At 36.0% G+C, this 72089-nt stretch overlaps 1 protein-coding gene across 1 annotated transcript; it reads left to right on the top strand.

The window, feature by feature from the left end:
* Positions 1 to 20745: 20745 nt before the first annotated feature.
* Positions 20746 to 57565, top strand: ZNF782 (zinc finger protein 782). Its single transcript, XM_047699216.1, has 5 exons — positions 20746 to 20826; positions 22148 to 22203; positions 26901 to 27027; positions 47938 to 48033; positions 53804 to 57565. Exons 1-5 carry the CDS (start codon positions 20814 to 20816, stop codon positions 55651 to 55653), a joined length of 2142 nt encoding a protein of 713 aa, XP_047555172.1. The 5' UTR covers positions 20746 to 20813; the 3' UTR covers positions 55654 to 57565.
* The last annotated feature ends 14524 nt before the right edge of the window (positions 57566 to 72089 follow it).

Genomic DNA, 72089 nt, shown 5'->3' with positions numbered 1-72089 from the left:
TCTTTGAGGTTTATGGTATTGCACTAAACATAAAAATACACAAGAACTTGAAAATATCCATTTTTACTGAGATACACAATCTACTGGAGATGAACTGCTCAGGCAGAGATAATTATGAGAGTCACAAGGCATTTTAAGCAGATACTTGCAACACTTTAGCTTTTTGCAATAGCAAAAGAGGGTGGTTACAAAATTATTACTGTTGTACAGTATGTACTACAGTTAATTTTATGTGGCTATGATTTAATACTGCGTCTTTATATTTGTTTACATTTCTCTCAGCTGCAAATAGTATCATCTATGGTCTAAGTGAATGAGCAAGTTTTGGTATTTTAAGCTTTATAACAGATTTTTCTGGTAGTAAAAGATAAAATAGATTATATCTACATATATTTCATGCATTTCTGACATACCTTTTTCTTATTTTTTCAATATTACTAGTCTACATGTTTCATCTCTCTTTTCAAATGATCACAAATCTCAAAAAAATTTGCAATATATTTATTGAAAAAATACATGTACAAGTTAACCTATGCAGTTCAAACATGTGTTGTTAAATGGCCAACTGCAGTGTAATTATTAACAGGGTTCAGTTTAAATCTATCATTTTGCTACCTGTTTTCTCGTCTTCCTATCTAATCATGTCCCATGAGGTCATGTCAGCTGAATTCTTTTGCTTTTTTCTGTAACATTTTGCTCTCAATTTTAAAAGTTTACAAAATATGGGATCTCAACCAATTATTTACATGTTACCAATATTATTGAAATTCCTCATGCATTTTGACAGTACTTGCACTGAAGCGGTCAAGAGCAAAACAGCACCACCTAGTGGAGATTAGAGCAGCATACACCAAGCGCCACCCTCCTGCAGTAGAAATGCGTTTCCTCTCATACAAGTTGGCTTCAGGATCAGCAGAGGAGGCCCCTTCCCCAGAAGACCAACACAAACAACTATCTGGTACCAGGTTTATTGATCATAGAGTCCTGCAGAGCTTCAGCTCTAGGGAAATAGGATCTAGCTTCCTTTTTACTTTTCTTCTTTATCTTTTACAGATATTATTATATTTCATTTATTTTCTTATATTTTCCAATTCCTTTTTAAATTTTTTATTAATTTTTTAAATTTTTATTTATACATACTTTAGACATATTTTTAACCTTTTTGTTTAATTTCATTTTGCTTTATTTATTTTTATTTTTTTATTTTGGGATCTAGATTGTTTTAACAAGCAGACCAAAACACACACAGCGGGGCGCCTGGGTGGCTCAGTGGGCTAAGCTGCTGCTTTCGGTTCTGGTCATGATCTCAGGGTCCAGGGATTGAGCCCTGCATCAGGCTCTTTGCTTAGCGGGGAGCCTGCTTCCTCCTCTCTCTCTGCCTCCCTCTCTGCCTACTTGTGATCTGTCAAATAAATAAATAAAATCTTAAAACACACACACACACACACACACACAGAGGATATAGTTGTTGTTTTAGTCTTAGTTTTGTTTTGTTTTGTTTTTTCTTGGTTTTGCTTTCCTTTTTTTTTTTTTTTAAGATTATTTTTTTGACAGACAGAGATCACAAGTAGGCAGAGAGGCAGGCAGAGAGAGAGGAGGAAGCAGGCTCCCTGCCACGCAGAGAGCCTGATGCGGGGCTCAATCCCAGGAGCCTGGGATCATGACCTGAGCCAAAGGCAGAGGCTTTAACCCACTGAGCTACCCAGGTGCCCCTTTGTTTTCCTTTTTTTCTTTTTCTTTGTTTTTTTCTTTGGTTTGTTTGTTTTGTTTTTTTCTCTCTTCTTTTCTTTTCTGGACAAAATGAGGAGATAGAGGAATTCACCCTAAAAGAAAGAACATGAGGTAGAACTCATAGCCAGGGATTTAGTTGATACAGATATAAGTAAGATGTCTGAACTAGAATTTAAACAACTATTGTAAGGGTACTAGCTGGGCTTGGAAGAAGCATAGAAGACAGTAGAGAACCCCTTACTGCAGAGATAAAAGAACTAAAATCTAGTCAGGTCAAAAATAAAAAATGCTATAACTGAGATGCAGGCCCAAGTGAAGGCCATAAAAAAATGAGTATAAATGAAGCAGAAGAGTGAATAAATGATATAGAAGATAAAATTATGGAATGTAGTGAAGCTGAAAAGAAGAAGGACAGAAAGGTAATGGACCATGAAGGTAGAATAAGGAACTCAGTGACTTATTAAATGTAATAACATTCATATCATAGCAGTCCCTGCAGATGAAGAGAGAAAGGGACAGAAGGTTTATTCAAACAAATTATAACTGAAAGCTTCTCTAACCTGAAGAAAGACATAAACATCAAAACCCAAAAAAGCAAAGAGACCTCCCATTAAATTCAACAAAAGCCAACTATCACCATGATATATGATAGTCAAATTCACAAAATACACAGACAAGGAAGAATCTTGAGAGCAGAAAGGCAAAAAAAGGTCTTTAACCTACAAGGGAAGACAGATCAGGCTCACAGTGGATCTGTCTACAGAGACTTGGCAAGCCAGAAGAGAGTGGAAGAAAATGTTCAACATGCTGAATTGGAAAAATATGTGACCAAGAATTCTTTATCCTGCATGGCTATCATTCAGAATAGAAAGAGATAAAGAGTTTCCCAGACTAACAAAAACTAAAGGAGTTCATGACCACTCAACCAGCCCTGCAAGAAATTTTAAGGGGTACTCCTTCAATGGAGAAAAAAAGACCAAAAGCAATAAAGACTGGAAAGGAACAGAGAACATCACAGAAACACCAACTCTGCAGGTAACACAATGGCACTAAATTCACATCCTTCAATAATCATTCTGAATGTAAATGGACTAAATGTTGCATAAAAAGACATAGGGTATCAAAATGGATAAAAAACGAAAAATCAAGATCCATCTATATGCTTCCTATAAGAGACCCACAGATTGAAAGTGAGGGAATGGAGAGCCATCTATCATGCTAATGGACATCCAGAGAAAGCCACAGTAACCATACTTACATCAGACAAACTAGATTTTAAACCAAAGACAATTCTATCATAATGAAGGGATCTCTCATCAAGAAGGCCTAACAAATACTATAAATCTTGTACATCTTGTATCTTACCTAAATATTGTAAATCCAACTTGGGAGTACCCAAATATATCAATCAAATTACAACAAACATAAAGAATCTTATTGATAATAACACAATAATCATAGGGGATTTAACACCTCACTTACAGCAATGGATAATCTAAGCAGAAAATCAACAAGGAAACAATGGCTTTGAATGACATACTGGGCCAGATGGACTCAACAGATATATTCAGAACATTTCATCTTTAGACAAGAGAATACACATTTTTCTCGAGTGTGCATGGAACGTTCTCCAAAATAGATCACACACTAGGTCACAAATCAGCTCTCAACAAGTACAAAAAGATTGAGATCATACCATGCATATGATCAGACCACAAAGCTATGAAACATGAAGTGAACTATAAGAAAAAAAATTGGAAAGACCACAAATACATGGAGGTTAAAGAACATCTGAATGGGGAGTCCTGCATGACTCAGTTGGTTAAGCATCTACCTTCAGCTCCAGCCAATGATCCGGAGTCCTGGGATAGAGCCTTACATTGGGCTCCCTGCTCAGTGGGGAGTCTGCTTTTCCCTCTCCATCTTTTCCTACCCCCCTGCTCTTTTGCTCTCTTACTCTCTCAAATAAAATAAAATCACACACACACACACACACACACACACACGAAAGGGTTAAACAGAAAATTAAAGAAGAATGTAAAAAATACATGAAAGCAAGTGAAAATGAAACCTAAACAGCCCAAAACCTTTGGGATGCAGCAAAGGCAGTCCTAAGAGGGAAGTATACTGCAATACGGGCCTACCTCAAGACCCAAGAAAAGTCTCAAATACACAATCTAACCTTACAGCTAAAGGAGCTAGAAAAGATATGGCAATATACACAAACAAACAAACAACAAACAAACAACCAGAGTAGAACAATCAACAAAACTAAGGACTGGTACTTGGAAAGAATGAATAAAATTAATAACCCCCTAGACAGACTTATGAAAAAGAAAAGAGAAGGGACCTGGTAGATAAAATCACAAATGAAAGAGGAGAAATCACAGCCAACACTACAGAAATATAAACAATTATAAGAGAATACTATGAAAAATTAATGCCAACATACTGGGCAACCTGGAAGAAATGGACAAATTCCCAGAAACGTACAAGCCACCAAAACTGAAACAGGAAGAAATAGAAAATTTGAACAGGCACATAACCACCAACGAAATTGGATCAGTAGTCAAAATCTCCCAACAACAAAAGTCCAGAGCCACATGGGTTTCACAGGGGAATTTTCCCAGACATGTAAAGAAGAGTTAATACCTATTCTTCTGAAACTGTTCCAAAAAGTAGAAATGGAAGGAAAACTTCCAAACTCATTCTATGAAGCCAGCATTACCTTGACTCCAAAACCAAAAACCCACTAAGAAGGAGAATTACAGGCCAATATCCCTGACGAACATGGATGCAAAAAATTCTCAATAAAATACTACCAAACCAAATCCAACAGTACTTTAAAAGAATTGCTCCCCTTGATCAGAGGGATTATTCCTGGGCTGCAGGACTGGTTCAGTATTCACAAATAAGTCAAAGTGATACAGCACATCAATAAAAGAAAGGATAAGAACCGTATGATCCTCTCCCTAGATGCATATAATGCACTTGACAAAATACAGCACCCTTTCCTGATAAAAACCCCTCAACAAGTAGGGATAGATGGAACATAACTCAACATCATAAAGGCCATATATGAAAGACCCACAGCTAATATCATCCTCATGGGGAAGTCCTGAGAGCTTTTCCTCGAAGGTCAGCAACAAGGCAGGGATGTCCATTCAACCATTGTTAGTAAACATAATACTGGAAGTCTTTGCCTCTACAATCAGAAAACAAAAAGAATAACAGCATCCAAATTGGCAAGGAAGAAGTCAAACTTTCACTATTTGCAGATGACATAATACTCTATGTAGAAAACCTGAAAGACTACACCTAAAAATTTGCTAGAACTTCGAACAGGAATTCGGCAAAGTTGCAGGATATAAAATCAATGGGCACAAACGGTTGCATTTCTATACGCCAGTAATGAAACAGCAGAAAAGGAAATCAAGGAATTGAGCCCTTTTACAAATCCACCAAAAAAATAAGATACCCAGGAATTTAAAAAAAAACAAAAAAAAAAGCTACCTAGGAATAAATCTAACTGAAAGAACTAAAAGATCTGTACTCTGAAAAGTATGGAATACTTATGAAAGATATTGAGGAGAACAGAAAGAAATAGAAAAGCATTCCATGCTCATGGATTGGAAGAATGAATATTGTTAAAATGTCTATACCACACAAAGCAATGTAACACATTTAATGCAATCCCTACCAAAATACCACCAGCATTTTTTCACACAACTGGAGCAAGCAGTCCTAAATTTTGTATGTAACTGCAAAAGACTCCAAATAGCCAAAGCAATCCTGAAAAAGAAAAGAAAAGCTTGAGGCGTCATGATTCCAAACTTCAAACTGTATTATAAAGCTGTAGTCATCAAGAGAGTGTGCTACTGACACGACTCATAGAACAATGGAACAGATTAGAGAACCCAGAATTGAAACCACAACTACATGGTCAATTAATCTTTGAGAAAGCAGGAAAGAATATCCAATGAAGAAAAAAAAAGCAATCTCTTCAACAACTAGGGTTGGGAAAACTGGACAACCACATGCAGAAGAATGAAACTGGACCACTTCCTTACACCATACACAAAAAGAAATTCAAAACCAGGACACCTGAGTGGCTCAGTGGGTTAATTAATTGTCTTCAGCTCAGGTCATGACCTCAGGGTCCTGGGATTGAGCCCATGTCAGGCTCCCTGCTCAGTGCGGAGTCTACTTCTCCCTCTCCTTCTGCCCCTCCTTCTGCCCTCTCTATCTCTCTCTCTCAAATAAATAAATAAAATCTAAATAAGATAATAAAATAAAATACAAATGGATGAAAGACCTAAATGTGAGACAGGAAATCATCAAACTCCTAGAGGAGAACACAAGCAGCAATTTCTCTGACCTCCACCACCCAAACTTATTACTAGGCACATCACCAGAGGCAATGGAAACAAAAGAAAAATGAACTATTGGGACTTCATCAAGATAAAAATCTTCTGCACAGTGAAGGAAACAACCAACAAAACTAAAAGACAGCCTATTGAATGGAAGAAGATATTTGCAAATGACATACCTGACAAAGGATCAGTATCCAAATCTATAAAGAACTTACGACCAATCTCAACTCAAACTCAACATCCAAAAAACAAATTTTCCAGTTAAGAAATGGGCAGAAGCCATGAATAGACAGTTTTCCAAAGAGGACATGAGATGGCTAACAAACACCGAAAGATGCTCAACATCCCTCAGGATCAGAACAATACAAATCAAAGCATAATGAGATACACCTCACTCCTGTCAGAATGGCTAAATTAACCACACAAGAAATAATAGGTGTTGGTGAAATTGCAGAAAAAGGAGAACACTCTTAAACTATCGGTGGAAATGCAAACTAGTGCAGCTACTCTGGAAAACTGTATGAAGTTCCTGTACAAAGTTAAAAATAGAACTAATCTATGACCCAGCAATTGTATTACTAGGTATTTGCCCAAACAATACAAAAATATGGATTCAAGGGGAAGCATGTACCCTGATGTTTATAGCAGCATTATCAACTATAGCCAATGTATGGAAAGAACCCAGATGTCCATCAATAGATGATCGGGTAAAGAAGTTGTGGTATATTATACAGTGGAAAATTACTTAGCATTAAAAAGAACAGAAATCTTGTTCTTTTCAACAACATGGATTGAAGTAGAGTGTATTATGCTAAGGAAAGTAAGTCAGTCAGAGAAAGACAACTACCATATGATTTCACTCATATGTGGAGTTAATGAAACAAAACAGATGAACATATGAGAAGGGGAAAGAGAGAGAGAGAGAAACCATAAGAGACTCTGAATGATAGAGAACAAATTGAGGAGTAATGAGGGAGGTGGGCTGGGGGATGGCCTAAATGGGTGATGGGTATTAAAGAGGGCACTTTTTATGATAAGCACTGGGTTTTACATGTAAGTGATATCACACTATATGTTAACTAACTAGAATTCAAATAAAAATTTGAAAAAAAATAAATAAATATTAAAATATAAATAAATAAAATAAAAACCTGCACAGAAAAGAAAACAATCAATAAAACTAAAAGGCAACCTATGGAATGGGAGAAGATATTTGCAAATAACATATCCAAAAAATGTCAGTATTTAAACTGTTTAAAGAATGTACATGGTTGAGAGACTATGGACTCTGAAAAACGATCTGAGAATTTTGAAGGGGTGGGGGGTGGGAGGTTGGGGGCACCAGGTGGTGGGTATTGTAGAGGGCACGGATTGCATGGAACACTGGGTGTGGTGCAAAAATAATGAATACTGTTATGCTGAAAAAATAAAAAATTAATAAAAAAAAAAGAATGTACATGGTTTACACCCCCCCAAAAAATAATTTAATTAAAAAATGGGCAGAAGATATGAACAGACATTTCTCTGAAGAAGATGTACAGATGGCCAACAGACATGAAAAGATGCTCAACATCACTTATCATCAGAGAAATACAAATCAAAGCTACAATGACATATCACCTCACATCTGTCAGAATGGCTAAAATCAAAACCACAAGAAACAACAAGTGTTGGCTAGGATGTGGAGAAAAAAGAACCCTCCTGCATTGTTGGTGGGAATGCAAATTAGTGCAGCCACTCTGGAAAACAGTATGGAGATTCCTCAAAAAGTTGAATATAGAACTACCTTCATGATCCAGCAATTGCATTACAAGGTATTTACCCAAAGATTTACAAAAATACTAATTGACAGAGATACATGCACCCCTATGTTTATAGCAGCATTATCTATAATAGCCAAGCTATGGAGACCGCCCAAATGTCCATCAACTAATTAATGGATAAAGAGGCTGTAGTATATATATATAATGGAATATTTCTCAGCCATAAAAAGAATGAATTCTTCCCATTTGCAGTGACATGGATGTAGCTTGAGAGCATTTTGCTAAGTGAAATAAGTCAATCAGAGAAAGACAAATACCATATGATTTCACTCATAGGAATTTAAGGAACAAAACAAATGAGCAAAGGAGTGGGAGGGAAAAGAAGAGAGAGGGAGAGGCAAACCAAGAAGCTGACTATTTAAGTATAGAGAATAAACTAATCTTTACCAGAGGGTAGGTTGGTGGGAGGAAGGGTTAAATAAGTGATGTGGATTAAGGAGTGCACTTATCATGATTGTAACTGTCCCTCAGAACAATGTACTGACCAGACATGCTGAACATGTACCAGCAACAGGCATCTGGGGAGAGGATTGAAGCCTAGCAGCTGGGAACACCAGCCCACTCAGGATGAACTCTGCCTGCTTCTTTTTTCTGTTATCTCCCCTTCTCAAGAGACACCTGTAGTTAATTAGATGATTCCTCTAAATCTGTTTACTCAACCACAAATCCTATACTGCTTGATCAGGCATATCTTGCTTATCTATAACCTCCTCAACTTCTTTGTTGATTGTTATCTTGTATCTATAAATACAGGACAGAGGAGTTGTTCTGGGCTGGAGTCTTCTCCCCTGCTCCCATTCTCTTGAGACTGACTTGTTTGTGCCTCGTTCTTCTCCCATGTGCCATTGGGAAAGTGGAAAGTGGCTGTTGGAAAGCAGCAATGATGAGCATTGAGAGTTATATTGAAGTGTCAAATTACTATATTGCACACTGGAAACAAATATTACACTGTATGTTAACAATTTGGAATTTAAATAAAAGCTTTTTTATTTTTTATTTATTTATTTTTAAAGATTTTATTTATTTATTTGTCAGAAAGAGAGAGAGAGAGTGAGCACAGGCAGACATAGTGGCAGGCAGAGGCATAGGGAGAAGCAGGCTCCCCACAGAACAAGGAGCCCGATGTGGGACTCGATCCCAGGACGCTGGGATCATGACCTGAGCCGAAGGCAGCTGCTCAACCAACTGAGCCACCCAGGCATCCCTAAATAAAAACTTTTTAAAAAAGAACCTATATCCTCCAGTATTAATACAATCCCTCCATCAGTCTTTTGTTTATTATTTGCATGATGTATCTTTTGCATTCTTTTTTTATTTAAATTCAATTAGCCAACATATGTTATATCATTGGTTTCAGATGTAGAGTTTAATAATTCATCAGTTGCGTATAAGACCCTGTGCTCATCACATCACGTGCCTTCCTTAATGTCCATCACCCAGTTACCCATTCCCCTCACCCACCTCCCCTCCAGTGATGCTTAGTTTGTTTCCTATACTTAATAGTCTCCCATGGTTTTTCTCCCTCTCTGATTACTTCCCATTCAGTTTTCCCTCCCTTCCTCTATAATCCTATGCACTGTTTCTTATTTTCCACATATGAATGAAACTATATGCTAATTGTCTTTATCTGATTCACTTATTTCATTCAGCATAATACCCTCCAGTTCCATCCACATTGATGTAAATTGTAAGTACTTATCCTTTCTGATGACCTAGTAATATTACATTGTATATATGCAGCACATCTTCTTTATCCATTCATCTGTTGATGGACATTTGGGCTCTTTCCATAGTTTAGCTATTGTGGACATTGCTGCTATAAATATTGTGGTGCATGTACCACAAATGATTATATTTGTATTTCTGGGGTAAATACCTAGTAGTGCAATTGCTGGGTCTTAGGGTAGCTCTATCTCTATTTTTAACTTCTTGAGGAACTTCCATACTGTTTTCCAGAATGGCTGTAACAGCTTACATTCCCACCAACAGTGGAAGAGCAATCCCCTTTCTCCACACTTTGCCAACATTTGTTTTTTTTTTTCCTGTCTTGTTAATTTTAGCCATCTGACTAGCATGAGGTGGTATCTCACTGTGGTTTCTATTTGTATTTCCCTGATGCCAAGTGATGTAGAGCATTTTTGTATGTGTCTGTTGGCCATTTGCCTGTCTTCTTTGGAGAAATTTCTGTTCATGTCTTCTGCCCATTTCTTGAGTGGTCTATTTATTTTTTGGGTGTAGAGTCTGTCATTATAGTTCTTGGATACTAGCCATTTGTCTGGTAAGACATTTGAAAATATCTTCTCCAATTCCATAGGCTGACTTTTAGTTTTATTGATGGCTTCCTTTGTTCTACAGTTTTTACCTTGTTTTTGTTTTAGAAGGTTTTTTTACATTTTATTTTATTTTATTTCAGTATTCCAAAATTCATTGTTTATGCATGACATCCAGTTCTTTTTTTTTAAATTTTTAAATTTATTTTCAGCATAACAGTATTCATTGTTTTTGCACCACACCCAGTGCTCCATGTTTAGAAGTTTTATCTGATAAAGTCCCAATAGTTCATTTTTCCTTTTTTTCCCCATGCATTAGAGATGTATAATGCAAGAAGTTGTTGTGGCCAAGGTCAAAGAAGTTACTGCCTATGTTCTCCTCTAGGATTTTGATGGATTCCTGTCTCATGTTGTGGTCCTTCAATCATTTTGAGTTTATCTTTGTGTATGGTGTAAGAGAATGTCCAGTTTCATTCTTCTGCATGTGGGTATCCAATTTTCTCAGCACTACTTATTGAAGAGACGGTCTTTCTTGTTTTGTCAAAGATTAATTGATCTATTTCTGGGGTCTCTATTCCACTAACCTATGTGTCTGTTTATGTGTCAATACCATGCGGCCTTGATGTGATCACAGCTTTGTCATATAGCTTGAAGTCAGGTATTGTGATGCCCCCAGCTTTAGTTTTCCTTTTTCAATAATGCCCTGGCAATTTGAGGTCTTTTCTGTTTCCATACAAATTTTAGGACTGTTTGTTCTAGCTCTGTGATAAATGTCAATCATATTTTAATAGGGATTACACTGAAAGTATAGATTGCTCTGGGCAGCATAGACATTTTCACAATGTTTATTCTCCTAATCCGTGAGCATGGAATGTTTTTCCATCTCTTTGTGTCTTTCTCAATTTCTTTCGTAAGTGTTCTGTAGTTTCTAGAGTATAGATCCTTTAGCTCTTTGGTTAGGTTTATTCCTAGATATCTTAGGGGTTTTGGTGCAATTGTAAATGGGATCAATTCCCTAATTTCTCTTTCTTCAGTCATGTTCTTAGTGTATAGAAATGTAATTGATTTCTGTTCCTTCATTTTGTATCCTCTCACATTGCTCAATTGTTGGATGAGTTCTAGTAATTTTGGGGTGGAGTCTTTTGGGTTTTCCACATAAAGTATAATGTCATCTGCAAAGAGAGGGAGTTTGACTTCTTCTTTGTCAATTTGAATGCCTTTATTTCTTTTTGTTGTCTGATTGCTGAGGCTAGTGTTTCTAGTACTATGTTGAACAACAGTGGTGAGAGTGGACATCCCTGTCATGTTCTTGACCTTAAGGGAAAAGCTCTCAGTTTTTCTCCATTGAGAATGATATTTTCTGTGGGCTTTTCATAGATGGCTTTTATGATATTGAGGTATGTTCCCTCTATTCCTATACTTTGAAGATTTTTAATCAAGAAAGGATGCTATATTTTGTTAAATGCTTTTTCTGCATCAATTGAGAGGATCACATGGTTCTTGTCTCTTTTTTTATTAATGTGCTCTATCACATTGATTGATTTGCAAATATTGAACCACACATGCATCCCAGAAATAAATCTCCCCTGGTCATGGCGAATAATCCTTTTAATGCACTCTTGGATCCTATTGGCTAGGATTTGGTGAGTATTTTGGCACCCATGTTCATTAGGGAAATTGGTGTGTAATTCTCCTTTTTGATGGGGTCTTTGGTTTTGGGATCAAAGTAACGCTGGCCTCATAGAACGAGTTTGGAAGTATTCCTTTCATTTTTATTTTTCAAAACTGCTGCAGTAGAATATGTATGATTTCTTCTTTAAATGTTTGGAAGAATTTCCCTGGGAAGCCCTCAGGCCCTGGATTCTTGTTTTTTGGGATGTTTGTGATTACCGCTTCAATTTCCCTGCTGCTTATTGTCAGATTGTCTGTTTCTTCATGTTTCAGTCTTGGTAGTTTATAAGTTTCCAGGAATGCATCCATTTCTTCCAGATTGTCTAATTTGTTGGCATATAGTTGCTGATTATAATTTCTAACAATTATTTCTATTTCCTTGGTATTAGTCATGATCTCTTCCCTTTCATTCATGACTTTATTAATTTGGGTCCTTTCTCTTCTTTTGCATAAGTCTGGCCAGAGGTTTATTGATCTTATTAATTCTTTCAAAGAGCCAGCTTCTAGTTTCGTTGATCTGTTCTACTGTTTTTCTGGTTTCTGTTTCATTGATTTCTGCTCTAATATTTATTATTCCTTTTCTCCTGCTTGGTTTAGGCTGTATTTGCAATCCTTTCTCCAAGTCTTTTAGGTGTAGGGTTTGCTTGTGCATTTGGGATTTTCTATTTTTTTTTTTCAGAGAGGCTTGGATGGCTATGTACTTCACTCGCAGTATCCCATATGTTTTGAACCGATTTGTTTTCATTTTCATTTGTTTGCATGAATGAAGTTATTTTTTTAATTTCCTGGTTGACCCATTCATTCTTCAGCAGCATGCTCTTTAACCATCCAAGTGTTTGATTTCCTTCCAAATTTCTTCTTGTTATTGAGTTCCAGTTTCCAAACATTGTGGTATGGAAATATGCAGGGAATAATCTCAATATTTGTATCAATTGAGACCTGATTTATGATCCAGTATATGATCTATTCTGGAGAAAGTTCATGTGCATTTGAGAAGAATGAGTATTTTGTTGTTTTAGGATGGAATGCTCTGTATATATCTACGAAGTCCATCTGGTCCAATGTGTCATTCAAAGCTCTTGTTTCTTTGTTGATCTTCTGCTTAGATGATCTGTCCAATGCTGTGAGTGGAGTGTTGAAGTCTCCTACTATTAATGTGTTGTTATCAATATTTTTCTTTAGTTTGGTTAACTGGTTTATATAATTGACTGCTCCCATGTTGGGAGCATAGATATTTATAGTGTTAGAGCTTCTTGTTGGAAAGATCCTTTAAGTATGATATAGTGTTCCTCTACATCTCTTACTACAGTCTTTGGTTTAAAATCTAATTTGTCTGATATGAGAATTGTTACCCCAGCTTTCTTTTGAGGTCCATTAGTATGGTAAATTGTTCTCTATCACCTCACTTTCATTCTGGAGGTGTCTTTAAGTTCAAAATGAGTCTCTTGTACACTGCATATGAATGGGTATTGCTTTATTATCCAGTCTGATACCCTGTGTCTTTTGACTGGAGCATTTAAACTATTTTCATTCAGAGTAACTATTGAAAGATATTAATTTAGTGCCATTGTATTGCCTGTACATCCCTGTTTCTGTATATTGTCTCTGTGTTTTTCTGGTCTGTTACTCTTAGAGTCTCTCTTCACTTACAATTTTCCCCTTAATATTTCTTGCAAGGCTGGTTTTGTGATCACAAATTCTTTTAGCCTATCACTGTCTTGGAAGCTCTCTATCTCTCCTTCTATTCTGAATGACAGCCCTGCTGGATAAAGTATTCTTGGCTGCATGTTTTTCTCACTTAGTACCCTGAATATATTATGCCAGCCCTTCTGGCCTGCCAGGTCTCTGTGGATAGGTCTGCTGCCACCCTAATGTTCCTACTCTTGTAGGTTAAGGGCCTCTTTCAGGATTTTTTTCTCTTTATCTTTGAAATTTGCAAGTTTCACAATTATATCAGATGTTGATCTATTTTTATTGATTTCTGAAGGGAGTTCTCTAGGCCTCCTGGGCTTAAATGCCATGTCCTTCCCCAGATTAGAGAAGTTCTCAGCTATGATTTGCTCAGTTATACTTCTGTCCCTCTCTCTTATTTCTCCCTCTGGGCCCCAATTATTCTAATATTGTTTCACTTTATGATATTGCTGATTTCTTGAATCCTCCCTTCATGGTACATTAGTTGTTTTTCTCTCCTTTCCTCAGCTTCCTTCCTTTCTATCAACTTGTCTTCTGTGTCATTTACTCTTTTCTTCCTCATTTACCCTACCTGTTAAAGCATCCAATTTAGACTGTATCTCAGAGCATTTTTTATTTTGGCCTGATTAGATTTCATCCCTGCACTAAGGCATTCTCTAGTGTCTTTTATGCTTTTTTCAAGCCCAGCTAGTAACTTTATAGTCATCATTCTGAATTCTAGGTCTGACATTTTACTTACATGCATATTGTTTAAATCTATGGCAGAAAGTATTACCTATGGTTCTTTCTTTTGTTGTGAATTTTTCCTTCTAGTAATTTTGTCCAGAGAAGAATAAATGAATGAAAGAACAAAATCAAAAATATCAACCATGACTGGGCCCCTGGGTGGCTCAGTTGGTTAAGCAACTGCATTCAGCTCAGGTCATGATCTGAGAGTCCTGAGATCAAGTCCTACATTGGGCTCCCAACTCCATGGGAGTCTTCTTCTCCCTCTGACCTTCTCTGCTCTTTTGCTCTCTCTCATTGTCTCTCTCTCAAATTAATAAATAAAAATCTTTTTAAAAAATCAACCATGACCCCAATGAAACACACACTAGAATAATCTGAAGAAATCAGAAACCAAAAAAGAAAAGGGGGAAAAAAAGGGGGGGGAGAGAGAATTTAATCTCCTGTGTGGACAAAACAGGGTGATTGACTTGGTTTTGGTATATTTTGGTCTGTTTGTTAGAGGACAATAAATCCCAAAATTGTAAGAATGAAAAACTTATAGATTTCCAAAATAAACTTGAATACAGTGAAAGGAAGCTAAAAATGAAGAATATATCTACAAAATATAAATGTAAAAATGAAAATTTAAAAAAGACTTTAAAGGGAGTTGATAAAATAAGGAACTAGTTGAAAAGGAAAAAAAAAAATTTTAACCTGAAAGACTAAAGAATCATGAGAAAAATATTGACCAAATTCCATATACTATTTTCCCCTTGGTGTAGGAGTTTTTCAGTTCTGTGTGATCCATAAATTTGGTATTAGACTGATATTCCTGCCCTTCTTCTGGGGGAAGGGCCTGTTGCACTGATTCTCAGTTGTCTGGCTAGGTGGAGATGCACCACCCCTTGCCAAGGGGCTGGGCTCAGTGTAAGACACTTTGGATTGTTCCATGTGGCTCTTGTTCCCTGAAGGCTTTCCATGCCACTGGCAGAAAGTGGTTGCTTTGCAATTTGTAGAATTGCAGCAATTCTTTTTTAGATCTAAGGTTGAATTCGCAGGTGTTCAGGATGATTTGGTAGATATCTTGCTGAATTCAAGAGACCAGGTGAAATGAGGTTCTCATACTCTTCTGTCATCCTCCCTCCTCTCCTTTTTTGCATTCTTGTGATTTCAACCTATTTGTCTTTGAATCTAAGGTGTGCCATGAGTAGAGTGTTATATTTGGATCTTGCTTTATTAAATATTTTTTCATTCTCTGCTTTCTAATTGGGTTTTTTTGACCATACATATTTAGTGCAGTTATTAACAGGTTAAAAGTTACAGTTGCCATTTGCTATTTGTTTTCTGTCTTTAGCCTTGTTTGTTCCTCTGTTCCTCTTTTATTAACTTTTTTGTGTTAAACAAATCTTTTAATATGTCATTTTAATTCCTCTTCTGATTACTTTTTACTATATGTATAAACTATTTTCCTGGTGTCTGCTCTAGAAAGTCCAATATGCATCTTAACTCATCACAATTTATTTCAAATTAATATTAACTTGATTGCCATGAACTATAAAATGTTTAACATAACTCTATTATTTCCCCCTCTTGTGCTATTATTTTCATATATATTACATCTATATCTTACAAAACCAATGTTACAGTGTTATAATTATCTATTTACACAGAGTTATATTTTTAAAAATAATTTAACAGAAGAAACATGAAAATATATCTAGATTCTTTTATTTTTAACATGGGCATTTATTACATCTACACTCTGTATTTCTTCCAGTTAATTTGGGCTACTATCTCGTGCCATTCCCTCCCAGAATCCAAAGAATTTTCTTTAATATTTGTGATAAATCAGTTCTGATATCAAGGAGTCCTCTCAATCTTTTTAAATTTTGGAATGTCCTTATTTTACCTTTATAACTGGTAGATGGTTTCACCAGATAAAAAATTCTTCATTAGCAGTTTTTTCTTTCAGTATTTTGAATATATTATTTCACTGCCTTCTAGAGTCCATTCTTTCTGATGGGAAGTTAGATATTATTTATAATTATGCTCTCTTTAACATATTAAATTGTTTTTTCTCAGTGCCTGATTTGCTCAGTCAGTTAAGCATCTGCTTTGGCTCAGGTCATGATTTCAGGCTCCTGGGATTGAGCCCCATATCTGGCTCCCCACTCAGTGAGGAGCATGTTTCTCTCTCTCCCTCTGCCCCTTGCCCTGCTCATGCTCTCTCTCTTTCTTTCAAATAAATAAATAAAATCTTTTAAAAACTGTTTTTCTTTTGTTTTTTTCTCTTTGTGTGGGGCTTTTAATACTTTGACTATGACATGTCTAAGTATAAATCTCTCAATTTTTCCTATTTGTGGTTCATTAAGCTTCTTAGATGTGTAAATTAATATTTTTTTAACTTGGGGCCATGATTTCTTCAAAAAATTATAATAACTATTGGACCCACAATTTGAGGAAGTATATACAGATGAAATGTGAGACATTTATTGGGAAAGTCTAGGAACCAGAAAATTGGAATGAGTGTATGTCCTTGAATTCAGATATAGCCTGAAACTTTGGGCACCTTGGGTACCCCTTGATCTGATTATCAGTTGTTTCTCCCTGTGTGTCTCTCTTTCTGCATTGCTAGAATTCAACTGGAAGATGAATTTCTAAATTATTAGCCTGAATTTTTAAAAAGCCACCACAGAAGAGTATCACTATGTGATTCCTTTTGCATGAAACTCTAGAGAAGACCAAACAAATCTATGGTTATGAAATCAAGAGAGAGAGTTCCCAGACAGAGGTTTCTGAACAGTTTAAAAAATGATCTACTATACTTGTGCACTCAGTAGATGGAATCTATGTCAAATACTCATTCAGATAAGGTCTGAATACAAGTATACCTTCATGAGAGACAGTACAGTCCAAAATCTTTTTAAAATGATCACTACCCATATGAGGATGGATGCGAAGTAAGTACACCTTCTCCCCCAGTTCCTGCTATAATGGACTTTGAGTGAGGTCAAGATCAAGATGAGGAAATTATATTCCTTCACTTAGGTGGATTTACCAAGCATCCAAGAAGCCCAAAATTATTATCAAAGAAAAAAGATATGGTCAAACATCTACTAGCAATTAGTCAAAATAGCTATTCTCTCTTCTGTGCACTTTGCATTTGGTGTACAACTAGGCATTAAAGGTATATTAGGTCTTTGAGGCTTACAAAGCACTTCAGGTTTCATTGCACTTGGCACACTCTGCAACTGTAAGACTTTTTTGTTTTTTTTTTTTAAGATTTTATTTATTTATTTAACAGAGAGAAATCACAAGCAGGCAGAGAGGCAGGCAGAGAGAAAGAGGAGGAAGCAGGCTCCCTGCCAAGCAAAGAGCCCAATGCAGGACTCGATCCCAGGACCCTGAGATCATGACCTGAGCCGAAGGCAGAGGCTTAACCCACTGAGCCACCCAGGTGCCCCAAGACTTAAAACCACCATTTGTGAGAAGCTGAGAAAAAGAAGTGATGCTTAACTTATTTCTGACAGTTGCTATCCTCTATTTCTCTCTAAATCCTAAGGGATGATCCTAATACAACTTATCCCACAAAAAGAATGCACACTATCCTTGGGTTTTCCCTGAGCCTGAGTCAGCTTCTGTTGCTGACTTGAGGCCCATAATGAGAATAAAGAACCAGCTATGCTCAGAAGGGAAATTGCAAGGGCTAATCCAGAAATTAAACACACACACACACACACACACACACACACACACATACACGAACTCAAGATCTTGCTCAATAGTACAAGCAGAAACTAGATAGCATATATGTAGGTGGAGCTTTAGAATATTAGGCCAAGAAGGATGAATTCTATTTGGACAGGGCCAAATTTACCAATACAAGTATACTCACTGTGGAATCAGGAGCAGCCCATGGTGCATTTCACACCAATGAAATATATAGAGACAACTCATTGTATTGTAATTTCACTTTATTTTGCTTTGCAGATATTGTGGTGGCTTTTTCTTTTTTACAAATTGAAAGTTTTAATTTGTCATAAATCAGTTTACAAGTTGAAGGTTTCAAATTGTAAAAAGTGCAATAGCTGCAAAGCACAGTCAAGCAAGTCTATTAACACAATTTTTCCAACATCACCTGCTCCCTTCATGATTCTGGGTCACATTTTCGTAGTTCTCACAATATTTCAAACTTTATTATTGTATTTGTTATAGTGATCTGTGATCAGTGATTATGAGTTGCTGAAAGCTCAGAGGACAAATCTTTTATCAATAAAATATTTTAAATTAACATATGTACACTGTTTTTAAGACATGATGCTATTGTATACTCAGTAAACAACGGTATAGTATAGGCATAACTTAACTATTACATACCTTGGGAAACCAAAAAATTTCATTTGGTTCACTTTACTGTAATATTCATTTTATTGTGGTAACCTGAAACCCAACCCACTATATATTCAAGATATGCCTGTGTTTCTCTAATGGGATCCTGACAAATATTTTTTTAAAACTCTTCTGAGTCATTCTCATATGCAGTTATCTTTTTTAGTGACCTGAAGGGATCTGCACTGGTAGCTCTTTGATAGTGAAGTCCATCGAAATGAAGTAGATGGACACCCACTTAAAATACTTCTTAAGATACATATCTATATATGAAATTTTGGGTCTCATGGGCAGAAAATTAACACAAACCATTATATCAGGGCTTCAGATCCTCTTTCCAGTCCTTGATATATCCTACTTTAAAGATAGAAGGCTTTGACTGAAGGGCAGACTGGGTCCCTTTGACAAAATTCCTCACAACTTAGTTATATAATTAATCATTCCCCAAAAGTCCCCAAGGGGGCCAGTCAAATCTCCTTCAACTCAAATCTACAGTGCATAGTGTCATCATAGGAAGTTATTGACTGCTGCAGTTGCAGTCTCACTTAGGGGTGGTTCTGAAATGTGTGGAAAAGAAATCTTCCCAGTAGACAAAGGTTTGAGGAGTTTTATTTACTTGTTCACTTTGTGAAGAAGAGACATGTCTTGAGTTTTATATTGATTGATGTCCAGTAGCTCAATGAGTTGTTGAGTAGTAGGGGGCTAGACAAGAATAAGACTGGAAATTTGATGACAAAAAAGTCTAGAGGAGATACATGTGGAAGGAATTCCAAGAATAGGTATTGAATTATAAATGCTTAACTGAAAACAGGCCATGAGCAGAAAGAGTACAAGTGATGTTTGGGTATTTATTCCTTTGGTTCTTCATGCTGAGCCATTTAATCAATGGCCATAATGATGCTTTCCTAAAGCCACTGCTCTCATAAGGGTAGCCTTTCTCCTTCCAGGCACTGTGAGCCCTGTGGCCATAATGCCTCCTTATCATCACTAGTTACAGGATGATTTACCAACCCTACCCATGTTTTTAGAGCCCTGTTTATTAGACTGTCCTCAAGATCCTACTGTTTCTCGACAACAGACATCTGTTTCTTGAGGGTACCCTGACTATTAGGTCCCCAAAACAACTTAGATCATAAAGTCCATGGGGATAGGGAATTTAATCTTTCATCTGATGTTGCTATCCCAGCATCTAGAATGTCTCTTGCACCACAGGTTTTCAATAAATGTTTCTTAAATGAACATATGTAGTGACTACTTTCCCTCCATTACTGATCTTTATGTTAAAGTCAATTATTAATGATTTAATATAGTTTGAACAACATTTTTGTGCTTTTATTTGTAATTCCTTAAGGAATGACAAAGAATTATGTCAGCAGAAAAACAGCAAACTTGTTATGCACATGGAAGTCCGAGATAACTAAGAAAAAATTTGTTGAAAGAATTCATCATACATCCTACATACATCTACAACTGCAGCATCTGTCTTGACCCCCAGTAGAAGCTCCACACTGGGCTCCAAGGGCACCAGGTCATAGCTCACAGGTCCGGTGGCTCTAAAGGGACAAGGTAGAAGTCCCAGGTTGAAAAACTGTAAAGATTATAATTTTACAGCTTTATCATTTCAATACTAAACACCTCGTCGTCATGCCTTTTTTTTTCTTTTTTACAAAATCATTTTTCCTACATAACTTCGAGGTTTTTTTTTCCACACTTCACCTAAGTAACCATAATTTTAATATTTTCAATATACGAACCATATTCAAGTTTTTTCATTGCCTCCAAATAACCTGAGGGGGAAAATGTTATTTCAATAGGGATTCAGTAGAGGAGCACCCTTTACATTTGGTAGAAGAATTCACATTTCACCCTTAATCTCTCGGGGCTCTGACAGAACCTGAGAGAGGAACTTTTAAGAACAGCAGTCTCTAACTTTCTAAAAAGTGGAAATGCCAAAAAAGAGTGACTTTAACAGTGGCCGCGGAGGTCTATGGGAAATGTAGTCCTGACTTCTTGGCTTCCCCGCATGGCACTCTGGGAAGGGAATTCGGGGCTCCTTCTGCGCAAGGGCAGCCGTAGCTCCGCCTCCTCATTCGTCTAATCTTGGACTTCAGGAAAGCGCTTTGAGAGAGCCCTCGGGTCTACTCGAAAAGTAAAGGATGCGAGCATGCGGTGAGGTTGCAGGGGAGCTCTCTATGGGAGGGGCGCCCTTGTGTCTAGGGATGGGAGCAAGAAGTCTTTGGGATACCCCTGGTAGACGCCTCGACCAGCCCTCTATCGACATTAGGCCGGTGGGAGTGTGGGGGGAGGTAGGGGGAGATCCCCGGCCCTCCGGCTGCGGTAGCGCAAGTGGGTCTGAGCCCAGTCTTGAGTAGGGGCTCCGTACGGTCCTGGGTGTGTAGGTTGGGCACGCCTGCAGCCCGACTTAGTGTCGGTGGGAGGCAAAGTGCGTCTATAACGCTGATGGTGACCCTGAGTGCGGTGAGAGCCGGAGCACGGGAGCCAAAAAAGGCCCGGGTAAGTTTCCAGCAGAGGCGATAGAAGGAATCTGGGTAAGATTCGGGTTTCTCATCTCAAAATTGTATTATACGACTGTTCTAGGGGGTTGTTTTGAAACTTGGATCTAAGTCATCACTTTTAAAGTATTTAGACAAGTACCGGGCACTATGCACTGCGTAAATGACAACTGCTTTCATAGTTAGAAGACACTGTTGTTCTCATTGGACGGTTTATCATAACCTCACAACTACTTAGAATAAACAAACGGACAAAAATTAGAAAACAACCCAGGCTCAGTTTGGTGAAACGATGTGCTCAGGTCACAAGCTAGCAGTGAGGGAGTTTGGATTCAAGGGCAGGTGTACTTTACTTCCAATCTTAGGCATTGTCTAAATATCACACCTGCCTGAAACCAGCATCGCAGCGTTCACAGCACTAAGCAAAGTGGCCTGTCCCCAAATCCCCAAGGATATAAGGGAAGGTGAATGTAGATGAACTCTGATCATATGTCAGATATATTCTGGTATTTTTAGTGTCTCTTCAGGTCCCTTGGGTCAGAAAGAGGTTCCTAGCCTGTTCAGTATTCTCAGGCTGTCCTTTAAGTCTGATATTATAATGAATTCCAGGACTCTTGGTTTTGCCCCTAAAATGAGTTCTTAGGTCCCAATTATGTTGTCTCATTCTTTGGCGTACGCTGATTCAACTAATCTGTTACTTTGTGTTAGTCACGAGGAATCATGCATTATGGTTAAATCAATCAAGCAAATTTTATGTTCACTCAGTAAAAAATTGCAGAATTAAACCCACAGTAATTTCAGAGTCACACAAAGACAAGTGGCACATGATCTTTCTCATTCCTTTTCAAGGTTCAGAGGGTCCCAGGCCTATGGGGAGGATGATCCTCCAACTGGGTTGCTGAGATGTGGGGAGGTGAGTGTAGGAGCTGTAAGACAGGCTAGATCTGGTGAATTCTATCTTCTTTCTGTCCCCTCAGCTGAACCACAGTTCTGTACACTCTCCCAAGATCCACAGAAAATGAACACACCTCAGGTGAGCTTTTCATTTATTCCCCACTTAGTATTGTAATGGATTTTTGAGGTTTAGAAGGATCCATGTATTAAATGAAAAAGGAGATCTAGGAATATGTCTTGAACAAAAATATACGCTGTTCGACTATCAGCTGTGATGTTTTCTTTCAGCTTTTGGTAGGAACCTTTGTTAGAGTAGGGTTACGTTCCATCCATGTACCAGGTTGCTAAGATTTCATGTTAGTCATGAATGTGCATTGAATTATCGATTGTCTCTTGTGTATGGATTGGAATAAAACTAAAGCTTATTTCCTTTCATCTGTGAGTACTGTAAACAGTATAACATATTTTCTAATATTAACTTAAATTCCTGTATGGAGCCTAGTTGCTAAAAGTTTGGTAAGTTGCTTCTTACATATTATCCTCGGGCCTTTTGCTAATACTATATTCAGGGTTTATGTTTCTATATCCACAAGTTGGATTAGACTATACTTTTTTGTTTTTCTGTCCAATTATGGTATCATGGTCATAGTCTTATGAAAGTAAATGGAAAACTTTTCTGCTCCTTTTCTTTTCTAGCAATTTAGATGAGAAAGTTGTACTATATGAGGGTTTTTGTGAAATTTTTACATACAGATTTAGACCTTTAGAAGACTTTAGCATAAAGACTCTGGTGTTGACTTATCAGGCATAAGTCTATATTGCATTTGTATTTTTTTCTTTTATTTTCAGATTTATTTATTTGAGAGAGAGAGAAACATGGGGGAGGGGCAGAGGGAGAGGGAGAGAAAGAATCTCAAGAGGAGTACTTGCTCAGCACAGAGCCCAACACAGGGCTCGATCCCATGACACTGAGATCAAAACCAGAGCTGAAAGCAGGAGTCGGATGCTTAACTGACTGAGCCACCCAAGCGCCCCTGTGTTTTTTCTTAATATAATTTTTGATACATTTTCATAGAAAATTGTTCGTTTTATTTACATTTTTAATGTGTTTTCATGAGCTTGTTGATAGCATTCTATTAGTTTCAAAGTCTTTATCTGTTATATCAGTAATCCCTTTTTTCAATCAGCTTTTAAATTTTATTTTAGCCTAAAGGCTGCTAATCAGTAAAGGACAAAATATGTTCTACTTGACCCAGTCTGAAACCCGGAATTTCAGGGCTGAGATTCTTAATATTCTATTTAGGCAGTGAACTCTAAATATTGGGAATTGAGGGACATATACTGGTCCTATTTGTGCTCTCTACCTTTGCCTACCTACCTGTCAGCACCATTTGTTGACAAAAATATACTTCGTCCATTGAATAGTGTTGGCATCTCTGCGGGAAACCAATCCACAATGCATGTAGGGTCTGTTTCTATTCTCTGTTCACCTCTGATGATCAGTGTAATCCATTTGCTAATACCAGACTATCTTGATGAGTGTCTCTTTACAGTAACTCTTGAAGTCAGATAATGTAAGTCTTTCAACTTTCTTCTTTTTTTAAATTGTTTTGGATAGTCTAGGTCCTTCGCTTCTTTATAGAAAGTTTTGAAAATCTTGTCTGTCTCAAAGACACTTGTTGAGATTTTGATTTTGATTGCACTGAATCCATAGAATCTGTAGTGTAGAGAACAACTTGGGAAGGATTAATATCTTGATCATAATGAATCTTCAATTCATGGGTACAGTCTCTCTCTCCATTCACCTTAGGTGATATGGAGGGTGTTGAGGGTTTGGGGTTTGATATAAAAGGATAGTTTTGACTACTTTCCTGAAAAGGATAGTTTTCAGGAAGAACACTGTCTACTGAACACTGTCTGAAGATACTAGACTAGAAGCAGGAACAATATAGGAGCCTGTTTCTATAATTCTAGCATGAAATGAGGATCATAATGGTGTTAGTTACTTTGTCAAAATCTGGATGTAATTTAAGGTAAAGCCAACAATCTGAGAGTTTGTTTCTTTTCTACAGCCTTCTAAATAGATCGTGCTGTTAAATTTTCAACTTTTACCAATGTGATTAAAATAATCTCCATTTGGTTTTATAAGCTTTTCTCATGAATGAGGTGTGGAACATCTTTTTTTGTTTTGTAATTAATCTATATTTCTTTTTTTGTTGTTATCCCTTACCTGTTTTTCTATTGATGTATTGATTTTAATTACTGTATCCACTATATCATTATAGCCCTTTCTCTGTGATATAAATTGCACAATTTCCCTAAAGTTTTTTGTAATTTTGCCTTACTCATGATTTTTTTTATCATAAAGGCATTTGATTTTTTTTTTTAAAGATTGTATTTATTTGAGAAAGAGAGAGACAGCATGTGCAAGAGAGAGAGAGTGAGAGAGTACACATGAACAAGAGTGAGGGGTAGAGGGAGAGGGAGAAGCAGGCTCCCCATTGAACAGGGAACCAGCTGTGGGCTTGATCCCAGGGTCCTGGGATCATGACCTGAACCAAAGGCAGATACAACCAACTGAGCCACCCATATACCGCAAGGCATTTGACTTTTATGTCAAATCTAGGAGTTTTTTCATTAATGTTCCTGGATTTTCAGTCATAATTGGGCATTTCCCACTCTAATGTAAAGTAATTGTTCTGTGTAGTCTTCTGGGATTTGATTTTATTTTTTACAGTAGATCTGGAATACATTTTGATATTTATCCTGCTCTGTGGTACAAGATAGTAGTCTTTTCCCAGGAGGACATCTAGTTACCATGTGACATTTTAGTGTCCAGACTTTCCTCATGCATTTGAATGATGTCACTTGTATTCAAATAGGAAATTTACTCTGCTAATCATTCTTCCTATTACACACTTGGTTCTAGGTCCTGTTCAGTTTAAGTTTGGATGTCTTTTTAGGCTCTCATCACTTCTCTGCTCGGGCCCACGTCTGTGTTTATATTAAGTTATGGCCAACATTATCCTGTTTTGCTTATCTAATACTTTCCTACCCTCTATCTTCCAGAATTTGTTCAAATTTGGGGGGTTTCTGCTGGGACATTTCTCTCTATTCCTCTTTTGTCATACTTTTATATGCTTGCTTCGTATTTTACCTATGTTTTTAAAGGCAGGGAGGTAAATGTGTATGCTCGGTCTATTCCCGTGAACTAGATGAATCATGCTTTTAATTCTTTTTTCTTTTAATTTCCATTACTCTAATATTTCCAGTTTTTCTTTCTAACATTTCAGAATTCTTTCTCAGCCTTCATGGATTTTCTTTTTCTACCTGCCTCTTAAATTTTGCTATTCCCTTGAATTCTCTACTTAGTCTTTTTTGCTCCTGTTTCTCTGTCCTTTGTGAGTCATCTCTTTTTTCCAATGACTTCAGTTAGCCATCTTAATGACTGATATCTCCTAATTCCTTATTTTCATTTTAGACCTCTGTCTGTTCCAAAATCATGCAACCAACAATGAAATAAATAATTCCACCTATCTTTTCAATAGGTATTTTGAGTGCAAACGAAGAACATCTGCCTCACAATGACCCAATCTCTGACTCGTACTTAATTCTTCCAGTCTCTGCAAATGGCATCCATATTTACCCAGTTGTTTGTGCAGCATCTCTGTAGATAAGTGCACAGGAAAATAATGAGCAGATTTTGTTTCCTGTAAGGATTAATTTCCCATTCTTTATCTTTGCTTTAATATAAGTCATCTCTTAATTATTTTGTTTTGCTGCTTAAGACATTGTCCACCTTCCACATAGAGCAATGGTTCCTAACTGGAGGTGATTTGCACCCCAGGAGATGTTTGGCAGTGTTTGGAGATATTTTTGATTGTCACAACTGGGATGTTGCTGGCATCTAATCAGTAGAAGACAGAGATATTGATAAATACATTAAAATACACAGGACCCTCTTCCACAAAAATAGCATTATCTGGTCCACAGTGTCAGTAGTGTCAAATTGAAGAAATCCTGTTCTTTTTTTTTTTTTTAATTGTTATTTTAGCCACCATAAAATACATCATTAGTTTGGTTTTTTTGATATTTAAACTTTATTTTTTCAGTGTTCCAAGTTTCATTGTTTATACATCACACACAGTGCTCCATGCATTACGTGCCCTCCTTAATTCCCACCACCAGGCTTACCCAACCTCCTACCCCTCCCCCTCCAAAATCCTCAGTTTGTTTCTCAGAGTCCACAGTCTCTCATGGTTTACATTGTTAGTTTTTGATGCAGTGTTCTAAGAGTCATTGTTTATGTACAACACCCAGTGTATTGCATAAATACATATTGTACATAAACAAAGAAATCCTGTTTTAAAGCATTGCTCCTGAAATATGAATCTGGTGGTGTATAAATATTTCCCCAGTCTCACATGTATTCTCTTCATTAGTTCTCTATTACCCGAGCAGAGATCTCCAGACTGGTATGTGTAGACTCTATCAAGTGCTCAGCATAATCTCTTGGTGTATGGGAAATGCAGACAGGAATCCTATTTATAATAATTTTACCTTAAAAAATAAGGCACTAGTTTTCTCATTATATTAAGTGGCAATATATGTATATAAATTAAAAATAAATATACATAAATCAGAGCATGAGAATTTTTTTTAACTAATCGTGAGTATATCCCTGAAATATAAGACAGAGTTGAGCCACGATAGTCATCCTTTATAGCATTTTGTTTTAAACTCTAAACAGTAAACACAGTAAGACTTAGTTTCCAAAAATTTTTTTCCATGTGCCTGATTCTGGCCCTCAGATTGATCAGAAATGTGCTGTTGCAGGCAACAGTGTCATTCAAGGACGTGACTGTGGAGTTTACCCAGGAGGAGTGGCGACAGATGGACTCTGCTCAAAGGACCCTGTACAGAGATGTGATGCTGGAGAACTATAGCCACCTCGTCTCAGTGGGTGAGCAGACCTTACCACCCTTTTGACTGCATGTTCTAGTTTTCTTTTTTCTTTTTAAAATGTTAATCACTCTTGTTGAGGTGTGTTTAACAGAAAATAAAACTCGTAACTTTTCAGTGTTTAAGTCAATGAGTTTTGAAAAATTGTATAGTAGATTTTTATCATCAAACTCATAATTTGGAATGCTTCCATCACCCCTAAAAGATTCTTGTACCCCCTTGCAGTGAGTCACCTGTGCCCATCCCTAACTCTTACCTCACTTAACACACTTTCTAATGCAAGCACTTTGCCTCTTCTCAGATTTTGTATAAGTAGAATCATAAAGTATATGCTCTCTATTGTCTGGCTTCTTTCACTTAGCATAAATGCTTTTGAGCCTCATGGATGTGTGTGTCTTCCTTTCAGTTGATAGATCCAGCGTCTTTCTTCCAGTCTGGGGCTATTATGAATAAAGCTGCTATGAACATTTATACAAGTCTTTGTATCAACATGTTTTAATTTCCCTTGTGTAAATACTTAGGAGTGGGTTTGCTGGGTCTTCTACTAAGTTTATATGTAACCTCATAAGAAACTGCCAAATGTTTCCAAGTTGGCTCTACTGTTTTTCATGCCCATGAGCAATGTCTGAGGGTTCTCATTGCTCTTTGGTTACCAACATTTGGTTTGGTAAGTCTTACTATTTTTAACCATTCTACTTAGGATCTAGTTATATCTTACAGTGTTTTAATTTGTATTTCCCTGATGATTAACTATATGGAACCTCTTTTCATGTGCTTTTTTTTTTTAACCAATAATAATCTCCTTTATTGGAGGGATCACATTTTCAGCTCCATTTTTTTAGTTTAGTTTTTTGGGCTTTTTCATCTCAGAAGTTCAGACCTCTGTCTAATACATATTTTTACAAACTTTTTTCCTCTATCTTTGTCTTGCCTTTTTAAGAAGAGAATGTTTTCCAGTTATTACTATTTTAGCAAACTTTTGAAGAAACTTTAATGATGATAATTGGCACAATTTTATTCTTCAAAAGTTTCCCTTAGTGCTTATATCTTACATAACTGTAATATAGCAATGCTAGTAAATAGACATTGGTACAGTGTGTATGAATAGCTCTATGCCATTTTATCTCATGTGGAGATTTGTGTAAACACCACAACAATCAAGATATAGAACTGTCTTATTGCCCCAAAGAGTTCTTTCATGCTACCTCTTTATAATCATACCCATCCCCTCTCCCACACTATCCCTAATCTCTACCAACTACTAATCCACTCTTCATCTACCTAGTATTCCACTATATGAATATAACATTTATTTAGCCATTCTTCTGTTGGAAGACATTTTATTATAAATAAAGCTGCTGTGAACATTCATGTTCAAGTTTTTGTGTGAACATAAATTATTATTCTCTGGAATAAACACCTAGGAGTATGATTGGGGTTATATGGTAAGTATGTTTCACTCTTTAAGAAACTGCCAAACTATTTTTCAGAATGGCTGCACCATTTTGCATTTCCACCAGCAATATATGACAAATCTACTTACTCCCTATTTTTCCTAGTATTTGGTATGATAGCTATTTTTTTAGATAGTGATTGTAATGGGTATATAGTGTAGCTCAACATGGTCTTAATTTGCATCTCCTTGATGGCTAAGGATGTTAAATATTTCTAATACTCCTATGCCATCTATGTATCCTTAGGAAAGTGTCTGTTTATGGCTTATATGCATTTTTTCCATCTTTACTGCTATATAATGACAAAAATTATATATTTTAGCTGTACAACTTGATATTTTGATATATGTACACATTCTGAGTCAATTACCACAATCAAGCTAAATAACATATCCATGACCTGACCTAGTTACCTTTGTTTTCTTTGTGGTGAGAACACTTAAAATCTGACATCTTGGCAAATTTCTAGTAAACAATACAGTATTTTTAACTATCCTCAGATTGCTGTATGTATAGATCTTCATAACTTACTCCTCTTGCATAACTGAACTTTGTAACCATTCACCAACATCTCCCCATTCCCCATCTCCCCAGCCCCTGGCAACCACCATTCTACTTTCTCTCTATGAGTTTGACTCTTTTAGATCCACCAACATCCATATTTGTCTTTCTCTGTCTGGTTTATTTCATTTAGCATAATGCCTTCAAGATTCATCCATGTTGGGGCAAATGTCAGGATTTCCATCCCCTTTTTTGGCTGCATAATGTTCCTCTGTGTGTGTGTTTGTGTACACATCTTTAATCATTTATCCATCAACAGTTAGATTGTGTCTTGGCTATTGTGAATAGAGGAGGAGGGGGAGGAGGAGGAAAGAAAGAAAGAAATCTTAGATTAGTAATTTCTTTCTTCTTTCTATTAGGTGCACTTAATGCTATAAACTCTTCTGAGTACTGCTTAACTGCATTATACAAATTTATTTTCATTTAAAGATATTTTCAGAATTTCTCTTGTGACTTATTTAGTGCATTATTTAGAAGTATGCTGGTTAATTTCCAAATATTTAGGAATACTCCTGCTGTCTGACTGTACTTGATTTCCAATCTACTTCTGGTGTAATACGAGGACATATTGTTTTAACTTGTACACATTTAAATTTGTTAAAATATGGTATGTGACATAGAATGTGTTCTCTTTTGGTGAGTGTTTCATGTATACTTCAGGCGAATGTGTATTCTTCTGTTGTTGGAATAGCCTTAATATATGTGGATAGGTCCAAGTTGGTTGCTAGTGATGTTCAAGTCATCTATATCCTTAGGAATCTGCCTTCCTAATCTATCAGTGTTGACAGAGTAGAGCTTAACGCTCCAAATCTAACAGTGAGTTTTGTCTACGTCTTTTCTGTTTTATCAGTTTTTGCCCCATATATTTTCAAGCTCTGTTTTTAGGTACATAAATACCTAGAACTGTTATGTCTTCTTATAGAGTCAACCCCTTACCAACCCCTTATCAGTAGGTAATGCCCTGGTAATACGTGTGATGTTTGGTAATCTTCCATGTTTTGAAGTGTTCGGTCAAGTTAATACAGTTCAATTTTTTTTCTTTGATAAGTGTTAGCATGATATATTTTTCTTTATCTTTTACTTTTTAATCTATCTGAGTCTTTGCATATAAAGTGTGTTTCTTATAGTCAGCATAGAGTTCCCTTCTACCTTTCTTTTTTTTATCCTATCTGACAGCCTCTTTTATTTGGTATTTTTTTTTCTTTTATTATTATTTTTATTTTTTTTTTTTTTTGTAAAGAGACAATTTTAAAGAATAAGTCAAGGGCTAAGAAGACAGTTTTCAAAGCAGAGAAGACCTTGTTGGCTGTGACAGGCTTTGTGTACAATGAGTTTTTGAGTCCCGCTTTGAGAATGCGTTTTAGAAGTATAAACTGGGGCTTGTAGGGTTTTGGATTTAGATCTGGATTTGACTTCTGGTTTAGCTGCTGAATAATATTGGACAAGTTGTGTTACCTTCTGAAACTTTGGTTTCCTCTTTTATAAAATTGGGATAATAATACTTAGCTCTTAGAGTCATTGATTGTAAGTTGCTTTACTTAAAAAGCACGCATCCAGTGAGTTACAGCTCCTTATTCTATCTCATGAATGTCCAAGTAACATTCAAGCTTTTTTGGGGGAGGCAGTTATTTTTAACTACTGAGGCCAGCAGATGTAATTACCGTGGGGAGAAGAACTCCCAGAGTTACACAGCTGTGGGAATCCTGTGTGTTGCCATGACCACATTTGTGGTGACTAATTAATGTAGTTGGATTAAATTTTTTGTAACTTTTCTAGCCATTGAATTTGTTCGTTGGTTTCCCCACCAATTCCTTTTTCCTTTTTGCCTTCTTTGCTTCCAAGAACATTTTATATGAATCCATTTTATTCTTCCTCTTGATGTATCATTTATACTTCTTTTTAAAATCTTTATAGTGGTTGCTTGTTATTGACATTAAACATTTTTTAAAAGTAATCTGTGTCCATTCTACAACACCATAACCATACCACTTAACATATAGTGCACATATTTTATACAGAGTTAGGTTCTGAGATCACTAGCCAATCTCTTTCCTTTGTTATACTGTCCAAAGTCTTCATATGTTTGCTTTATATATTATATCTAGGATTTCACCTGGATTTAAGGAGAGGTACAGAGTGATGTCTAACTAATTGTATCTGGAACCATCAGCCTCTGAAATTTTCACACTTAAGAATTGCCTTTAAATTTAATGTGATTTTTAAGTATGGGAAATATTTATGTAGTTCAAAAACCCAAACTGTGTTAAAAGGTATATTCAGAGTTTTCTCATTTCCATTCTTGTCCCCTCTGTTCATTTCCCTCCTGTCCTACTTTTAATGCTTTCTGATTTTTCTTCCAGTGTTTCCTTTTTGCAAATATAAGTAATTACATAATTCCTATCTCCCTTTCTTTCTCCCACACACTATTCTGCTTCTCTCTTTTTGACCTTATGCTGATTTTTCATTATTTGTGTGTAAGCTCTTATCTATATTTTGAATACATGGTCTTCACTTGTGGGTGGATGCAACCCAAGTTTATTAACTAGTCAATGATGAACATTTGGGTTTTTATATTTTACTGTTATTACCAGCAATGCTATAATGAATAACCTTGTGCATATATTATTTTCTAACTGTGCAGGTATAGCTTTAAGATAAATTCCTAGAGATGAGATTGTTGGGGAAAAGCTAATGTATCTGAAATATTTTAGTGCCCCAAATTTATATTTCTTAAAAATAATGTGATTCTATTACTATTTTACTTAGAACACTCACTGGCTATTGATTGCTTAAAAATTTCAGAATATGGCTCCAAGAAAATATATTCTCTTGATTCTCTTCCACATTTTGTACTATGTGCACTCTTGTTTTCTTTGTTGCAACCTTACTGATCTGTTTTTAGGACCTGGTGCTCACTGTCTTCTTTTCTTACAAGGATCTTGGTACTTGCTTTTATCTCTGTTTGGAGTGCTTATATTTCCTTATTTCAGTTACTCCTACACTTCCCTTAAAGATTTTCTCAAGCCTCCTTTTATCTTAACATTTCTTTTTCTTTGAGTTTGAAAACTTTCATGAAAATAGTAAATAATCCAGTGAACCCCTCCCCACCCAGCTTCAACAAATAGCACACTTTCTTTTATGGAAAATTTATTGAGCTCCCTGAAGTCAACTATTGCTGTTAGAAATATTGCATTGTATGTTTTTGATTCCTTGTGCTTACCAAATTTGCAGATTTACATTTGTTTATGTAATTTAATTGTAATTTGCCCAAGAATGCTGAGCTTCCTGAAAGGAAACATTCTGTATTTTGTTCATAATTACTTTTCTAGTACTTAGTCGAGTACTTGACTGAGTATTCAGACTATCTTAGGAAAAGGCTGTGCTATGAAATAGTTGGAGAATTGCACAGGTGTCCCCAAATAGGGAGTATTAAGTAAATAGTTACATTTTAATTCTATTTCTTCAAGATCACATACTGTAACCTATAAAAGGAGGAGATACACTAGAAGATATAAATTAAGGATTTGTTTTAGTGACTTGATACACAATTTGTACAAGCTAAAGGAGTGCTGAGAGAAATTTATAGCACTAAATGTTTACATTAGAAAAGAGAAAATGTCTCAAATCAGTAGTGTATATAATTTCACATTAAGAAAGTATAAAAGAGCATGGTAAACCCAACTTCAGCAGAAGAAAAACTCAGTAGAAATCAATGAAATTGGAAACAGAAAAACAATAAACAAAAACCAGTGATAGAAGATGATGAAAAGAATAATAAAACAAACCTCATAACAGTGAATGAGATAAAAGAACACAAATGGTCAATATGACAAATAGAATAAGGATATAAAAAACACAATACCAACAAGACTCCAAAATTATAATAAGAGAATATTGTAGAGAACTCTGTACACATAAATCTGACCAGTTAGATAAAATGGACTAATTAGTAGGAAAGCAAAAATACCACAATGAACCCAACAATGATAAATTTAAATAACTATTAAAGAAAGTGATTTTGTAATTTAAATATAAAAGAAAGAAAAGGACCAGATATTTTTGCTAGAGAATTATTCCAAACATTCAAAGAAAAATAAACACAATTTCCACACAATCTCTTCCAGAAGATAGAAAAGGAGAGAACAATTTCAAATTAATTTTACGAAGTCAGCATTATTCTGATGTGGATACTAAGACAAAGATGGTACAAAACTATAGACCGATTTCTCTCATGAAAGAGATGTAAAACTACTTTTAAAATATTAGCAAATGGAATTTAGCAATAAATAAAAAGGATTATGTGACATGACCAAGTAAGGGTTATTCCAAGTTTGCAAGACTGATTCAGTGTTCAAAAATCAGTCAGTGTGGTCTACCACATTAGTGGGTAAATTTTTAAAAAACTGCAGAATTACAGCAGTAGATACAAAAAATATTTTTTTACAAAATTGAACATCCATTCATAAGAAATACTCTCTGAATACTAGAAGTAGAGGAGAGTTTCCTCAAGCTGATGAAGAATGTCTATAAAAGACCTTCTGCTGAGTAATATCATCTGGTGAAAGACTGGATGCTTTCTAAGGTTGGAAACAAGGCAAATATGTTTGCTCTCACCACTCCCAAGAAAGTTTACCAAGGTCCCAGCATAAAAGAACATATAAAAATATTTTATAAACCAGCAACTGATAATAAGAAAACGAAGTAAAATACAATGCCATTTACCACCACTCAAAATAATGAAATACTAAGGTATAAATTAAACAAAACTTGTACAGGGCTTTTATGCTGAAAACTATATAACCCTGATGAAAAAAATCAAAGTTCTAAACCAGTGTATATAGTTTGTTTAGGGATTGCAACACAGTAAAGGTATTAACTCTTCAGAATAGGTAACTGATACATTAAATGTAAATGTTAAGCCAAGCAAGATTTAAAAAAACATAACAGCATTATTCCAAATTTATATGTGAAGCCAAAGTAACCAGAACAGATAAAACAATGTTGAACAAGAAATACAATGTGGGAAGCATCACTATCTGAATTAAAGAACCCAGAAATTGACCCCTGAAAATACAGCTAACTGATTTTTGAGAAAGGAAAAGATAGTTCAATGGGAGAAAAACAATGGTACAGAGCAAATGGATATCCACAGGCAAAAATAAATAAATAAATAAATATATATATATATATATATATATATATATATATACCAACTTAGACATAGCTATACAGAAATTAACTCAAAATGTACTGTAAATTTAAATGTAAATGTAAAATGACATAATTTTTAAAATTTGGAGAAAATTTTTGGACCAAAAACTTGGTGAAGCATTCTTAGATATAACAACAAAAACACTGATAAAAATTGAACTTCATCAAAATTAAAAATTTAGACCTTGGAAAAACCTTATACAGAGGATGAGAAGACAAGTCACTGATAAGTGTGAAAATGTGCAAATCATATATTTGACAAAGAACTCATTATAAACTCACAAAATTCAATAGTAAAAAAAAAAAAAATTAAAGGAAGGAAGGAGGGGAATACTTCCAAAATCATTTTATGAGACCAGCATTACTCTAATGCCAAAACCAGACAAAAACACCCCAAGAAGGAAAATTAGAGGCCAATATCCTTGATGAAATATATGCAGAGTCCTCAACAAAATGTTAGCAAACTAAATTCATTAATACACTGAAAAATCACTTAGCATGATCAAGGGGAATTTATTCCAGAGATGCAAGGATGGGAATGGTTCAATATCTGCAAGTCAATCATTAAGATATATCACATGAACAGAATAAAGGATATAAAAATCATGTAATTATATTAGTATGCAGAAAAAGCATCTGACAAAACTCAACATGCACTTATGATAACAATTCTCGATGAAATGGGTACAGAGGGAATGTATCTAAACATAATGAAGGCCACATATGACAAGTCCACAGTTAACCTCATAGTGAATGGTGAAAAGCTAAAAGTTTTTCCTCTAAGATTAGGAACAAGGATGCCTACTCTCACCATTTTTATTTAACATCCTCTTGCAGGTCCTAGCCACAGCAGTTTGGCTAGAAGAAGAAATAAAAGGCATCCAAATTGGTTAGGAAGAAGTAAAACTGTCACTATTTGCAGATGACATGAAACTATACATAGAAAAGACTAAAGACTCTGGAAAAACTAGTACCTTAATTCAGTAAAGCTGCAGAATATAAAAAATCACTATGTAGAAATCTGTTGTGTTTCTGTACACAAATCTACTATTAGAACAGGGAAAAAAATCACAGTTACAATAAAACTTTTAAAAAAGAATAAAATACCTAGGAATAAATTTAACCAAGGAGGTGAAAGACACACCATACACGGACAACAAAAAGACATTGTACACTGACAACAATAAGACATTGATGCAAAAATTGAAGAGAAATAAATGGAAAGATATTCTGTGCTTATGGAATGGAAGAATTGATATTGTTAAATAGCCCACACTACCCAAAGCAGTCTGCAGATTCAGTGCACTCACTCTCAAAATTCCAATGACCTTTTTCACAGAACTAGAAGAAACAATTCTAAAATTTGTATGGAACCACAAAAGACCCCAAATCGCCAAAGCAGTCTTGAGAAAGAACAAAGCTAGAGGCATCACATAACATTTGACTTTGAAAACCAAAGAGGCCAGATTTCCTGAGTCCTTACAATCAGTGGAACTTAACACCTGAAACATTAAAAATCAGTGGCCTAACATCTGGGAGAACAGGAGGATGAGAGGAAACTGAGTCCCCACCCAAACAGCCCTGCAGTGATATAGCGTAGGAGTAGTGGTGTGAAAATAGCCTGGGGTATATCAGATGAAGATTTATTTAGTAATCTCAGAGCCTGTGCTGGTAGGACAGCATATTAAGTGACTTCTCCAGGAATAAAGGAGTTGGTAGGCACCATTTCCCTCCACCACCCCACCCCCAGCATAGCAACCTGTGGGAACCAGCACAGTGCCAGTACTTACTACCTAACTTGCTAACAGTGCCCACTTCACTCCCATTCCCCTATGGACATGTGACTTCCAACAAGGCCTCAGCACCAGCTCTTTTCCCACAGAGGACCCTCCCAAACCTTTTGTTAACACTGTGCATCCTACCTTCAACCTCCACAGTCTGTGCTTCTGCAGATCCACCCCCCTCCAATACACGCCTGGCCAGAGCCCATCCAAAGTACTGTGACAGGGCTGGCAGAATGTAAGTAACCACAGCAACAGGGAGAAAGACAACCACTGGGGGAAGATACCTGGTCTACTACAGGTCCCACCTACCAAGGAAAACTTCTCAGGGGACAAAACTGGGAAAGTGTCCTGCACTTCAGTACTATTGCATCTCTAGCAAATAACTGGTCGGACTCTCATCAAGCCTAAGGCAGCCCCAAAGTGATCACTATCACCACAGCAACTAAACCCTGCCTACAACAAGTAGAGAGACGTTGAAGACACTGTCCAAGGAAAAAGTGCCTCAGCCACAAAAGAAAACACAAGCAACACACATAGGAGACACCTCTGGAGTACTAGGTTCTCGTGACCAAGGGACACTCCACTGCAGGGCACTATAGAATCTCTTTTTCATAAGGCAACTACTTTTAAGGGCAGGAAATGCAGCTAACTTCCCTAACACATAGAAACTACACAGAAAGTTAGTCAACATGAGGACACAGAAGCATATGTCTTAAATGAGAAGACAGGACAAAATCGCAGCAAGAGACATAAACAAAATGAAGATAATTAATATGCCTGATAGAGAAATTAAAATAATGGTCATAGAATTACTCAAAGGATTTGATAAAAGAATGGACGAACTAAGAGCTACCTTAACAAAGAGGTAGAAAACATACAAAAGAACCAATCAAAGAAGAACTCAATAAATGAAATTAAAAATCACTAGAAGGAATGAAGTAGATTAAAGGAGGCAGAACGGATGAGCGACCTGGAGGAAAGCAATCAAGCTGAACAGGTGATAGAGAAAAAACTAATACAAAATGAAAATAGATTTCGGGAACTTGGCGACAACTTGAAGCATATTAACACTCCTGTTATATGGATACTCTATACCTCTATAGAGTGTATATACTCTATAAGAGTATACTCCTATAAGAGACTTATTTCAGAACTAAAGACACGGGGCACCTGGGTAACTCAGGCTTCTACCTCCAGCTCAGGTCACGATCCTGAGTCCTGGGATCAACCCCTGCATCAGACTCCGAGCCCACTTCTCCATCTCCCTCTGCCTGCCAGTCCCCCTGCTTGTGCACTCATGCTCCCTCACATGTGGTCTCTCTCCCTCTCTGTCAAATAAGTGAATAAAATCTTTAAGAAAAAAAGAACTAAAGATACATGTAGATTGAAAGTAAAGGGATGGAGAAGTATTTATCACACAAAAAATATGAAAAGAAAGCTGAGGTAGAAATACTTATTTGGACAAAATAGACTATTTACTTAATACATGGATAGTCAATATATATTATTGTATTTGTCTTTTTAGCTTATATTTAAATTATAGTTATTTAATATACAGAATATTAGTTTCATGTGTATGATATAGTGATTTACCATTTCCATACAACACCTGATACTCATCACAACAAATGCACTTCCTAGGCCCCATCACCTATTTAACCGATCTCTCCACACACATCCATTCTGGTAACCAGTAAGAAAAGAGATTTTTTTTTTTTTTAAGATTTTATATATGTGTCAGAGAGAGAGAGAAAGAGAACAAGCAGGGGGAGCAGCAGGCAGAGGGGGAAGTAGGCTTCCCACCAAGCAAAGAACCCAGTGCGGTACTCAGTCCCAGGACTGTGGGACCATGACCTGAGCCAAAGGCAGATGCTTAACCGACTGAGCCACCTAGAAAGAAAGTAAAAAGATTTTAAAACAAAAACTGTTTTTTTGTAAGGACGTAATATCATTTATAAGGGAACAACCCAATAAGAATTTATAACAATATGCACCAACACAGAAGCACCCAAATACATAAAGCTCATAATAATAAACACAAAGTAATTGATGTAGTAATACAATAATATTAGGGGACTTTAATACTCCAGTTACATCAATTAATAGATCAAACAGAAGATCAACAAGTGGCTTTAAATGACACATCAGCCAGATGGATCTGATATATAGTCAGAACATTCCACCCTAAAACAGCAGAATACACATTCTTTTCAAGTGCACATGAAACATTCTCCCAGAATAGATCACATATTAGGACATAAAACAAACCTCAACAGATTAAAAAAGACTAAAGTCATACCATGTCTTTTCTGATCATGGTACTTTGAAAATCAAACAGAAGAAAGAGTCTGGAAAGAGCAAAACTACATGGAAGTTAAGTGACATGCTACTAAACAATGAGTATGTCAACCAAGAAATCAAGGAGGAAAACAAAAAATACATGGAGACAAACGAAATATAATTATAATGGTCCAAAATCTTCAGGTCAAAGCAAAAGTGGTTCTGAGAGGTGAGTTTATAACAATACAGACCCACCTCAAGAAGCAAGAAAAATCTCAAAAAACTACCCTTACACCTAAAGGAGCTAGAAAAAGAACAAACAAAACCTCAAACCAGTAAAAAGAAGGAAATAAATATTAGAGCAGAAATAAACTTAATAGAAACTAAAAACAAAAAAACAAAACAAAAACCAGTAGAACAGATCAATAAAACATAGAGCTGGTTCTTTGAAAAAATGAACAAAATTGATAAGCCTTTATACAGATTCATCAAAAGAGAGAGAACTCAAATAAACAAAATCAGACATGAAAGAGGAGAAATACATCTAACACCACAAAAACTTAAGCATTTGGGCAGACCTATTACCAGCAGTGAAATTGAATCAGTAATCAAAAACCCCCAACAAACAAAAGTCCAGGAACAGATGGCTTCACAGGCAAATTTTACCAAACATTTAAAGAAGAGTTCACACCTATTCTAAAAAAAAAAAAAAAAAAAAAAGGAAGGAAGGAAAACTTCCAAATTCATTGCAAGAGGCCAGCATTTGCCCTGACACCAAAAACAAAGACTCCACATAAGAAAGAGAAAATAAGATCTGAAGTATGATATAGATGCAAAAAACCCGGACAAAATATTAGCAAATCAAATCAAACAATACATAAAATATCATCCACCACAATCAAGTGGGATTTATTCCTGGGTTTCAAGGGTGGCTCAGTATTCACAAATCAATCAATGTGATACATCCCATCAATATGGGAAAGGACATAAACTGTAGGAATATTTCAATAGATGCAGAAAAAGCATTTGACAAGATACAACATCCATTCGTGATTAAAAGAAAAAAACTTAACATAGTAGATTTAGAGGGAACATACCTCAAAATAATAAAGGCCATATATGAAACACCCACAGCTAATAACATCATTCTCAATGGGGAAAAACGAAGAGCTTTTCTCCCAAGGTTAGGAACAAGACAAGAATGTCCACTCTCACCACTTTTGTTCAACATACTACTGGAACTCTTAGCGACAGCAACAAAGCAAAAAAAAAGGAATAAGAGGCATCCAAATTCGTAAGGAAAAAGTAAAACTTCGACTATTTGCAGATTACATGACTCTATATATAGAAAACCCAAAAAACTCAAACCAAAAAAAACCTGCTAAAACTGATAAATGAATACAGTAAGGTGGCAGGATAATAAATCAATATACAGAAATTCACTTCATTTCTATACCCTAATAATGAAGTGGCAGAAAGAGAAATTAAGCAAACGATCTCATTTATAATTGCACCAAAAAGAATAAAATACATACGAATAAACTTAACCCTGGATGTGAAAAGACCTATACTATGAAAACTATAAAACTTTTATGAAGGAAATTGAAGAGGACACAAACAAATGCAAAGATATTCCATGTCCATGGTCTGAAAGAAAAAATACTGTTAAAATATACATACTACCCAAAACAATCTACAGATTTAATGTTATCCCTACCAAAACACCAAGCATTTTTCACAGAACTAGAATGATCCTAATGTTTGTATGGAACCATAAAAGACCCCAAATAGCCAAAACAGTGTTGAAAAAGTAGAACAAAACTGGAGATATCACAATTCCAGATATCAAGTTCTATTACATGATGCTGTAGTATTCAAAACAGTATGATACAGGCACAAAAATAGACACATAGAAGAGAATATTGAGCCCAGAAATGAACCCACATTAACATGGTCAATTAATGTTCAACAAAAGCAAGAACATGCAATGGAAAAAAAGACCATCTCTCCAACAAATGATGCTGGGAAAAGTAGACAGCAATATGCAAAAGAATGAAACTGGACCATTTTCACCATACACAATAATACTTAAGATGGTTTAAGGATCTAGACATGAGACTTGAAACCATAAAAATCCTGGAAGAGAACACGGACAGTAATTTCTTTGACATTGGCCATAGCAACAACTTTCCAGATAGGTCTCCTGAGACAAGGGAAATAAAAGTAAAAATAAACTTGGGACTACATCAAAATAAAAAGTTTCTGCAAAACAAATGAAAAAAATCAACAAAACTAAAAGGCAACCTACTGAATGGGAGAAGGTATTTGCAAATGATAGGGCTGATAAAGGGTTAGTCTCCAAAATCTATAAAGAACTTATAAAACTCAACACCCAAAAAACAATCCAATTAAAAAATGGGCAGAAGACTTGAACAGACATTTCCCCAAAGAAGACATCCAGATAGCCAACAAACACGTAAAAAGATGCTCAACATGACTGATCATCAGGGAAATGCAAATCAGAACCACAATGTGATGTCAGAATGACTAAAATTCGAAACAAAAGTTAAAACAAGTGTTGACAAGGATGTGGAGAAAAAGAAATACTCTTGCACTATGGGTAGGAATGCAAACTGGTATAGCCACTGTAGAAAACAGTATGAAGGTTTCTTACAAAGTTTAACTACAAAGTTAAAAATAGGACCAAACTACTAGGGATTTACTCACCAAGTACAAAAACACTAATTCAAAGGGATACATGCACCCATATGTTTAGTGAAGCATTATTTACAATGGCTGAGAGATAGAAGCACCCCAAGTGTCCATAAATAGAGGAAGTCGTGGTAAATACATACAGTGGAATATTACTTGGCCATGAAAATGAAAATTTGCCATTTGCAACACACAAATGGAACTAGAGCATAATGCTAATAAGTGAAATAAGTCAGAAAAGGACAAATACGGATATCACTACTATGTGGAATTGAAGAAAAAAATAAATGAACAACAAAATAAAAGAGAAACCAAAAAACATACTCTCAACTGATGGTTAAGAGAGGGTGGTGGGTGGGGCTATGGGTGAAATAGGTAAAGGGGATTAAGAGTACACTTCTCTTGATGAGCATTGAGCAGTGGACAGATTGGTGAAGCATTTTGTGCTCCTGAGACTAATATAACATTGTATATTAACTATACAGGAATTAAAAGTTTAAAAACTTTTTCATTATTATAGTATTTGCTAAAGGTGAACTGTTAATCTGTGATTACAATTTCCTGGAAGCTCAGATGATAGTTAGAATATTTTAGCTGCGAAGTTCTTTTATAAGTATATGTTTCTTCAGCATAATGCTATTACACACTTAATAGACTACAGTATAGTGTAAGCATAGCATGCATTGTGAAACCAAAAAATTCATGTAATTTGCTGTAATGCAGTATTCATTTTATTGTGATGGCCTGGAGCTGTACTTGAAATATCTCTGAGTTATACATAAATAGGTCTAAACAGAGAAGCTAACAACAATAAAAAGTAGGTGATTTCAATATTCCACTTACAATGATAGAAAGAAAGTCTAGACATAAAAATTAATAAACAGCTGATTTGAACCTGATAGACCAATTGGATGTAACAGACAAATATAGAACCTTCCATCCATCAGAAGCAAACATAATTTTCTCAAGCACACACATTATTCTCCAGGAGAAATCATGTTAGGTTTAAAAAAAAAAAAAAAGCAAATCTTAACAAATTTTAGAAGATTGAAATCATTCTGAACTATAAATCAACAGTAACAAGAAAATAGGAAAATTCAAAAAATGTGGAAACTAACAACACAATTAAATATTGGGTCAGAAAAAAAATGGAAAAATAATGTGAAAACTATCTTGAATCCAGCAAAAGCAAAAATGCAACATGCTAAAAGGTATAAGATGCAGCAAAAGCTGTAGTAAGAGGGAAGTTTATAGCAATAATGCCTATATTAGGAAATAAAAAACATCAAATAAACACCTTTATGTCTCAGGGAACTAGAAAAACAAGACCTGAGGCCAAAAGGCAGGAAATAATAAAGTTTAGAGCAGATAAATGGGGAAAATAGGCAGCCAAATATACTTTATCTGTTAGGGCTGTCATTCAGAATAGAAGGAAAGATAAAGAGTTTCCAAGACAATCAGCACATACTGGGTCACAAATCAGGATTCAACGAGTACAAAAAGGTTGAGAGCATACCATGCATATTTTTGGGCCACAATGCTATGAAACTTGAGGTCAACCACAAGAAAAAACTTAGAAGGAACACAAATACGTGGAGATTAAAGAACATTCTACTAAAGAATGAATGGGTCAACCAGGAAATTAAAGGAGAATTTTAAAAATACATGGAAGGAAATGAAAATGAAAATACACATTCTAAACCCATTGGGATGCAGCAAAGGCAATCCGAAGAGGGAGGTATATACCCATATAGGCCTTCCTCAAGAAACCAGAAAAGTCTCAAACACAAGACCTAACCTTACACCCAAAGGTGCTGGAAAAATAAGAGGAAATAAAGCCTAAATCCAGCAGGAGAAAGGAAATAATAAAGATTAGAGCAGAAATCAATGGTACAGAAATTTAAAAAAAAAAAAACTGTAGAACAGATCAATGAAACAGCTGTTTCTTTGAAAGAATTAACAAAAATTGATAAACCCTTAGCCAGATTTATCAAAAAGAGAGACCCAAATAGATGAAATCATGAATGAAAAAGGAGAGATCACAACAAACACCAAAGAAATATGATTATAAGAGAATATTATGAGCAATTATATGCCAACAAATTAGGCAATCTGGAAGAAATTGATGCATTCCTAGAAGCATATAAAATACCAAAACTGAAACAGGAAGAAATAGAAAACCTGAACAGACACATAACCAGCAATGAAATTGAAGCAGTAATCAAAACACTCCCAACAAACAAATGTCCAGGGCTGGACGGCTACCTGGGGAATTCTATCAAACATTTAAAGAAAAATTAATACCCATTATTTTGAAACTTTTCCAAAAAAACAGAAGTGAAAGGAAAACTTCCAAACTCATTCTATGAGGCCAAATCCCCAAAACAAAGACCTCACTAAAAAAGAGAATTATAGACCAATATTATCCCTGATGAACGTAGATGTAAAAATTCTCCAAAAGAAAAAAAAAAAATTCTCCAAAAGATACCAGCCAATAGGGTCCAACAGTATATTAATAGGATTATTCACCAAGATCAAGTGGGATTTATTCCTGGGCTACAAGGGTGGTTCAACAGACAGAAGTCGATTAACATGATATAATACATTAACAAAACAAAGGATAAGAACCATGTGACCCTCTCAGTGCAGAAAGGCATTTGACAAAATACTGCATCCTTTTTGATAAAAAAAAAAAAAACACCTCAGAGAAGTGGGGAGAGAAGGAACATACCTCAGCATCATAAAGTCCTTATACAAAAGACTTACAACTAATATCCTCAGTGGGGAAAAACAGAGCTTTTACCCTAAGGTTAGGAACACGACTGGTATGTCCACTTTCGCTACTGTTGTTCAACATATTACTAGAAGTCCTAGCTTCAGCAATCAGAAAACAAAAAGAAATAAGAGGCATTCAGATGAGCACAGAAGTCAAACTTTCAATCTTTGCAGACATCATGATTCTCTATGTAAAAATCCCAAAGGACTCCACCAAAAAATTGCTAAAACTTACACAGGAATTCAGCAAGGACGCAGTCTATAAAGTCAACACACAGAAGTCTGTTGCATTTCTATACATCAACAATGAAGCAGCAGAAAGGAGTCAATCCCATTTATAGTGGTACCAAAAACTCAAAGGTACATATCTAACCAAAGCAGTAAAATAATTGTGCTATGAAAACTACAGAATATTTATGAAAGAAATTGAGGAATACACAAAGAAATGGGAAAACATTCCATGCTAATGGATTGGAAGACCAAATGTTTTTAAAACATCTATACTACCTAAAGCAGTATACACATTCATTGCAATCCCTACCAAAATAACCACCAGTATTTTTCACAGATCCAGAAGAAACAATTCTGAAATTTATATGGAACCACAAAAACCACCAGATAGCCAACACAATGTTGAAAAAGCAGAACAAAACTGGAGGTATCACAATTCCAGATTTCATGTTATACTACACAAAACTGTAATAATCAAAATAGTATGGTACAGGCAGAAAAAAAAAATAGACACATAGATCAATAGAACAGACAGCAAATCCAGAAATGAGTCTGCAACTACATGGTCAAACAATGTTAATGTTCAACAAAGAGGTAAGAATATCCAATGGGAAAAAGACAGTCTCGTCAACAAATGGTATTGGGAAAACAAATGGTATTGGGAAAATAGATGCAGAAGAATGAAACTGGACCACTTTCTTACACCATACACAAAAATAAATTCAAAGTGGACAAAAGACCTAAATGTGAAACAGGAATCCATCAAAATCCTAGAAAAGAATACAGGTATCAACCTCTTTGACCTCAGCCACAGCAAGTTCTTGCTAGACATGTCTCCAGAGGCAAGGACAACAAAAGCAAAAATGAACTATTGGGAGTTCATCAAGACAAAATCTTCTGCACAACAAAGCAAACAAACTAAAAGGCATCCTATGGAATGGAAGAAGGTATTTGCAAATGACATATCAGATAAAGGGCTAGTATCCAAAATCTAAAAAGAACTTACCAAACTCAACACCCAAAAAATTAAAAATCAAGTCAAAAAAATGGGAAGAATACATGAATAGACATTCTCCAAGAAGACATACAAATGGCTAACAGACACATAAAAAAAATGTTCAAATACAAATCAAAACCACAATGGGATAGTATCTCACCAGTCAGAATGGCTAAAATTAACAACTCAGGAAAGAATGGATGCTGGCAAGGATATGGAGAAAGGGAAACCCTTTTGCACTGTTGGTGGGAATACAAACTGGTCCAGCCAATCTGGAAAACAGTATGGAGGGTCCTCAGAAAGTTAAAAATAGAACTACGCTGACTCAGCAATTGCGGTACTAGGTTTTTACCCAAAGTATACAAACATAGTGATTCAGAGGGGCACATCCACCCCAATGTTTATATCAGCAATGTCCACAATAGCCAAAATACAGAAAGAGCCCATTTGTCCATCAACGGATGATAAGGAAGATGTAGGATTGGGGGTCGGGGGGTGGAATATTACTCATCCATCAAAAACAATGAAATCTTTCCATTTTCAGTGACATTGATGAAACTATAGTGTGTTATGCTAAGCAAAATAAGTCAATTAGAGAAAGAAAAATACCATATGATTTCACTCATATGTGGAATTTAAGAAACAAAACATGAACATATGGGACAAGGGAAAAGAAGGAAGCAAACTATAAGAGACTCAACGATAGAGCTCAAACTGAGGGTTGATGGAGGTGTGTGGAGAATGGGCTAAATGGGTGATGCGTGTTGTGTGTGATAAACCACTGAATTCTACTCCTGAAAGTAGTATTCGCATAGTTAACATAGTTAACTGTATATTAACTAACTAGAATTTAAATAAAAAGTTGAATGAAAAGAAAATAGTGTCATGTTGATAGCATAAGATGGGATAAGAATACAGTGTCATTGCCTCTGTGGTCTTTATCCCCAAAACACAAATTCCATTTTTATCCTCAAAACATATCAGACAAGTATCCCATACTAAAGGACTTTCTGCAACATCTTCTAAATGTCAAGGTTATCAAAACCAGGGCAAGTCACTCATAATCTAGAGGAGTCTAAGGAGACATGATAACTAGATATAATGTTGTATCCTGGATGGAACTATGGAACAGAAAAACGAGATTAAAGGGGAAAAATAAATATCAAAGTATGGATTTTATTTAATAATTGTCAACATTATATTATTAGTTGTGACAAATCTAGGAATGATAACAGTAGGGTAAATTGGGTACAGCATATTTAGGAATTTTCCTTCCTATCCTTGCAGTTTTCCTGTGAATTTAAAGACATTCTAAAATAAAAAATTTCTTTTTATTTTATTTTTTAGATTTTATTTATTTATTTGACAGAGAGAGGGGGAACACAAGCAGGGGAAGTGGGAGAGGAAGATTTTTTTTTCTTCATCAAATGAGTTCTTGCCATTTGCAATACATGGATGGACCTAGAGGGTATAATGTTGAGTGAAATAAGTCAATCAGATAAAGACAATTATCATATGATTTCATTCATTTTGGAATTTAAGAAACAAAACAAAAGAAAAGACCCCCCCCCCCCCAAAAAAGGGCAAACAAAAAAGCAAACTCTTAAATTCAGACAACAAACTAGTGGTTGTCAGAGGGGAGGTGGGTGGGGGAGGGATGAAATTGATAAAGGGGATCAAAAGTACATTTATCTTATGGAGCACTGATAATATATTGTTAGCTACTAGTTATGTTTTGGGGTTTTTGTTTTTGTTTTTTTTTTTGTATTTTAAATCTTTTGAGGCCTTTCCTGGTATGTAGTTAAGTTACTTGGAATTAATTTGATTATTTCAGGGATTGCATTAAGCTGTGTTTTATTAGATTCAGAGCTTGCTTTAGGACTCATTGGCTCTTCTGTTAAGCAATAAACATCCTGGTATTCTTCCCAGTTGGCCATGAAGTAGATTTTTCTACCCTGGTGGCAACAGAAGCTTCCTACATCTATGTATACTTTGATAATTTTTTCAGCCTATTCTTTTTCACTGATCTTTCCCCATCCTTGAGTATTTTTCTTCCATACTTGCACAAGTTAGTACTTAGGAGACTCTTTTGCAAATCTCTAAGACTCCATATCAGTACAGCTTTTTCTTCTCTAGTATTTCATCCTTAACAATTCTGGTTGTCATGATTCATTTATGTTTCTTCAACTTAATGAGTCAGCTAGGCTTTTTTGGTTCTTTTGTTCTAGGTTAAACTCTTGGCAGTAAGCTGTGTGATAAGGGAAATTTTCAACTTTTAATGTATGTGGGCCCTGCTCCTGGGCTTTAACATTTACTAAGACCAAAATGACTCGGCAAAACCTCAAAGCATGGTCTCTTTTTCTGCCCCAAGCACATGAGATCATGACCTGAGCCGAAGACAGAGGCTTAACCTACTGAGCCACCCAGGCGCCCCTCTTTAAAATTTTTTAAAGTTTATGTTCATTTTGTGTCAACACGTGATAATCCTTGGACTCACATCATTTGTTTTCCCATTTCAGGTATTTCTGTCTGCACCGCCTGGTGTCTAAAGTCTAAAAGCCATTTTATATAGTTTGTACACTTTTTTAGATATGTGGTATGGAGAAGTAAATCAGTTCCTTTTACTCTATTATGGCCAGTTTGGAAAGTCCTTCTAAACTCTCTTCTTTAAAACATAGACACTGAGCATTTTGGAATTTAACATTACTTAGGCTTGTGATTTAGGGGGTTAAGAAGATTGGTGCTTTATAAGCATTAGAAAATATTTTTTGTGATCATTCCCCTCCCAGAAAAGTTGTAGTGAGCACCCTAAATGTGCCACTTTTGAAACTATACCTTCTTTCACATTCATAAACAGTGAAACCTATGCAGCTAAACTGAAGTGCTAAATTATTTCCCATTTACAGGGTACTGCTTTGCAAAGCCAGAACTGATCTTCACATTGGAACAAGGAGAGGATCCATGGTTATTAAAGAAAGAATTTCTAAGAAAAAGCTCTCCAGGTAAGTTATTGAATACTGGCAGAAGGCATCCAAGAAAATTAGATCCAAAGTGATCAGCTAAAAAAATAATAAAACCAAAGCAATCAGCTGGAAGTGAGCCGTTTAAAATGTTTTTCAGCACTGTCCTTTTAGAGTCTTTTTAAATTACAAAATAATAGATCTAATAAAATGGGGGGGGGCAGTTAACACAAGGAGTGGGTTGTAAGCATGTTGATGTTCTCATCTTAAAAGATGGAAAGCTGAAAAGTTAAATAATGAATTCCATATTCTTAACAGTAAAAACATAAAAACTAAGAAAAATTAATAAAACTACTAAAATTGAGAATCAGCAGATTAGAAAAGAGAAAGGAACCATAATTTTTTCACCATATAATAATGAGTTACTAGTTGTCATCTAAATATATAGATAATTAAGAAATTACATAATATTATTGGAAAGGATAACTACTGGAACAAACCGCAGCCTTCCTAATTATTAGAAGTTAAATATGTTTAATAGAACAAAGATAACAGACCTATTAATAGAAAAGTTTCTTTAAAAGCTATACAGAGTCCCCAATAATATTATGTGTCAACTATACTTCAAATTAAAAAAAAGAAAGAGAGAGCAAGTCCTCAAGACAGCTACCACATACCGCATTCATTGGTTCTTTTTGCTACTTAGCATATAGTCATACTTAACAGCTAAGATTTATAACATGAAATGATTGGTACAAAGCAAAATCAGCAAAAAGAAAAGGGACAAAGTCCAGAGGAAACCAAGTGCAAGCTTCCAAGACCCCCAGCAGTGAATGTTGTCTACCTGGAAAGTTCATTAGAGACTAGGTTCTTGGGAACCATCTCAAAATCTAAGTTCGTAGATGCCAGGCAAGGGCTAATCTTCCAAGCCAACCATCTAAGGGTAACAGTCTCAGGCCTGCTGTGTTAAACATTTTGCACAAAAGCTATGCAAATACACTACATAATATACAGTAAGGTAAACATACCTGCCATATCAACTAATGAAAATGAATTAAAATCTATTAAGATAAAATCCCATCAAATTGTATCAAAGAGATATGCCTAAAAAGTAATATATATAGTTTGAAATATAGCCATAAATTGTTAAGCCAAAAGCATTTTAAACTCAATATTTATTTACCTGATACTTAAGAATCAGTTCATGTCAAAAACAGATAAGAAAATTTGATATTTTGATAAAGCTAAAAAAGTTTTAAAGGACATTGAAGTTTTCAGTATTATGTGCCAAATTATCAGGATTCATAAAACAAAATCTGGCAAGAGTTATAAGGATAAGTAGGCATACATTAGATATAATAGACCTTAATATGCCCCTCTTTCATACCAGACTCAGTGGGATCTAGAATATGGCTCAGAAAACTATTCCTAAGTCAAATCCTGCCTGCTGCTTTTTCTGGTAAAGGAACAATTATTGGAATACACAGCCATGTCCATTTGTTCATGTATTTGCACTACAAGGCAGAGTTGAGTAACTTCAGTTTGAACTACAGAAACAACATAGGCTTTAACTGCTCAGGTTCTCTTCTATGTGGATTTTTTTCAATACAGCACATGTAAATGTATTTTCTCTTTCTTATAATTTTCTTTTCTGTAGTTAACTTTATTGTAACAATACAGTATATAATACATGTAATATACAAAATGTGTTCATCAGCTTTATGTCATTGGTATAGTTTCTAGTCAACAGCAGGCTTCTAATAGTTAAGTTTTTGGTGAGTCAAAAATTGCATATTTTTAATTGCTTTGGGGGTTGGCACCCCTAATCTCCACATTGTTCAAGGGTCAACTATAATTGCAATAGAGACTGCATGACCAGCAAAGCCCAAAACATTTACTCTCTGGCCTTTTACAAAGAAAGTTTCCCAATCTCTGGTCTAGACATTATCTAGCATATTTTATAAAAAAAAATCTATTAAGTGTCTTTCAAAACTCTATTTTGAAAACAAAAAATAAACCTCCTTTTAAATGGCCTTGGAACACTGAGAAAATGTAAAGTATTTTAGACAAACGTCAATAAATTTTAAAAAGCAGAGATACTATCGTTCAGTAACACTAATTGCAAACAATATGAGAAAAGTTAAAATCCGTCTATCTTAAAATCAGTGATAAATATATATCTTTCAAAAACCTATTTCATCAAAATTATACAATATCCAGAAGTTTTTATTAAAAAAACATGTCTTGGGCTGTCTGGGTGGCCCATAGTTAAGCCTCTGCCTTCAGCTAAGGTCATGATCTCAGGGTCCTGGGATCAAGTCCCGCATCAGGCTCTCTGCTGGAAGGGAGCCTGCTTCCTCCTACCTCTCTCTCTCTCTGTCTCTCTGTGCTTGCCTCTCTGCCTACTTGTGATCTCTCTCTGTCAAATAAATAAAATCTTAAAAAAAAAAACATGTCTTATTAGAACTTTTGAACTGTAGATAAAGCAGTGCAGAATTTTTCATCTCATATACAGTTGACACTTGAACAGCACAGGTTTGAACTATACAGATCTACCTATACTTGGATTTTTTTCAATAAATGCAATAAAGTACTGTAGATGTATTTTCTTTTATTTTCTTAATAATATTTTCTTTTCTCTAGCTTACTTTATTGTAAAAATACAGCATACATAATACATGTAAGTTACAAAATATGTAACTGTGTTTATCTTATTGGTAAGGCTTCTGGTCAACAGTAAGCTGTTAGTAGTTAAGTTTTTGGGGAAATCAGAAGTTATACACAGATTTCCAGCTGCATGGGGAGCGGTCAGCACCCCTTGGCCAGTTGACCCTTGAAACACACGGTCAATTGTACTTTTTTTTTTTTTAGATTTTTATTATTTATTTATGTGATAGAGATTACAAGTAGGCAGAGAGGCAGGCAGAGAGAGAGGAGGAAGGAGTTTCCCCGCTGAGCAGAGAGCCTGATGCAGGGTTCAATCCCAGGACCCTGAGACCATGACCTGAACCGAAGGCAGAGGCTTCAACCTACTGAGCCACTCAGGCGCCCCTCAAGTGTACTTTTTTTTAACAAGAAAGAAAGTTGTAAAAGAAAGCTTAAGTAAAGTAAAAAAATGTAATACAAACTATAATGGTATCAATTATATAGCAAAGGTAATCCTTGGAATAAAAGTAAATTACATAGCTAACCTCAGCCAGAAAAAGGAAAGAAAGCACTCTTACTCATTATAAGTTAGGGGACAGATTCCTACTTGTGTAATATAATCTTGGAATATTTTAGCCTATACTTCATTTCTTTTGTAAACTCTTAAATCATGTGATGGATTTGTCAAGTTAGTGAATGAGATGAGCTCCTTTTCTCACCTGGATTATGATCCCCCCCACCAAAAGAATTGTCTGTTTCATTCTTCTACTTTGATATGTATTATATGATAAATATTTTTAATAACATTGTAGATTGATTCCAAAATGAGGTGGAGATAACTGTTTCATACTGATTCATTCAGAAGACACTATTCATAATGCAATGCCCAAGTCAAATTTCTAGGATTTTTTGAATACTCAGGCTAAGTCAGCAATAGATCTGAGCCCTTCTATAAACTCCCTAGGTAATTCTGAGCACACTGATTTTTATGGACCACTGACATACTACAGAAGGATGCAAAGCGTACCATAGTGAGGGCTTCATTTTGGAAAAGTGAGCAAAGCTGCATAAAAAATATTTCATATCATATAAGGTACTGTTGATTAAAAGATGGACCCAGTATTTTAAATACAACCAAGAAAGAGAAAATTGCTGCCCATTTAACTATGGACATGCCATCAATTTTAAAATGAATCCTAAAAAAAAAAAAAAAAATGAATCCTGATTTGGGTTGTGATAATTTACTTTATTTTTTTTTTAAAGATTTTATTTATTTATTTGACAGAGAGAAATCACAAGTAAGCAGAGAGGCAGGCAGAGAGAGAGGAGGAAGCAGGCTCCCTGCTGAGCAGAAAGCCCGATGCGGGGCTCGAACCCAGGACCTGGGATCATGACCTGAGCTGAAGGCAGCGGCTTAACCCACTGAGCCACCCAGGCGCCCCTGATAATTTACTTTAAAAGTCATGAGTCACAGGGTGCTTGGGTGGCTCAGTGGGTTAAGCCTCTGCCTTTGGCTCAGGTCATGATCTCAGGGTCCTGGGATTGACCCCATATCGGGCTCTCTGCTCAGCGTGGTGCCTGCTTCTCCCTCTCTCTCTGCCTGCCTCTCTACTTACTTGTGATTTCTCTCTGTCGAATAAATGAATAAAATCTAAAAAAAAAAAAAATCATGAGTCACAAATATGGGCACTCTCTGTATACCCCTTGTTAAAATAATGATACAGGCAGAATGGTACTTCTTTCAGATTTTAAAGTAAATATTGCTTAAATTTGTAAGAAGATATTAGAAGTCTTTCTGTTGTTAAGTTTAATGAAGATAGCTTTGCTGTACCTGAAAGGCATCTAGATTCTGTATAGTTCTAATACTAAATTGGAAGTCAGTTTAGGGAAAGAGTGTGCATATAAAGTTACTGCTGGAAAAGAACCATTTAATGGGGACCAATAACAGGATTAGAGCAGAAAATACTATGGACGGGTGGAATGGTAGTAAAACACACAATGAACATGTAGTTAATGTGACATTTTCCCTGAATCACTTAAATCTTTCATCCCTTGGTGCCTAGGGTAATGTATTCAAGGCTTTCTAATATTTTTAGGATAGGCCTGATGTTTTTGCTAGGAGTGTGGATAGTAAAAGGGCAATAACAGTCAAGTATGCATAAGAAACTTATGGTGAATAATTACAAAGGATACTTGTAGTTTTTAGGGCCAGTTTGAAGCATGATCCTTACTTAAGGTTCTCACAGTCAAAAAAAAAAAAAAAAAAAAAAACCTAGCTATGTTGGAAAACAGAATCAAAGATTGGGCAAGCAGGACTAGTTTGGGGAAAATAATGAGCAAGTTGAAAAGAGAAAAGTTGAGGTTTGATGACCAAGAGATAGTCACTATTTAACAATAATACCAAGGTACCAGAACCAGGATAGACCAGTGACTCCATTATAGGTGGAAAAATTACTTTAAGTCCCATCATTTTGTTTTTACTTCTACTGATACACTTTTTCTGTGAATAATACCACAGAGAGAATTAAAGCATGGCAAATAATTTTTTTTTTCACCATGAGGAAGTTGGTCCCATTATAAACTTAGTGTTGTTGTGTAGACTAGAAAAAATGGAGCTCCAGATGTAATCATATATTCTAATGATTATGCTACCGTTTTAATCTATATTTGACTAAGAATCTAGACTCATATTTTTCCCTAATGCAAATTCTATCTCCGGTAAATCCATTGAAAGCCTTTTAATCTACTTAGTTTCATAATCTTTGTTGAATTCATCTCATTTACTACTTTTTTCCTGTCTTTTCTGTTCCCAAGAGCCAATTCTCTCAAATATATTCTACATTCTTAATTGTTCCTTTCCTTTATATCTTCTTCTTTAACCAATTTTGAAAACTATACTTTAAGATGCCAAATCATATGTATATTTATTTCTAGTTTCTTCCCACTAAAAAAGTTTTTTCATTTTTTGTTTTTTGGGTTTTTTTGTTTTGTTTGTTTTTGTTTTGTTTTGTTTTTCAAAAAAAAAGAATATACACTTGAAATTACTTTATTAACCTGAGCCAGAAACTGAGGTATCAAATACATAATAGGGCTTATATCTATAAGTCCCATTCCATAAGAAGTGTGTTAAATATCTTAAAGTATTTTTAATTTTCTCATTTTTTAGAAGACTCCCAACCTAATCAACATTCAGAGAAAAGCCTAGAAAACCAAGGCAAATATTTGTGGCAAGTTTTGTTCACCAACAAATCATTGACTACAGCAGAACCATGTAATCTGGACATAAACATTTTACCTGCAAGAACAATGCCCTATAAATTTGATACTACAGGGCCTACCTACCTGCATCTCAGCTCATTGGCCCCACACTATCAATATTCAAGAAAGAAGGCTCATGAGCTTACTGAGAAATGGCTTCTTAGTATTAAGGAGGGCAGAACTAATACTAGCGAGAAATCACTTATCTATAGTAAAAATGTGAAATCCTTCAGTCATAAAGAGAAAGTCATTCAGCATCAGGCAATTCAGACTTTGCAGCAAGCTTCTGAGTACAACGAATGTGGAAAAGCTTTCCTTGAACAGACTGCTCTCACTGCTTCTGAAAGTATCCACCCAATAGTGAAATCTTATAAATTCAGTAAATTTGGGGTAAAACAATGTAATAAATCAACTTTTATAGTCTCTCATAGCCATAATCCAGAAGAGAAGAGTCATTGCGAATTTAATGAATATGAATGTGCCCAAAACAGAAATAATTTCAGTAGGATCATGCAAAGAACTGAGACAGAAGGGAAACCTTTCAGCCAAAAATCACACAGAGAACATCAGAAAATTCATATAGGAGTGAAACCCTATGAATATGGAAAGAATTTCATCCATAATCCAGCCCCCCCAGTGCATCAGAGAACTCACACAACAGACAAATCCGCTGATTATGACACATGTACAGAGACATTAGGTTGCCAGTCAGCTTTCAACATACATCAGAGAACTCACATAACACTGAAACCCTATGAATGTAATGAATGTGGAAAACCCTGTACTATGAATTCATTCCTGATTCAACCTCTGGAAAGTCACACAGGGGATAAAACCTACGAATGTCATGCATGTGGGAAAGCTTTCAGTGAGAAATCACGCCTAAGAAAACATCAAAGAACTCACACAGGAGAGAAACCCTATAAATGTGATGGTTGTGAGAAGTCTTTCAGTGCAAAGTCAGGTCTAAGAATACATCAGAGAACTCACACAGGGGAGAAACCCTATGAGTGTAATGAATGTGGGAAGTCTTTCAACTATAAGTCAATCCTCATAGTACATCAGAGAACTCACACAGGGGAGAAACCCTTTGAATGTAATGAATGTGGAAAAGCATTCAGCCACATGTCAGGCCTAAGAAATCATCGGAGAACTCACACAGGGGAAAGACCCTATAAATGTGATGAATGTGGGAAAGCTTTCAAACTGAAGTCAGGTCTAAGAAAACATCATAGAACTCACACAGGGGAGAAGCCCTATAAATGCAATCAGTGTGGGAAAGCTTTTGGTCAGAAATCACAACTCAGAGGACATCATAGAATTCACACAGGGGAGAAACCCTATAAATGTAATCATTGTGGGGAAGCTTTCAGCCAGAAATCAAACCTTAGAGTGCATCACAGAACTCACACTGGGGAGAAACCCTATAAATGTGATGAGTGTGGAAAAACTTTCAGGCAAAAATCAAATCTCAGAGGACATCAGAGAACTCACACAGGGGAGAAACCCTATGAATGTAATGAATGTGGAAAAGCTTTCAGTGAAAAGTCAGTCCTAAGAAAACATCAGAGAACTCACACAGGAGAGAAACCCTATAATTGTAATCACTGTGGAGAAGCTTTCAGCCAGAAATCAAACCTCAGAGTACATCAGAGAACTCACACAGGGGAGAAACCCTATGAATGTGATAAATGTGGGAAAACTTTCAGCCAGAAATCCAGCCTTAGAGAACATCAGAAAGCCCACACAGGGAGTTGAACATCTGAACATAAAGAATATGGAAAAACTTTGAGCCAGAAATCAAATCTCACAATATAAAAGAGAAAGAGAACCCTGTGAATAGAATAAACTACTGCAAGTTCCTCTGCAAGATACCAATCTTCACAAACATCAGAGAACGTACACAGGAGAGAAATTCTTGGAATATATTTTATATGGGCAGTCTTTCATACAAAATGCAGTCCTCATTATGGATCAGAGAACTCGCCCACCAAAGAAATGAAATTACAGAGAGAATGAACATAAGAAATACTCTGTACTCAATCCTCAGAAAACTCACACTGCAGAAAAGTTCTGGGAATATAATAAAATGTGAAAACTCTGTGTCAATTATCAAAATTTACTCATCGTCAGATAAATGATACAATAAGAAAACTGAGAATGTAATAAGTGTTTGATAACTTTTAGCCAAAAGCCACCTTTCTCAGTACAACAGAAAATGCGTAAAGGTTATAGACCTCACACTATTTCAACACAAACAAAAAACGAGGTAATGGATGTGGGGAATTTTTCTATTATAAATCAGCCCTCAATTTGACTTACACAGAAGTAATCCCCATATGCCATATAATGGCTATTAATTGTTCACCAATAACCATTTCCTCTTTTCCCTCATGCCACACCTAGTCTAAATTTCTCAACCAGTGTCATCCAAATGGTGTCCTATTAATAACCTCTGGCTAGTAGGATATGGGTGTCAATGACCAGTCTCATTTAATACATTCCTCGAATTAATGTTTTCTCCTGTCCCTTATTAGAATGGAGTGGAGATTTCTCCCAGTGAAACCATGGGGCTCATGCACTGAAGATGGGAAAGTACAAGATGGAAGGAAACAGGGTAAAGAGTGACTGGAATGGAGTTTTTTCCTCCATGTAACCAGTCTTTTTGCAGCAAGGATATAAATTTGTTACTGAGTTTCTACAGGCTTGAGTATACTCTATACTGACATATACTCACCAAACCCTCAACTAATAAAGCCTATGAATATGATTTCTGTGGATATCTGAACTCAACATATATCAGAAACCTGACACAGGAGAAACCCCTGACAATATCCTGAATGACCATAGTTTTTATCCACAACTCCTCCTCATCAGTCAGGTAAATATCAGTGGAAGAAACTAAACATTTCAACATATGTAGGAAATCCTTTACCAAAAAATAATATCAAATATCTGGTAATTGAATTGTAAACATATGAAAGTTTTCCAACAGGTTGTCAAATTTTAATCTTTCTCAGAATGTGTTACAGGGGGAGAATCTATCAATTTGAGAAAGGTAAGTAATAGCATCTACTTAGAAATTGTTTCATAGAACTATTGTTACATATGAATTATGAAAACAGTTAAACATAACAATATTGATAATATACATTCACTAGAATAAGAAGCTTTAAAAAGAAATAAAAAATAAGTTGCTTAAACTGAACAGCATTGAATATATGTGAATATTTTCTGATTCCTCTATTTTTTATCTATGTGTGTTTGTATATGTGCATGCCACTTACCAGGTATTTATAAGTGTACTGGAACCCAACATCATTATAATAGAATTATGTACGCCTTGCTCAGTAACTGTTCTGACATCAGCTACATTTTACCACATGTAGATTAATAAGTCTTTTACAGGAAATATCTGAATGGACAGAATCCCATACTACATTTCATTTCTCCTGCTGCTTTCTCACATGTGCATCTAGGGAAGGATATTGTTACTAAACAGTTTTCAAAGAAGCCAAACAGTGTTTTCTGTGTACTTTTGTATTACCTCAGGGTCGCCATGCTAAAATATGGAAAGAGCCTAGATGTCCTTCAAGAGATGAATGGATAAAGATGTGGTTTACACACACACACATGTACACACATGCACATATATACCCAATGGAATATTATTCAGCCATCAAACAGAAAGCAATCTTGCCATTTGCGGCAATGTGGATGGAACTAGAGGATTATTATGCTAAGTGAAAGAATCAGAGAAAGACAAATACCAGGTGATTTCACTCGTGTGGGATTTAAGAAATGAAAAAGATGAACTTGGGGAAGGGAAGGAAAAATAAAATAAGAAAACAAAGAGGGAGGCAAACCATAAGAGACTCAACTATAGAAAAACAGCGTTGCTAGAAGGGAGGTGGGTGGAGGGAAGAGGCAACTGGGTGATGGGTATTAAGGAGGGCACTTGAAGTAATGTACACTGGGTGTTGTATGGAACTGATGAATCTCTAAAATCTACCTCTGAAACTAATAATACAGATTTGTTAATTAAATTAAATTAAACAGTAAATGATTATACAGTTAAGCAAGTAGGGGGATATTTCATGTGAAGATATTTCTAGGACTAAACTTGTAAAATAAGCTTGTGAACATTAAAATACATAAAGTGAAAAAAAATACATTTCAGCATACACACACATACACATATCTTCAATGTCACTGATTATTTTCTCAACAGTATCAAGTATATTGAGGAGCCCTTTGAAGGCATTCTTCATTTATGATACTGTGTTTTTTATTTCTAGCATTAAAATTTTATTAAAATTTCTATCTCTCTGCTGAAATAACCTATCTAATCATGCATGTTGTCTAGCTTTTCCATTAGAGTCATTTTTTTTAAGATTTTATTTATTTATTTGACAGAGAGAGATCACAAGTAGACAGAGAGGCAGGCAGAGAGAGAGAGAGAGAGAGAGGGAAGCAGGCTCCCTGCTGAGCAGAGAGCCCGATGTGGGACTCAATCCCAGGACCCTGAGATCATGACCTGAGCCGAAGGCAGTGGCTTAACCCACTGAGCCACCCAGGTGCCCCCCATTAGAGTCATTTTATATGATATCTGACCTTCTCTGGCTCAATGAAGCAACTGCTTAGGCCCTTGCTTCTCCCTGCAGCCACCTAGCTCTCCAGAATCTGGGTTAGTTTTTACACTGCCATCTCAGCTGATGCATTCAAGAAAACTTACTAACTTAAAACTCTGCCTAGCTATTTTCTTTTACGGATGGGAGAAATGCTTTTTCCTGTTCTCTACTTACCTGACCTAAAACTGAAAATTTTCAATGGATTTTTGATAAATGTTCCAGTGTAATTTGATGGGAAAGGATAACTATTTCCAAAAATGGTGATAAAATAATTGGATAATTGTGTATTTTAAATATACCTTTATGTTTACATCATAATTAAATATTTCATTCAAAATGAAATATAAGCCTAATCAAAATAGCTAACAGAAGAGGATTTGTTAGAAAACAGACAAAAGTGTAATTTTACTTTGAGACCAAATAGTAAAGCAAAAAAGATAAGTTGAAGTTTATGAATTTTTAAAGTGCTTTTCAAGATTTTATTATGAAAATGGAAAAAGCACAGATTAGGAGAAAATGTCCCTAATAGATCTGACAATTATATCTGACAAAGTACTTGCATTCACTATATGTAAAGAATATTAATAATGGGAAAAAATTATAATGCAATAATAATACAAACAACCTAGTTAAAATGGGCAAAACAGGAGAAAATTAAAACAGGCATTTTAGAAAAGAAGATACATAGATACCCAATAAATACTAAAAGAGGTGTCCCAAGCTTTAGTCATCAAGGAAATGCAAACTAAAATTATGTGATAGTATTACAAATCCCTTTGATAGTTCCTTATAAAGTTAACAATATCATACCTACAACTAACAATTTGAGTTCTAGAAATTTGCCTCCGAGGAAACACTGTACCCAGAAAAAAAATTTTTTTTAAGATTTTATTTATTTATTTGAGAGAGAGAGATCACAAGTAGATGGAGAGGCAGGCAGAGAGAAGAGAGGGAAGCAGGATCTCCGCTGAGCAGAGAACCCAATGTGGGACTCGATCCCAGGACCCTGAGATCATGACCTGAGCCGAAGGCAGCGGCTTAACCCACTGAGCCACCCAGGCGCCCCATGTACCCAGAAAATTTAAGTTTTTCTAGAGAATTAAGATGTTCAAGGAACTTTTATTCACAGTAGCTCCAAATTAGAAAGAACCAAAATGTCCATCAACAGATAAATTGTATAAACAGTGATATTAGAATGGAGTAGCACTCAGTAATAGAAAAAACTGCTAATGGATGTATCAACATTGATAAATCTCAATAAGATTAGGCTGGGAAAAGAAGCCAACCAAAAGAATCTGTATCATCTCTTTTCTATGAAATTCTAGAAAAGACCTCTAATATAGAGGGATAGGAAACATCATTGGTTGCCTAGGGTGGGGTTTGGGATTCACTAGATAGAGGAACAATGGAATGGTTTAGTGTGATGGAAGGTTCTATATTTAGATTGTGATAGTGTTTACAAAGCTGAATAAATGTACAAAAATGCATACACTTTATATTACATAAATTACATGTCAGTACAGTTGATTTTAAAAATCATAAAATTAGGGACGCCTGGGTGGCTCAGTTGGTTAAGCCGCTGCCTTCGGCTCGGGTCATGATCCCAGCGTCCTGGGATCGAGTCCCACATCGGGCTTCTTGTTCTATGGGGAGCCTGCTTCTCCCTCTGCCTCTGCCTCTGCCTGCCACTCTGTCTGCCTGTGCTCGCTCGCTCTCTCTCTCTCTCTGACAAATAAATAAATAAAATCTTTAAAAAAAAAAATCATAAAATTAAAATAAATAAATAAATAAATAAAAATTAAAAATAAAAATCCTAAAATTGAACTTTATTATGTATATTAGGAGACCCAGCATGTGCCAAGTGGCTTATTGACTTTACTAATTGGATATTTATTCCCCTCCCCCTCCTGTTTGGCTTTGTGACCTGGAGCAAGTCAGTTCTTTAAGTTTCTTGATTTCCTCATTCGTGGAAGGTGCACAATGATAGTAATTACCTACAATCCATTTGGGGAGCATTTTCTGAATCTATGTCAGTCACTTAAACCAAACTGGCACAAAGCAAATGGGCAATAAATAATAACTACCATTATTTTACTAATGCTAAAAATCAAAGTGAATGTGTTCTTTTAAAAAGCTTAATGCAAGATTATAATCCACAATAAAACATTGGGATAATTTAGACCTAAAGGAGGCTTAGCCTTGATTGGATGGGAGTTCCTCACATTATTATGGCATCAATTTTTCTAACCCTATCTGATGACACCATTCCTGAAGTGCTTGAAACCTTGGGGTCTGCTAAGTTGCTGACATGACTTCATCCAAACATTAAGTGTCTAGTTCCCAGGCAATTGCTTCTGAACAGAAATATAAAAAGCCCCTCCCTCAATGGCTCTACATCCCACCCCCACCATCTCCCTAAGATTCTCTCTTCTTCTTTTTCCCTCTCTTCTCTTCTTCTCTCTCCACCATCTCCGTAAGATTCTCTCTCCTTCTTCTTCTTCTCTCTCTTCTTCTCTTAAAAAGAAGCTTTTAGAATCCAAAACTAAGCTGAAGTATTGTCACTTGGTTTCTCTGCTACAGTCCAGATTAGTAGGCATATACACAAGATGTGTGAACATTCTAGAAAGAACTCATACTTGAGCATAGTACTAATAACACAAACACACATACACATTCTCTAAATGCTTTCAGCATATGATACCACAGCTGCCCTAAGTTGTTTCCCTGTTGTATTGAAAGTGATTTCATGTGTGACTAATAAAGCCTTTTAACACAACTGTATCCTCAGTTCTTTTGCATAATGGAATCACATGGGGCCTGCCATAAAAAAAAAAGAAGACTCAGCTCTGCAGCTGACTTGGCTCTAATCATGGGCAAAAGCCACGAGGTTTCACATTATTTGTCACAGGTGTGTCAAAACTTAAAAAAAAAAAACACCGTTTCAAATAGTAGAGGATCCTCTACCCGTGTGCAGAGTTCATGGGGGCATGACTCAGGCCACAGTTTGAGAACCCATCTTCTGTGCTGAGAGAAAATTTTGACAAGGACTTGAGACATTGAGGTCAATTTTCAGCGGCCCTTCCATATTCCTAAGAGAAACTTATTCCCATCAGGACTAAAGCACCCTCCTTACAGGTTTAGCAAAGAAAAGAGTGCTTGAATGATGCTTCTAACAATCGAACACACAAGTAATTTGTTTTCATATTATTCTATATTGTTGTGGAAAGAATATAATTTTTTAAATTAAGTGTGGCTTAGCCTGCTCCTTGGCATATTTTTCCAATGTTTTTATATTATTTAGCTATGTATTACCCCCCAGCACTGTTTTTTTTAATCCAGTGATTTTGATATATTGTCTTTTCCTTTTCATTGTCTCTAAGTATTTTCTAATTTCCCTTGTGATTTCTTCTTTGATCTATTGTTTAAGAGTGTTGCTTAATTTCCACAAACGAATTTTCCAGTTTTCCTTCTGTTACTGATGTTTAACTTCATCCTGCTATGGTCATAGAAGAGACTTTGTATAATACCTTTCTTTTTCAATCTATTGAGACTTAATTTGTGCCCAAATGTTTGGTCTCTCCCAAAGAATGCCCCATATGCACTTGACACAAATGTGTATTTTGTTGTTTAGTACAGTGTTCTATAAATGTTTGTTAGATCTAGTTGGTTTATTTTGTTGTACATGTCTTCTGTTTCCTTACTTATCTTCTGTCTGGTTGTACAACCATTATCAATAGTGAGATTGAAATCTCCATGTTATTATAGAAATATCTGTTTCTCCCTTGATTCTGCCTATTTTTGCTTCTTATTTTGATCTTATTATATATGCAATTTTTTATAAATGTTAAGGCTTCTTGCTGTATTAAACCTTTTATTAATAAGTAAATTTTTAATAACCTTTTTAAAATTTTTATTTAAATTCAATTAATTAACATATAGTGTATCATTAGTCTTAGAGGTAGAGTTCAGTTATTCATCAGTTGCATATAACACCCAGTGCTCATTACATCTTGGGGCCCTCCTTAATCCCCATCACCCAGTTACCCCATCCCCCCACCTGCCTCCCCTCCACTTTTTTTCCTATAGTTCAGAGTCTTTTTTATGGTTTGTCTCCATCTCTCATTTCATCTTATTTTATTTTTCCCTCCCTCCCCCTATGATCCTCTGTTTTGTTTTTTTTAATTCCACATGAGTGAAATCATAGGATAATTTTTTCTCTGATTGACTTATTTCACTTAGCATAATAACTGTTTTTATTTAAAGACTATATTGTCTGATAATACAAGCACCCCTACACTCTTTTGGTTACTGTTTGCATAGAATATTTTTCTATCCTTTCAATATTAACCAGTTTGTCTTTGGATCTAAAAGTAAGTCTCATGGCAGAAGAGCAGGGGATCTTGTTTCATCTGGTCCTTGAATTTAGCTGGATATCTATCAAACCATTCTGAACACCCACAAAATCAGCCGAAGATGTTAGAAAATATATCTGGAGCTCTACAAGCAGAAAAGTGACTGCTTTTTGCAAGGTAAGAGGTGTGGAGAAGTGAATCTAAGGGGAAGTATCAGAAAATAAACAGAGGGGGGAGGAAGCCTCCATAAACTGGCTACTGGAAAGTAATATAACACTGGCGTGCAAAAATGGAAACCCTTAGAAATGTGCTCCAATGAGAGATACCTCTTTCTGAAAGGGGCTCAGGGGATGAAAGGGGCAGAATTCTATGTGGGTCATTGTGGTCTTAGAATCCCAGGAGACACAGAACAAATGGGGGTGCCTGAACTGATAGAGTGCCCAAGTAGGGGAGCAGGGAAATTGGTTATGGTCAGCAAGCACAGGAGGGACTCTTAGCTCCAAGAAGTCACAACAATCTTTAATGTGTATGTGCCTAACAACAGGGAATTAAAATACATGAGGCAAAAACTGATAGTTATAGTTGGAGCCCTCTATCAGAAATGGACAGACCCAGCAGGCAAAAAACAAGTGTAGATATAGTTGAACACAACAGCACCATAAATTAACTGATATAATTAACAACTAGACTCTTTCATCTAACAATAGCAGAATACACATTCTTCTCAAGCTCACATGGAACATTCAGTAAGATAGACCACATTCTATATCTAAAACACACATTAACAAATTTAAAAGAATAGGGTCACCTGGGTGGCTCAGTGGGCTAAGCCTCTGCCTTCAGGTCAGGTCATGGTCTCAATGTCCTGAGATCGGGCTCCCTGCTCAGCAGGTACCTGCTCCCCCCACCACAACCCCCCGACCTACCTCTCTGCTTATTTGTGATCTCTCTCTGTCAAATAAATACAATTTAAAAGAATAAAAAGTACACAATATATGCTCTAAAACCACAATGGAATTAAACTAGAAATCAATATAGAAAGATAGCTGGGAAATTCCCAAATACTTGGAGATTAAGCAATACATTTCTAAATAACATGTGAATCAAAGAACTCTCAAAAGAAATTTTAAAATATTTTGAACTAAAAAAGTACAACTTATCCATTTTGGGGGTGCAGTGAAAACACTGTTTAGAGGGAATTTTGTAGCCTTGTAGAAGAAAGTTCAAAAATCAGTCATGTAAGATTCCATGCTAGAAAACCAGAAAAGAAAGAACAAATCCAAAGTAAACAAAAGAAAAGTATTAGCTAGGGCAGAAATCAATGAAACTGAAAACAGAAGCCAATAGAGAAAAACAATGAAACCAAAAGCTGATTCTTTTAAAAGATAAAACTGATTAACCTCCACTCCATCCAAAGGGAAAAAAAAAAAAAAAAAAAAAACAGAAAACAAGTTACTAATATCAGAAATGAAAGTTAGGACATCACTACAGATCTGTAGACATTAAAAAGATAATAAAGGAATACTATAAACAACTCTATGGCCACAAATGTGATAACCTAGGTGAAATGAACTAATTCCTCAAAAGACAGAATGTACCAAAACTCACATAAGAGAAAATAGACAATATAGAGGCACCTGGGTGACTCGGTTAAGCATCTGTCTCAGCTCAGGTCATGATCTCAAAGTCTGGGGATCAAGCCCCACATTGGGCTCCCTGCTCAGCAGGGAGTGCACATCTCTCTCTTTCTCTGCCCCTCTTCCCTGCACATTCTCTCTTTTTCAAATAAATAAAATCTTTTTTAAAAAAGAAAAGAAGGGCTCCTGAGTGGCTCAGTGGGTTAAGCCTCTGCTTTCAGCTCAGGTCATGATCCCAGGGTCCTGGGATCAAGGCCCACATCGGGATCTCTGCTCAGCAGGGAGCCTGCTTCCTCCTTTCTCTCTTGCCTGCCTCTCTGCCTACTTGTGATCTCTCTTTCTCCCTGTCAAATAAATAAAATTTTTTTAAAAAATAAAAATTTTTAAAAAGTAAAAATCTGAATATAGCTGTGTCTATTAAAGAAATTCAATAAAGAAATTAAATCAACATAATACTGGAAGTCTTACTAATACAATAAGACAAGAAAAAGAAATAAAACTTACTGACTGGAAAAAAAAAAAAAGAAGAAAGCCATCTTTGCTCACAAATAATGTGATTGCCTATGTAGAAAATCTGAAAGAATGAACAACAAAACTCCTGGAACCAATAAGCAATTATAACAATGTTGCAGGCTACAAGGATATATACAAATGTCAATCATTTTCCTATATGCCAGCAATAAACAAATGGAACATGAAATTAAAAACATAACACTATTTACATCAGCACTTCCCCAAAATGAAAAACTTAAATATTCTAACAAAAAAATGTACAAGATCTATATTAGGAAAACTACAAAACTCAGATGAAAGTAATAAAAGAATAACTAGACAAATGGAGAGGTATTTCATGTTTATGAATAGGAAGACTCAATATTGCCAGGATGTCAGTTCTTCCCAATTTGATGTATAAATTCAATGGATCAAATGTAATCCCAATCAAAATACCAGAAATATTTTATGGATACAAGCAAACTGACTCTAAACATCAATATAGAGAGGAAAAAGACCCAGACTAGCCAACATAATATGAAAGAGAAAAACAAAGTCAAAGGACTGACACTACCAACTTCAAAACTTACTATAAAGCTACAGTAATTAAGATAATCTGACAGAAAGGATGATGAAAGAGAAGGATAACAGATCAAGGGAACAGAATAGAAAGCCCAGAAATAGACCCACACAAATATAGTCAAGAGATCTTTGAAAAAAGAACAAAAGTAACACAATAGAGAATGACAGATTTTTCAATAAATGGTGTTGAAACAATTGGATATCCACATGCAAAAAAGAAGTATCAGCCTTTACAAATATTAACTTGAAATGGATCATAAACCTAAATGTAAAGGGCAAAGATAACATAAGAGAAAATCTAGATGATCTTGGGTTTGGCAATGACTTTTTAGGTGTAATACCGAAGACATCATGATTCAAGAAATAATCGATAAACTGGACTTCATTAAAATTAAAACTTCCTGCTTTGCAAGAAACACTGTCAAAATGATGAGACAACAAGTCATACTAGGACAAAAAATTTACAAGAGACATATCTGATAAAGGACTGCTATCTAAAATATATAAAGCACCCCCAAATTGCTAGAACTCAAATTGCTAGAACTCAAAGCAATTCAGGAATGTGACAGGACACAAAATCAAAAACAACAGAAATCAGTTGCATTCCCAGGCACTAACGATGTAACTGAAGAAAGAAATTAAGGAATCAATTCCATTGACAATAGCACCAAAAACCCTAAGATACCTAGGAATAAACCTAGCCGAAGAGGTAAAGGATCTGTACTCTAGAAACTACAGAACACTTATGAAAGAAATTGAGGAAGACCCAGAGAGATGGAAAAAATTTTCATGCCCTTGGACTGGAAGAACAAACATTGTGAAAATGTTCATGCTTCCCAGAGCAATCTACACATTCAATTCAATCTTTATCAAAATACCATAAACATTTTTCACAGAGCTGAAACAAGCAATCCTAAAATTTGTATGGAACCAGAAAAGACCCTGAATTTCCAGGGGATTGTTGAAAAAGAAAACTAAAGCTGGGAGCATCACAATGCCTGACTTCAAGCTATATGACAAAGATGTGATCATCAAAGCAGAATGGTATTGGTAAAATAGACATATAGATCAATGGAACATAATAGAGACCCCAGAAGTGGACCCTCAACTCTATGGTTAACTTATCTTCAACAAAGCAGAAAAGAATATCCAATGGAAAAAAGACGGTCTCTTCAATAAATGATGCTGGGAAAAGTGGACAGCCACATGCAGAAGAATAAGACTGGACCATTCTCTTACACCATGCACAAAGATAAACTCAAAATGGATGAAAGACCTAAATGTGAGACAGGAATCCACCAAAATCCTGAGGAGAACATAGGTCGTAACCTCTTTGACATTGACTATAGCGACTTCTTTCAAGACGTGTCTCTAAAGATAAGGGGAAACAAAACAAAAATGAACTTTTGGGACTGCATCAAGATAAAAAGCTTCTGCACAGGAAAGAAAATAGTCAACAAAACTAAGAGGAAACCCACAAAATGGGAGAAGATATTTGCAAATGACTTACAGATAAAAGGCTGGTGTCCAAGATCTATAAAGAACTTCTCGGGTACCTGGATGGCTCAGTCATTAAGAAGTGTTTGCTTTCAGCTCAGGTCATGATCCCGGGGTCCTGGGATTGAGCCCCCCCATCAGGCTCCCTGCTCAGCAGGAAGCTTGCTTCTCCCTCTCCCACTCTCCCTGCTTATGGTCCCTCCGTACCTGTGTTTCTCTCTGTCAAATAAATAACAACAACAACAACAAAAAACACAAACAAAACAAAACTTCTCAAATGCAACTCCCAAAAACCAAAGAATCCAGTCAAGAAATGGGCAGAAGACATAAACAGACATTTCTCCAAATAAGACATAGAAATGGCTAACAGACACATGAATAAATGTTCAACATTACCAACCATTAGGGAAATACAAATCAAAACCACAATGAGATTCACCTTGCACCAGTTAGAATGGCAAAAATTAACAAGACAGGGAACAACTAGTGTTGGTGGGGATGTGGAGAAAGGGGAACCCTCTTACACTGTAGGTGGGAATGCAGGCTGGTACAGACATTCTGGAAAACAGTATGGAGGTTCCTCAAGACATTAAAAATAGAGCTGCCCTATGACCCAGCAATTGCACTACTAGGTACTTACCCTGAAGATACAGATGTACTGAAAAGAGGGGCACCGGCACCCCAATGTTCATAGCAGCCATGTCCATAATAACCAAATGGTGGAAGGAGATAAGATGTCCTTCAACACATGAAAGACATTGATCATTTATCTCTGGTTCATATATACAGTGGAATATTAGCCATCAGAAAGGATGGATACCCACCATTTGCATCAACATAGATGGAACTGGGGGGATTACGCTAAGTGAAAAAAGGCAGAGAAAGACAATTATCATATGTTTCCCTCATATGCAGAACATGAGGAATAGCATAGAGGACCACAGAGGAAGGGAGGGGAAACGGAGCGGGGAAAAAATCAGAGAGGAAGACCAACCATGAGAGACTCTGGGCTCCAGGAGCAAAACTAAGGGTTATAGAGGAGGGTTTGGGGGAAAGGGTAACAGGGTGATGAGTATTAAGGGGGGCATGTGTGGTGATGAGCAGTGGGTGTTATATGCAACTAATAAATCCTTGAACACTACATCAAATTCTAATGATGTACTACTATATGTTGGCTAATTGAACATAATAAATGAAATTAAATAAATAAATATGTAAAAAATTAAATATACAAACAACTGTTAAAATTTAACAGTAAGGGGACACCTGGGTGGCTCAGTTGGTTAAGCAGCTGCCTTCGGCTCAGGTCATGATCCCAGGGTCCTGCTTCTCCCTCTACCACTGTCTGCCTGTGCTCACTCTCTCTCTCTCTCTGACAAATAAATAAATAAAATCTTTAAAAAAAAATTTAACAGTAAGAAAACCAACAACTTGATGAAACAATGGGCAAAATATCTGAATAGACACCTCGCCAAAGAAAATATAGAAATGACAAGTATAAGAAAAGATACTCAGGAGATACCTGGATGGCTCGGTCAGTTAAGCAGCCAACTCTTCGTTTTAGCTCAGGTCACAACCTCAGGGTCCTAGGGTTGAGCCCCATGTGGGACTCAACAATCAGCAGGGAGTCTGCTTGAGATTCTCTCTCCCTACCCCTTTGCCCCTCCCCCTGCTCACAGGCTCTCTCTCTCTCTCAAATAAATAAATAAATAAATCTTAAAAAAACAAAGATGCTCAACATCTTATGTTATTAGGAGTTGCAAATTAAAACAACAATAAACACCACCACATAACTATTAGAATGGCCAAATCCAAAACACTGACAACACCAAATTCTGGTGAGGATGTGTAGCAACAGGAACTCTAATTCATTGCTGGTGAAATGCCAAATGGTTCAACCACTTTTGGAGACAATTTGGCAATTTCTTACAAACCATACACAATCATACCATTTGATCCAGCAATCATGCTCCTTGGTATTCACCCAAATGAGTTAAAAACTTAAGTTCATGCAGAAGCTTGCACATGGTTGTTTATAACTGCTTTATTCACAAGTTTCAATACTTGGAAATAAGCATGATGTCCTTCAGTAGGTGAATGAATAAATAAATTGTGCTATATTCAAACAATAGATTTGTTCATTGCTAAAAAGAAATGAGCTGTCAAACCATGGGAAGACATGGAGGAACTTTAAATGCACCTCACTAAGTCAAAGAAGCCAATCTGAAAAAGCTTCATACCATAAGATTTCAAATACAATGACATTCTGAGAAAGGCAAAACTACGGAGACAGAAAAAAATCAGTGGTTACCACGACTTGGAGGGGAGGCAAGGATGAACAGAAAGAGCACAGAGGAATTCTAAGGCAATGAAACTGTAAGGGCCTGGTTGGCCAGAGGGAGTCATTTTGTGTTTATGTAGTGAACTTAGATTGACCCGCCCCTCCCAGAGGAACTTACTTGCAAAGCCTAGATACAAGGGTGGGTCAGGCCAAGTGAAGACATCCAATCAGTGGGAAGCGCATATATCTACTAGGGTAAATTGAAATTCAATTGGCCACCCATGTGTTACCTAGCAGTTTTTTTCTGTGTGTGGCAGACCTAGCATGACTCAGTTTTCTCTGTGTATTGCAGTCTCATTGGCCACCTGTGTATAGCCCAGCTAAACTACCTCTTTAAAAGTTAGTCTGTGAGGCTGGGAGGGGTCGCCTCTTTGCAAGAGACGGCCCTGACCGGTCAGTTTGATTCTCAATGCTTGGCGCGAAATAAAGCTTTGCTTGACCTTCGCTTTGTATCAGTCTCACTACTTTGATTACGAGCCCTAACAGAAACTATTCTGTATGATGCTTTCATGGTGGATACATTTGTCAAAACCTATAGAATATATAATATCAAGAGTGAATTCTAATGTAAACAGTGGATTTGGGATGATAATGATTTATCAGCATAGGTTCATCAAGTGTAATAAATGTACCAGACTCTGGTGCAGGATATTTCTAGTAGGGAAGGCTGTACATGTATGGAGGCAGGAAGTATATAAGAACTCTATATTTTCCACAGAATTTTGCTGTGAACCTCTTTTACAAATAAAGCCTATTAAAAGAAAAAAAAATACAGAACCAGTCTGAACGAGCTCCCAATGGCCAAAGATGGCACATATTCAGCAAAATAAAAAATACAGTAATGGATTGTAGTGCAAAGAGTGAAATAAATCTCCACTTGTCCATATAGATAAAAAAAAATGATTGAATTAAAAAGTACATAGCAGAGAAGGGACAAATCTTCCTTGCAGAATTCCAATCAATAACTATAGATGATGTCATTGTAATTCAGCCAAATACTATCAGAACACACATGCAAGGACACCTGGGTGGCTCAGTCATTAAGCATCTGCCTTCAGCTCAGGTCCTGATCCCAGGGTCCTGGGATCCAGCCCTGCATCAGGCTCCCTGCTTGGTGGGAAAGTCTGTTTCTCACACCCTGCCCCCCCCCACCCCCCCGCTTGTGTTCAGTCTCTCACTGTGTCTCTCTGACAAATAAATAAATAAAATCTTTAAAAAAAAAAAAAAAGAACACACATGTAAATTGAACAATTAAGATTTTAATAGTCCTTTTAAGAGATAGAACACAGATTACATGGAAATGATAAAGGGTTTCAGTAAAAGAATGTTAGAAAGAAATTATAGGATTTGAGCTTTGTTAGTTCATTTTGCTTGGTTCTAAAGCTGCTCAATTTGTTCAGGATTGGGTGTTGTTTAAAAAAAAAAAAAGCAACAGTCACTTGCATCAGCTGAGAGGGGGATGTTTGGTATTTTGAGGGTGGCAGAGCTTTTGTCTTTACTCATGCAAAATAATGATCTTGTTTGTGTTACATCATAATGGTCACAAAATGACCTTGTCCGCTTGTGTTCAGTGAGATCATTTATGTGCAGCAAGAAAACACCACTGTTTAGCTATGAGCACTAGGACAGCTTTTACTCACAGCCAAGCTCTCTCTGTCAGGTCAGCTCCCACACATCACAACCTGCTTTATGCTTTCTCAAACTAATGAGGGAAATTAAAAATCACCGTTAGAATACCAGAATAATAACTGAATCAGGCAAGCTCCACAGATGAATGCTAAACTGGTGAATGATACTTTACGGAGAAACAGTATGTTTTATAGCCTCAAAGCACCCCTCTGCAAATACGTATTAGTAACTGTCGCGACGCTGCATCTACATTGACAGCATTGGATTCAGGTGGGGTAGGGGAGGATGGGTGTGTGGCCCATCTCAGCACACCAGGCCAGTATTTCTCAGGCGTGGAGCAAGGTCTCAGGCATGGGATAGGAGTGAAGAGGTAGGGTTTCCTAGAAAGGAGCTGAGAGGCCTTATATTTTCAAAATATTTGTATTCTCTAAGAATTCTCTAAGAATACAAATTCTTAAGTTTAAGAACTTAGGAACTTTAGAAATTTTAATTTTAAAACTCTAGAAATTGTCTTTTAATTGCATATACTTGAATCACTATAAAAGTTATTGTAATATAAATTCCACGGATATGACCTTGCTATGTTCCAGCACCTACCTCACTGTTCTAACAAAATTATTCAATGTTCTTCCACTGCTCAAACCCCAGCTCTAACACATACTACCTTCTCACTTTCTTTTCTTCTTGAACTTTTCTTGCACCAGGATCAGTTTTTAAATATTTTAGCAATAGCGTACATGTTAATATAGATACATTGCTATGCATTTTCAATTTCTTTTGACCATTACTAAAAGTTTTTATTGGCATAAAAGTTGGAATTGTTCATGTTTAACAAACAAAATAAATAAATGTCAAAGAGAAAAAACATACATAGAAAACTTTTTTAGAATTCTGATTGGAACTTTAATTAATTATATTCTTTTCATCTAGAAAACTGGTATTTATTGAAGTTTCTTTTTTTTATTGAAGTTTCTTAAGTGTCAACAGAATAAAGTTTTATACCTCGATTCACATAAATTCCAATAATTTACTG

The sequence above is a fragment of the Lutra lutra genome, chromosome 13 (assembly GCF_902655055.1).
Source record: "Lutra lutra chromosome 13, mLutLut1.2, whole genome shotgun sequence".
Taxonomy (NCBI): Eukaryota; Metazoa; Chordata; class Mammalia; order Carnivora; family Mustelidae; genus Lutra; species Lutra lutra.
The sequence above is the reverse complement of the archived record's forward strand: the minus strand, read 5'-3'. Positions and strand labels throughout refer to the sequence as shown.

What these genes read in the sequence shown, in the direction of transcription:
- ZNF782 (XM_047699216.1), top strand. An exon ending in TAGCCACCTCGTCTCAGTGG is followed by an intron (nt 27,028 to 47,937) that starts GTGAGCAGACCT and finishes TCCCATTTACAG; the next exon opens with GGTACTGCTTTGCAAAGCCA. An exon ending in TCTAAGAAAAAGCTCTCCAG is followed by an intron (nt 48,034 to 53,803) that starts GTAAGTTATTGA and finishes CTCATTTTTTAG; the next exon opens with AAGACTCCCAACCTAATCAA.